The sequence below is a fragment of the Chrysemys picta genome, chromosome 1 (genome assembly GCF_011386835.1).
Source record: "Chrysemys picta bellii isolate R12L10 chromosome 1, ASM1138683v2, whole genome shotgun sequence".
Lineage (NCBI taxonomy): Eukaryota > Metazoa > Chordata > Testudines > Emydidae > Chrysemys > Chrysemys picta.
The window spans coordinates 171,224,447-171,296,535 of record NC_088791.1 but is presented as its reverse complement, the minus strand read 5'-3'; the positions used below and the strand labels follow the sequence as shown (position 1 = coordinate 171,296,535).

The 72,089-nt window shown below is 41.4% G+C and overlaps 2 protein-coding genes across 2 annotated transcripts; one reads left to right on the top strand and one right to left on the bottom strand.

Moving 5' to 3' along the window:
• The first annotated feature begins 17,502 nt into the window (after positions 1-17,502).
• Positions 17,503-38,475, top strand: CHMP2B (charged multivesicular body protein 2B). Its single transcript, XM_065575284.1, has 6 exons — positions 17,503-17,671; positions 23,587-23,678; positions 32,145-32,339; positions 34,747-34,849; positions 36,431-36,537; positions 36,701-38,475. Exons 1-6 carry the CDS (start codon positions 17,638-17,640, stop codon positions 36,812-36,814), a joined length of 645 nt encoding a protein of 214 aa, XP_065431356.1. The 5' UTR covers positions 17,503-17,637; the 3' UTR covers positions 36,815-38,475.
• Positions 37,617-61,940, bottom strand: POU1F1 (POU class 1 homeobox 1). The gene is made up of 7 exons (XM_005304967.5): positions 61,435-61,940; positions 56,928-57,077; positions 54,920-55,033; positions 53,494-53,739; positions 48,167-48,331; positions 45,446-45,506; positions 37,617-42,141 (listed from the first exon to the last, which is right to left on the bottom strand). The coding sequence occupies exons 1-7, from the start codon at positions 61,574-61,576 to the stop codon at positions 41,928-41,930; spliced, it is 1,092 nt and encodes a 363-aa protein (XP_005305024.1). The 5' UTR covers positions 61,577-61,940; the 3' UTR covers positions 37,617-41,927.
• Between the last annotated feature and the right edge of the window lie 10,149 nt (positions 61,941-72,089).

Genomic DNA, 72,089 nt, shown 5'->3' with positions numbered 1-72,089 from the left:
ATAAAAGACAAACAGGAACTTGCTCTGAAAAACATACAGTGCAAGTTCTTTCCCATGATTTCACTTCCATATCCACCTGGGTTGGGTGACTACTGCAAAACAGCCTTCACAAACATTCATTCCACTCACCTGGCCTCTTTAATCCCATTCATACATTAATATTTGTGCAAATGAGTTTTTCATCACACAAATGTTGGAGAATGAGCACTCTTCACACAAATACCCATATTCTCATGTGGCCAAGAGTATTCATATGCAAACAAATTTATTTGCCATTTATTGTTCTTCTGTTTAAAAAATTTCAGTCCTCCAATCAGGAAGCAAGAACAACATCACACAACGTAGGTGACCAGCCTCACATCATGCATCATGAATAGTCCAGGTGAATACTTCATGAAAAACTCAGAGGCTGCAATTCATAAACTTCTCATCAAATGATTATGAATAACAAATAGCTTAATGAAAATCAGTTTATTGGTGGGCAATTCATGAACAAAGAAGGGCTAAATTCTTTGGATAAATTATTCACAGTGAATGAGTCAAGCAGCTCTCTTTCCACAGTTCAATATAGTAATGGAAGCTATTTATAAGTGAGACAAAAACAGTACACTTGGCTGTGGCCTCTTGTTTCTGTACAAGAGAAAAATCAGAGAATCATCTTGGTTTTTTATCCCCCTCATCACAGCATTTCATGAACATTAGTGACAAATATCACCACAAGAACCAGCTGTAATTGATACAGCTGTGAGAATGAATCTCAAACCCACCAGCAGTTTCAAAATTTAGCTAACATTGCAAATTACACTTGCACTGATTAAGCTATTAATATCAAGAAACCTATTGTGTTAAATGGTCTAAGTCAGCAGAAATATGAATGAAACCCTTAGTTTCAGAAATCTAACATCGTCATGCAAAATATGCAGCTATATGGGGCAGTTACTGCCAGCTAACCAATAGTAACTCCCAGGTAGTTGTCTGATCAAAACTTTGCCCTGCCCTACAGGGAAGCATACTGTAGAGAGCTGCTGCTTCCTAGTTCTACTCCCAGCTATGCTTCCTGTAATTAGAAGTGAGTGAATTTTTTTGGCTGAATAGTTCAAGTCGACCAAAATTATTCACACATTTGCCAAAAAATTTCTGTCAAAAAAATTGGGAGGGGGGTGGCGCTACAGTCGCAAGTGGACTCTGGTACCACTCACAAAACCAGAGGAGGGGGTGGAGCCCCCCTTAGGCCCTAAAGCTAGAGCACTCACCTGGGATAACCCAGGTTTAAGTCCTCACTCTGCCTGATGAGAGCAGTGGCTTGGCCTTGGGTTTCTCACACTGTAGGTGAGTGCCATAATCATTTGGGCATTCTGGGGTAAGGCTCTCTCATTCTCTCCTGTTAAAGCTGTTCCACTTCATATAAATTAAATATTCACTAGAGCAGGGACTGGAACCCAGCTGTCCCACCAACCACAAGGCTATAGAGTCATCTTCACTCTCTCTCTGGCCCAATGTAGCTGATATGCTGTTTTCCCTCCTCTTTGCATGTTTAGATCCCAAACTACTACAACCTGTAGAACTCTTTGCCAGAGGACATTGTGAAGGCCAGGACTATAACAGGGTTCAAAAAAGAACTAGATAAATTCATGGAGGATAAGTCCATCAATGGCTGTTAGTCGGGATGGTGTCCCTAGCCTCTGTTTGCCAGAAGCTGGGAATGAGCGCCAGGGAATGGATCACTTGATGATTCCCTGTTCCGTTCATTCCCCCTGGGGCAGTTAAAAATATATGGAGATATACCTATCTCATAGAACTGGAAGGGACTCTGAAAGGTCATTGAGTCCAGCCCCCTGCCTTCACTAGCAGGACCAAGTATTGATTTTGCCCCAGATCCCTAAGTGGCCGCCTCAAGGGCTGAACTCACAACCCTGAGCTTAGCAGGCCAATGCTCAAACCACTGAGCTATCCTGCCCCCCTGGGCATTAGCCACTGTTGGAAGACAGGATACTGGGCTAGATGGACCTTTGGTCTGACCCAGTATGGCCGTTCTTATGTTCTTAATTGGCTACACTCCACACTACATTGCAGAAGGTAGATGTGGCCTCCTCTGTCTTCTATATCAGAGGCCCTGAATCAGCAGAGTAGCTAAGCACATGACTGTCTTTAAGCATATAAGTATTCCTATCGAAGGTAATGAGACAAGGCATGTGCTTAAGCACCTTGCTGAAATGGAACCCCAAAACTGGTTTCACTTCATGCTAATCCTCAATAATGTATTAGTATGGCCATAGTTCACAGCTCCACTACTTGAGTTCTTTGACAGAATTAACAGCCCCATATGAATCAAGGACAAAATTGGCATGTCTGCATAAGCAAAAAAACTGTGAAAGGTAAAATCACACCAGTGACTTGATCCAAGCTAAAAATAAAGAGAAGCCATTGTTATAATCTATGTAGGATCAAACTTGATGAAGAATCAAGGGTATTGATCTGATAGTCCAAAGACTGGAATTCATTTAAGTCCAAATCCTGAGCCCAAAAAACGGGACCAGGCACTGGGCAGATTCACACGTAAAGAATGAAAAGACAAGGAATCTTCTGCTGAAATAGCCCTTATATGCTCCCCCTCTACACCTTGCAGGTACAAATATACTAGAGCAGGGGCACAATCTCTTTAGATTATTTGCATAGTGTCATATATATATATATATACATATACAGTAACTGTGTATGGGCAAGACTAGGTTGGGGGGAAGCTAAATAGTCTTGAACCAATCCACAGTCTCTGAATCAGCAGTGTTCAGCTTGAGAAAACCTCCAGGGAGTCCAACACAAAATTAACATAGGTTTCTTGAAAGCAAATGATATTGACATTGTGTCAGGAGGAAGTGTTTTCAAGAACAGAATGCTCTGCAGCTGATGGGCCCTCAAAATTCAACTATAGCACCTGGAGGGCAGGGCCAAGATTATAGTTTGCCTTTATCTAGATGCATAGTAACTGAGATCTAACTGGTTGTAGCTTTACTTACCCTTGAAGGGTAATCACAGGGTACATGACGAGAACACAGCTGAATTGTACCCCATAGTGTAAAATGTACCACTCAGTGCCATGTACTATTCTTATTTTGTGCATGCATCTCCTATACTACAGACAGTGAGAGTTCAGCTACAGATTAAGGGCATTGTATTATTAAATATCTTAATCATCCAAAATACTGTGGTCCATATTATCCCCTGTTGCTGTAGAGGAATTCCATATGCACACCCATATGTCTGCATAGGCAGCTACACCAAAGAGGAGGTTCACTCCGAGGGAACACAGGAAGTGGTACTGACATCTTCCCTCTGAGCGCCATTAGAAGAAAACAACTTTAAATCAAGCTTGGCTTTACAGAAGCTGTGCCAGCAGAGGCTGCCCAAGAGAGGTGCTGAGTCAGGGCATCTCTCAGCTGGCATGGCAGCTTGAAGATAGTCCCTTTAGCTGCCCAGCCCCCAAAGTAGATGTGGCTGGCTCAATATACAGACCCACCAGCAGAGCTGTGGTTGCCATGCTTGTGTTGCTGTGCTCTGCTTCTGGCAGACTTCCGACAGCCACTGGACCAAAGCATGGGTTCCTGTAGCACAAATAAATCCAATTTTCTGCAGTCAATTAAAATATTTAAATTATTTTTCTTGAGGTGCAATATAATGAAGGATCAGGCACACTGGACTTAGTGTGCACTAGAGAACATACTTTGAATATATTTGTATTTATCTAGTCTTCATTGTTGATATTTCCTTTGAAATTCTTAATGTTTCTATTTCATTAATAGAAAAATATGGGGAACCTGTTCACCATAACATCTAGCCCCACAAGTGCTAACAAAGGACAGGGCAGACCAGCAGCCTATTATTGCAGTGGTACTCAGTTCAAATACTATTAAGGTTGCTAGGGTTGCCAGGCCTCCAGTTTTCAGAGGGGTAGCCGTGTTAGTCTGAATCTGTAAAAAGCAACAGAGGGTCCTGTGGCACCTTTAAGACTAACAGAAGTATTGGGAGCATAAGCTTTCGTGGGTAAGAACCTCACTTCTTCAGATGCAAGGGTGGACATCAGTGGGATTCACTTGCATCTGAAGAAGTGAGGTTCTTACCCATGAAAGCTTATGCTCCCAATACTTCTGTTAGTCTTAAAGGTGCCACAGGACCCTCTGTTGCAGTTTTCGACTGGAACACCTGGTCGAAAAGGGAACATGGTGGCAGCGGCATGTCCCCCCTCTGGCTGCTAGGCATAGGGGGAGCCAGAGGGCTCCGCGTGCTTACCCCATCCCAAGCGCCAATTGGCTGGGCCAATGGGAGCTGTGGGGACGGCGCCTGCAGACGGGGCAGCGCGCAGAGCCGCCTGGCCTCGCCTCCGCATAGGAGCCATAGAGGGGACATGCTGCTGCTTCCAGGAGCTGCCTGAGGTAAGCGCTGCCTGGAGCCTGCACCCCTGACCCCCTCCCGCATCCCCACCCCCTGCCCCAGCCCTGATACCCTCCTGCCCTCCGAACCCCTCGGTCCCAGCCCGGAGCACCCTCCTACACCCCAAACTCCTCATCCCCAGCCCCACCCCAGAGCCGGACCCTCAGCTAGAGCTCTTACCCACCCTGCACCTCAACCCTCCGCCCCAGCCCCGATCCTCCTCCCACCCTCCGAACCCCTCATTTCTGGCCCCACCCCAGAACCTGCACCCCCATCCCAGAGCCAGTATCCCCTCACACAGCAACCAACCCCTGCCTCAGCCCGGAGCCTCCTCCAAACCCCTCGGCTCCACCTCCCCAGCCCAGAGCCCCCTCCTGCACCCCAACCCACTGCCTCAGCCTGGAGCCTCCTCCCACACCCTGAACTCCTCATTTCTGGACCCACCCCTCACCCTCACCCTCTCCTATCACCCCAACCCCCAGAGCCAGACTGGTGAAAAAGAGCAAGTGAGTGACGGTGGGGAGAGTGAGCAACAGAGGGATTGGGGATGGAGTTGGCAGGAGTGGGGCCTCAGAGAAGGGGTGGAGCCTCAGAGGAAGGGGCAGGGCAAGGGTGTTCGGTTTTGTGCAAGTAGAAACTTAGCAACCCTAGTTGCATTTTTAGTGACATGTCTATTGAATTTTATGTATCATCATATAACAATGTGACATCTTTAAAAAAAAGTCTCGTTAAAAAAGGATTGACCATTTAAAAGTCCAAGTTAAAGAAGAGTCCTGCATGTGAGAGTTCTGAACTGGATAAAAGAAACTAAAATAGTCCTAGGTGTACCATTTAAATGTCTCCATTGAAATTTTCAAAGTGAACTAGAGGGTTTACCCCCAAAACTCCAATTGAAATTAATAGGAGTTAAGTGGTTAAATCTGCTTATTGGCTTTGTAACGCTCAGCTCTCATTTTTATGTGGCTGAACTGTTCTTTTTTTGAGCATGACATCTGTATTTTACATATGAAATGTTTCTGATAGAAATACAGTGCAGACAACGTGAAACAGTTAAGAAGGAAATAGATAGCGAGCTGCAACTATGCACATTCAGAAGTAATTTGCAATAAATCTAGTGCCTTATTAAGCAGTAAAGATAGTGTTGATCCATGTTCATTTTTTTCAATACTGGTTTAAAACAAAGAACAAAGGGAACATGGATTAAAATAAAACCAAAGTAGCTTAAACATTTCTTGTAGTGTTAGTGCTGAAAATAATAAAACAGGCACATGGGTCTACTACGGTGCACTGTTGCAAAGCATAAAGAACAGAATCAGCAGTAAGCCGCTTGATGCTGCCCTCATGGACACCAGGTGATAAAAAAGGAATAAGCCATTTTTATAATACTTTAGGGCCCAATCCAGTATAAAATATATTGCGTTTTCTGGCTGTGCATATTGTGAGAGCTGATTTTTAGTGATTTCTGTGGCTTTATGTGCACTTCTGCAGTACAAAAAGCTGAACATATTTTTTGTTGGATTAGACCATTAGGTAGCTACTTTTACTCTCAGAGGGTAGTAAAACTGACAAGTATACAGATTACTTGGGAAATCATTAATCATTAAGACAAAGACCAAGTTAAAAAAACTGTTTTAACTTTTCCAAAATCAAGAAACAAAGCTCTTAAAAATCTTACTGTTGTAAGGTCCATATACCAGCTTCAACCAAACTATATCTGAGTGGGTATCAGAATTTTCAGATTAAAATACAAATTGGGTAGGCAAAATTAACGAATTACTCTGTTTGTGTGTGTGTTTAAAATACAGTTATATAAGAATTCCATTTCAATTTAATATGAATGAATGTCCATGGTTATCAGTAAAAAAAAATAGATTTTTAAATTAGTAGTATCATAATAGCAACAGTGTTGTCTGTGTGTTTGTTTAAGAAGAATGGGTTTTGTAAGTTTTGACTAATTCAGGTAAAAAGAATTAAATACTAATAAAATTATTTTTACCTAAACTAATCAAAACTTACAAAACCCACTCCCCTATCAAATAATCATACAAACAAAAAACGACAGTGGCTATGACAATACTAATAAAATATAACAGTGTATTAATTATTCCCCCTTCAGCTTTCTGTAGGGGTTCCACGGCACTCTTGATCCTCTTCTCTTCTCCCTCTATGATTTTGTCTCTGAGTAATCTCATTCACAAGCATTCACGAACTCATTCAGCTACCTTCTCCATGTTGGAGCCTCACAAGTCTACCTTTCTTCTCCTTTTGCCCAAATAAAAATCTTGTTCTGTCTCTCAGATATCTTCTTGTGCGTGTTAAACTATCAGCTTAAATTTAACATGGCCAAAACAGAATTTGTAATCCTTCCCCCCAATTCCTCCCTACTCCCTCCTTTCTCACTCACTGTAGACACCACCACCTTCCTCCCTGTCACTCAGGCCTGTAAACTAGCTGTCATTTTTGACTAAGACCTCTCTCTTGAGCCACACATCCAGGCTGTGTCTAAATCTTACCAATTCTTTCTGTGTAACATCTCTAGACAGTTGCTTTTCCTCTCTATCTACACTGCTAAACGTCCCATCCAGGCTGTCATCATATCACATCCAAATTATTCCCACTGGCTTTCCAAAATCTCTTCTTGGTCCTATCCATTCAGCATTTTGCTGCAAAGATCATTTTCCTAGCTCATTACCTTGACCATATCACCTCTCTCTTTGCAACACTCCACTGGCTCTCCTTTCTCTACAGCATCAAATATAAGCTACTTGACTCTACCTTAACAGCCCTTCATGGCCTAGCCCCACTCTATCTCTCTCATTTACTCTCAGGATATTGACTCCCACCACCAATCAGCCAATGATGCCAGCCTCCACCACCCACTGGTAGAGAAAAGCACTTTTGTGGTTTCTCCCATGCCATCCTTCATGCTTGGGAGGAGCTCCCCATATACATCCACAAAACTACATTTTCCTCCTTCAAATCTCTTCTTAAAACTCTTCTGTGCTGTGTTTTGCCTACAAAACATTTGACTATAGTTAGGCAGCAAGTGTGCTGAGACTACTTCCTACCACTGCCAATATATTATCATTGTTTCCTTGTACTCTGCTGTCTATTATCCACCTATTGTCTCCTGTGATATACTTAGATAGCAAGCTCTTTGAGGGTATGGAGTATCTTTTTGTTCTGTTTGTACAGTGCCTAGCCCAATGGGGTCCTGGTCCATAAATGGGGCTTCTAGGTACTACCACAACACAAAGAAATATTAACAATAAAATAAATAAATAATAGTATGTTTAACTGTGAATTTCTTGGTTTTGTAATGCTTCATCTAGGGATAATTACAACATCATTATACTGTATTTTACTCAAAACAACTGATATGTGCTCTTATCTGCAACTCTATGTTAATATAGTTATTATGCGACAAAGCTTTGTCCCTACTCTCCCCCAGCAGCTTGAAATGTACGGTCCTTCCCCTGAATTTATATGCTGGGGGAACAAGATGTCCATGATTTTCATCTTCTCTGAGCTCCATCCAGCAGGAAAACCAGGGCAAGACACGATTGCTCAGAAGTGGCTAATCTTGATAGATCCTGCTTTGCTTCTTTATCGGGTTCTGCAGTGTTCTACAACCCTTGCCCACTGTCTGGCTATGCCACTCCCGCGTACATCCAGACTGATCAACATTGTCAAATTAATTTTGGGAGGTTTGTGGTGGAATGGGGCACATGACACTAACCTCCCTTATGCATCTCTGCTGGATGTCCACAGCAACCATGGTCCTGACCGGGAGCAGCCACTTTGAAGCCTATCAACATCCCCCTCACTCACCCAGCCGCAGCAGAGCAGGAGAGAGACAGACCGAATGGCCAGTGCACAGGCACATCTGGTGCTAGGGGCAGGACTAGCTGCATGGGCCAGGTGTGTGTGCCAACAAATTCAACAAACAGGGCACATAGCACATCCACTTCTCCATCCCAGACAAAGAATAGACACCAAAGAAAGAGATTGGAGTGGCTGGGGCAGAGCAGGAGAGGAAGCATTGCTATGGTGGGAGATAACATTATTAAATCAGGAGTCCGGAGTTTTTGCTTGTAAATGGGAGTCTCCCTGACATACCAGGAGAACTGGTCAGTCTCTTGAAACTCTCCATTAGTCCCGTCCCTCACATGCTGGTGTATGATGTCACATGCTGAGAGGTGGGCCCTTGGAATACTTGCATGTGTTAGAACCACTGTGTTGGATCACACTGAAATCCCATGGAGGGAACATCTGTTAGAAGCAGTGGGCATGTGCTCCCATTGTGGGCAGGATCATTGGTGCTCAGCCTAAGCATCACAGAGGAGAAACCTGAAGGCTGGTGGTGGGAGCTGCAGCCATACCTCACAGTGATTCTAACTCAGGTTTGCTCTTACTCCCCTCCTTCTCTGTGTCCTGTGCTTGCACCCCCACCAGAGCCCAGGCCCCAGAGAGCTTATTTCCCATTTGTTGGGCTATACCAGGTGGGGTCTCACAGGTGCAGGGGAGGGGGACGGTCCCTGGCTCTGGCACTTCCAGTGGCCCTTCTCTGAAAGGTAGTAGAACCTATAGAGAGGAATATAACTAGGGTGACCAGATGTCCCAATTTTATAGGGACAGTCCTGATATTCAGGGCTTTGTCTTATATAGGCCCCTATTACCCCCCACCCCTCAGTCCCTATTTTTCACATTTGCTATCTGGTCACCCTAAATATAACAAGAGCCTGGTCTGTCCTGGACCCTGGGATGGCCCTTTCTCGCCTGTGGTGATGAAAGGACCAGGGTCGGAAACTTAGGAAAAGGATTCATGTTCCAGTCACACACATCTCTCACTTTCTCCCCACCATTCAGGCTCCACCAAAGTCAGTGCACCCAAAGTCCTGGGTCCTCTTTCCTATTTCCACCCCTTGCTCCAGGAAGGGCAGCTGTAGGCGTGATCAATTAACCTCCCCACAGGATTGGAGGAGCTCAGGGTCAATGCAGACATCCTATTTCACCCCTTCCCCTTAATATAGCTTTTGTCTAGGAATACACACACACTATACATAGGTTTGGAAGGATAAGATTTTTATCGGTAAATGTCAGCAAACGTCGATTTCACTGTATGCACACAAACTGACAAAAAATATTTCCATCAAAAATAATTGAAATTTACAGATAGGCAAAGTAAGAAAAATGCTGCTTGATAACTTAGATTTTGGTTTAAGAATATTTGTTTGTATATTTTGACATATGATGGTGACAATTTGTGTTTTAACAGTTACAAAGCTTTAACTTTTTGAATCTCAATATCTATTACCATTAAATAATTATTGTCTGACCCCCCGTAATTTCCCACAACTGAAAATGTAAAGAAAAAAATGCTGAAAAATAAACAATATTATCCATCAAAATTATAAAAAAATAAAAATTCAATTCTGCCAAGCCTAACTATATATTCAATATAAATTGAACACACACACACACACAGAGTATAAACAATACGAATTATATGAAAAAAGATGTTTTCTTTTGGACTGTGAAGTTTGAGGTTGAAAGCAGATTATTTGCAAGCTATTTACAGAGGCAATATTCAATCAAAACAACTACCATCAACTATAAAATACAGCATCGGCTATCTACCAGGGGTAATAACTCTTGCATAATATTGCTGGGAATTCCTTCAATGCCCAAACCATTTTTAGTTTGCAAGGCTGCTTAATTTGTTTGACATGGTTGGGAAGAATCTGCTGCTGAACCAAAAATATGTAGTTTTACCCCCCATTATCTCTGCACATAAAGAGTCGTGGAGCTTCAGGCTAGAATTAACACAAGATAGGCTATTATGATTGTAAGAGCATTTAGCAGCAGTCCCTGTTGACTTTGCAGTTTGTAATAATAAATATCCCGCTCTCTTTTTTTAAACTCGATGCCTTAAGGAGTTCTTGAAGCTTGTGATAAAATACTAACAGCATTCGCCTATTTAGGTGATACCCTTGATTTCCATTTCTCCTTAGGCAAAGTCATTTAAAGACATAGTGTTTGCAAGTAAATGCCTTTAAAAATATAACTCTTGATTTTATAAATGTCCTACAGAAATATGATTTCCTACTGTACCTGGTTGCTGAAGCTAAACTAAATCTCCTTGTTCAGAACAATGGAGTGCTTTAAAAAGGATTTTTCTTCTTTTTACTCTTTTAGAATGGAAGAAACTTGTAAGCAAATTGAAGGTTACAGAAAGTGCACTTTACAACCTGAGAATTTCTCTTATTAATATTAAAAGAGAAAAGTATTAAATTGAACTACTACACATTGGACTGGGCAGTTAAACTGTTTATAAAGTACTGCACTGTGCACATACCATAAACAATGAGAAAATATTATTTTTTCACTAAGGAAAGCTGTTGGCAGACTTTTGAAACCAAGGTCCCATTCCTGCAGACTTATACACATGAGTAACTCTATGCAATTGAGTAGTCCAATGAGTTCATCAGAACTACTCACATGCATAAAGATTTGCAGAAGTGAGGCCCAAATGAACAGGTGAGTCACACATTAAAAAGACTAGAGATCACAGATTGTTGTTCATAGACCACATTAACTGAAATACCTGTATTAAACCATCAAGGTATTTTTCATATTTGTCTTAAAGACCACTTTTTTACTCATTCGGAAGCTTTTCAAGTGAATTTAGTGGATCGCACACCAGTTTCTAGTGGACACATGTCCACATTAAAGAAAACACCATCACAACTGGCTGCGTATAAAGAGAAGACTTCAGTCTCCACAGATGTCAAATCAGTAACTATCACAAGTATTGCATTCACTGAAAACAATTTAAAAAAAATAAATATGCTTTTTTACCCAATTTCCCTCCCCCCTCCCCTCCATTCTGCACATCTTGCTTTGTTATTATAAGGCTGCTAATGAATGCTGGACTCATGTCAGTGATTCCTTTTTAGAAAGAAAAAAAGGAGCAATTAAGCATTTATCACAAATACCTACAGTATGCGCGCACACACATATTATAAATTCTATTGACTTGCTAATAGATATCAATAAAACAATCAAAATTCTAACTCAACAACCTTACCGTGTCTCTTTAAATTACTAAAACAATCATTTAAAATGTTATTTTTCAGATAAACCAAAATTAGTTTGAAATTCTATGTAATTTCCAAATAGATGAACTCCAGATTATTTGGCCCAAATCCCATCTCATACTGGTTTAAGATTGCTGTGACACCAGTGGGAGAAAAGAATCAGGTCCTTTGATCCTAAGTATTTATATTTACAATTGAAGTTTACTTTTTAAGAATGGTTTAATATCTGAGTATTTGGTGACTAACGTTTGACTAAATATTTTATTTCTTTGGCAGCTTTCAGTTCTTATGAGCTTTCACCAGTTCTTAGATACTGTACATTTCTTTTCTGGGAAGCTGTCCAATCTGTAAAATGAGAAGGTGATGAACTGCTCACAACACTATTTGACTTCTTAGGAGACAGATGGGAGCCACTTTACTTAATTTAAGCAAAGTAGGGGAAGCTTTGAAACAATACCAAGCAAGCAGTAAATATTATGTTAGTGACAAGACTTTGGTATTTTTCTGTTAAATAAATTCAGTAATCTATCTTTTAGGTGAAGTCTCCTAGCAGTTCCTTCTTTCAAATGTAAATGTTAAATTAATTAGTATTAAATTAATTAAATAAAGCTATTAGATGTTGTATCCAAGTGCTGTTCTACAGGATCTGAGCCTGCAAATGACATCAGGGGCTTCTTTTGGGGCCCCATTCCACCAAGGTCACGGGGAACAGGCACTGAATTTGAATGAAGTTAATAAGGATTGCATTTACATTGCAAGGGCAAGAGAAACTTCAGAACTCCGGCAGTTGGTGACCTCAGTATCACTTATCTGTGATGTCTCCACATGGCATTTCTTGTCTCCTTTATACCCCTTTCCCCTCCATCATCTCCCCTTCACTCCTTTTATCTCTCTTTTTCTGCCTTGTTAACACTCTCTTCCCATCCTCCCTAATTTCTCATCCTTTTCTCCCTCTCACAAATCTTCAACTCTCCCTGAGCCTCCCCTGATTTCTCTTCCGACGTTGTGCTGACCCCACTGTCTTCATCCTCGCACTCAAGCATATCTACATTCTCCTCCACAACTCCTTCCAATCCCCCAAACTTTAGCCCCTCTAAATTTATTCCCATCTCCTCCCTACTCTGGAACACCCACTCCATCTTAAAGTAAATAAATAAATTAAACCGTGGTTAAACCTCATCCAGACATTCACCTGGGCCCCAGTTCAGCAAAGCACCTAAGCATGTGCTTAACTTTTTAGCACATGCCTAAGTACATTATTGAGGAAAAGCACTTAAAAATAAGCACATACTTAAGTGCTTTGCTGAACTGGGGCCTGACCACATACCACTGTAACCCTCTGTCTCCCTTTCCTTTCTCTCTCCCCCTCCCATTCTGCCACTGTTTGTTATCACCAGTTATGGAGCCCTAACTAGCATTAGACCATGTTCTGGCAAACATGCAAGTGCTTAACTGTATCACCACTTACAGTTAGATTACTCATGGTAGCAAATTAAGCACGTACATAAGTATTTGCAGGCTCAGTGACTCGGGTTGTAAGCTATTCGGGACAGGGATCACGTCTTTATATTTCTTCACTTGACTCTTCAGGCACTGTATAAATAATACATAATAATACATTTATTTCACTCTCTAATCTTTTCTTTCATTCAGCCTCCCCTGATTTTCTATTTGCTCACCTCTTTCTCTATCTCTTCCTTCTCTAGTTTTCTTATGTATGTGGGCAAGAAGCTTAAAAGAGCCAGCGCAAAACCTATAGTATGAACAGAAAAAAACCTTGTGTTTGCCCCATGGTAACCCATGTGGTCTCCCCTCTTCAGTCTGCCTCAGCTCGTTAGCTAAGGTTCACATCTCTCAGCTCAGTCTAACAATACATATAGGGCTTCATCACTACAAGGGACTCAGCACTCAGCCTTGATCCATCCTTGAGCACATACTTAGCTACACACATGTGAGTCGTTTTACTGAAATCAATAGGAGTATTCATGTGTTTAAAGTTAAGCATGAGTTTCAATGCTTGGGTGGACTGGGGCAAAGTACTCAGCACTTGGCAGAATAAAATCCTTTTAAGGTACCAGTCACTGTGATATGTAGATGCCTCTCTGGGAGGTACAGCTGGCTCAATGGCCAGCAAAATCTCTGCCCTTCATAGCCACCACCCTCTTTTTATAATAGGCTGATTCACAAGTGTTCAGTCTCAATTTGGCATGTGGACATTGCATCATCTTCCCAAACTCGTTTGTTTGACTCATTTTTACGTTGCACCCAACAAATAAGGTTAATAAACAATCTCTGCTTTCTCTTTTACTGAAACTCAGATATAGAGCCATCAGGTGGGTTATTGCTCTCTGAGTGACTTTAAAGGTGACCTTCAATGGGCAAGGAGAGGGTGAAAGTATCCTTTTTTGTCTTTATGATTTATAAAGAAATCTTTAGTGTTTTGGGTTTGGGTTTTTTCCCCTCTTCCTGCTTTTTTTACATTACAAATTCAGATCTTGTTTATGGTATAACAAGAAAATAAAAGGTGAGCTACTGAGTACGGAAGTACATTTTAGTCAGATGGTTTAAAACTCTAGTTTTTATTAACAACAATTTAACTCAAATACCTCACAAAGATGGGAGAAATGTTCTCTTTGTGTGAGAGTCAACACAATTACACCTTCATGTGACGGCTGAGAAAGTTTATGATCCAGTTCTGGGGTCTTCAAATAAGTCCTCCAGCATGGATACAACATGCCTAAAGAAAAAAAAAACACAAAAAACAAGAATTTAGCATATAACTGTGTGCACAGAAGGAGCTCTCTTACTATAAAGCACTGAATAAGCAGTTACCCCTTAATGTTAACCACATACTTAACTGCTTTGTTGAACTGGTGCCTAGATTTACAAAATGGAGCTGTTGTTTTAAACCCATTATTTGTATTCCTTATATCTAGATTCCATATGTGTGAACAAAGCATGTGACAACATACTACCACTTAGCCTTGTGGCATGAATAAGTCAGTAGTTATCCATAGGTACTTTAAACATTGCAGCCACCTCAAGAATCCTAAAGCCTCTTTCTTCACCTTAGCACAGCAGGACAATAGGTTTATTGTGCCAAAGAAATATAGTTTGCCTGCTTTTTTCCTTAAGCTAATTTGTTTAGTTTAAAAATACCCAGTGATAAAGATACACAGCTGCAAAGAACCCAACTGTGTAGACAGATGAATGTCAATAGAAAAAAAGGAGAGAAAGTGGCTAGCTGGCTGTTGATGTATTGGAGAAATTTTAACACTGAATCCAAACAGGAAATGTGGATTTGAATGCAAGTTATGAGCCCCCCTAATCCTTGAGTGTTCAAAACCTAGGTATTGGTTTTACTCGTTATAGTGATGTGAAAATTGAAATCAAATTTTGTTTTTTCTTTCAGGCCCAATATACTGATTAGTTATTTTTGTTGTCTCTCATAACCAGCATGCAAATACTGATAAACACTTAATGAAAAACTCCTGTATCTCTGCTTCCACTCTAAGTATTGGAAGGATATTAGCAGGGGTTGAGCAAGAAATTTGAAATGTGGACGTACACTGGATGATCCATTTTACCCCTCTCATAGTGTATCCCTAATTTTCCAAGGAGGTTATGACATTACACATGATCGAAACCCTAGCCTGTTAAAGATACCTTGTAGTGTATTAATAAAAGGCCATGTGAAGAACAATGAAAACTTGTCAGTTGTAATAAAAAAAATTATTTCCAGGAAATTAAACATATTTCATAAAGTAAATAGCATGTCTGCCTTCATCCATGTGCATTGTTAGGATGTGATTAAAATGTGAAGTTGCAATAGAAAAATTATTTCCATGCAAGGTTATACAGGTCTGGTTGATTATGCTATTAGAAACAGAAAATTAGAAAATGAATTATAAATCTCTTTCAGCGCAAGTTTGGATCTAGTGATGGAATTCACTGCTGTATTATGATAATATGTTTCCTGTTTAGAAGCCTATGAAGAAACCACTATTTAAAAAAAAAAATGAGGAATGAAGGAATGCTATTATTCAGATCAGTAGCTTAGCAGCTTATACAGTAGCTCCAAGATCTTTTACTTTTATGTTGCATATTGAGATGCTTGTCCATGATGGACACTAATCCTACATCATGAACTAGATTATTAAGCATTATGGATCTGAATTGATACTGAAAAACAAGAAAATTGTTACTAAGTACTCTATACTTATTTATTTTATATCTTGCAATATGTATTGTCCTCAAATAGGAGTTCATCTCAGAAAATTAGTAAATATCTTAAGTATAGCAATGTCTGGGATCAAGGTAACTTAAAATTACCTTATGTTTGTAAAGATTTCACAGACTTTTAAGTTTGTTTCTTCCATTTATTTAATATTCATATGATGTTACATCTTATTACCTGAGAGTATGATCTGTATGCCAATATTGTAGGTAAGGATTTTATAAATCGTACACATGAAAGCTTTATACATGACACTATCTCAAATTTGCAACTCCCTTTTGAATTGTACTAAACCCATTGAAAAGGTATACAGACAGAAATCTATAACATGTAAAATGTGAAAATCCACGAAGTACAATATTTGTGTTTTCATTATACAAATAGGTCCCAGGAGCTGACCCTTGACAAGTATGACAACCAGGACCATTTCTGATATATATATAAAATGATGCATAGAGTGAAACGATGGAATGTGTTAAAAGAAAATGTAACTCTAAGGTTTAAATCAAGATGTCGATAAGAAGTGTGATGGTGCCTCAACACTTCATTTTGCAGCACTATGTCATTACAGTCGAGAAGCACTCTCCCCTTTATACTACTGTGAGAGATTTAGACATGGGACCTTTTCCCCAGCCCTGAAATGATGTAGGGACTCATGAAGGCCCAGAAAGCTGTTTTTGTGGGTCACGGGATGACTCTATCCAAAAGTTGAGATGTTAAAAAATATAGGGATGGGTGGCAACCCTGTGTTAAGGTGAGAGTAGTAGTGCTTGATAATTTTAGTGATGGTTCTAAAATTACTCGGGGGGCAAGTCCCAGCTTCTTCAATCCTCCCTTTACTGCACCAGAGTGCTCCAGCTGCTTCACCCACCTTTTGCCAGTGGGGCTCCTACATCTTCCATCTTCCTAATTAACAAAGTAAATCAGATTGCTGCCCTCCCAGGCATAAGTGTCAGCCACCAAGGGGTTTCTACATGACAGTCCACCCAACCCCCCACACTTGTGACTGAAATAGTTGCACCTCCTTAGCCTCCCTTGATATAGAGGCCATCCTCTGGTTACAGACCCAGCTCTAATGTCTGAGTACAAGAGACACACCTCCCTTGTTTGCGCAGGGGACCAGTGTTACAGGAATGGCAGGCTGCATTTTTCTCTTGGGTCTGGCTGACCAGACAGAACCTGTTTTGTGTCACTGACTCCTCCTGCGCCCTTGTGCCCATCCTGCCAGGCGCTAGTGCACCCTTCTCCCTAACATTTACATTGTGCTGCTCATCACCAGGGGCTGATCAGCTGGGATCAGTGCTTCACCCCCTCTAGTGACTCCAGCAGCACCTGTCCTTTCCCAATATGCCCGGCTGCTGTTTTGCCCCCTATAACTCTCTGCTCTGCCCCAGCGTGTTTGCAGGTTCTCCTGTTGGCAAGAAGCTTTATCAGCACCAAAGTGTGTGTGTGTGGGGGGGGGGGGGGTAATAAACCATGGGAGGAGGCCTGGGGGGGGTAATTTGGGGGAGGGCAGGCGGGAAAAGGAATTAGGAAGGAGATGAGGGGGGCAGAAGGGGGGCAGGACAATGGGGGAAGGAAAGGGAGCTGGGGCGGGGGAATGAGGACGCGGGAGCTGCGGGGGGCGATCGGGACCAGCAGCGGGAGACGGGCGCTGGGCGCGCAGAGGAACCGGCGGCTGCTGCGGGGGCTCAGGGGCCGCTCCCCCGCCCGGCCTGGAGGCGGAGCCGGGCCCGGGGGGCGGGTCTCTGCGTCGGGGCCGCGCCCGCCTCCCGGCGGTCACCGGAGAAGCAGGAAGGACTCGCGGAGCCGGGTGCGGCGGGGGGCTCCGAGTCCGGCTCTCGCTGCCCGCGGCCTCCGCTTGCCGCCGCCGCCATGGCCTCGCTCTTCAAGAAGAAGACGGTGGATGGTGAGCGGGGGGTGTCCCCTCTCCCTCCGGGTCAGGGGCCTTGTTCCCGCGGGCCGCTTCCAGCGGAGCCTCCCTCCCTCCGCCCGCGGGCCCCTCCGCGTGTCTGTTCCGCGGGGGCTCGGTTTGGGGGGGCCCTGAGCGCGCCGCCCCCCGCTACACACACACACACACACCCCGGCCGGCGGGCTGGGGCTGCCCCGGGCCGGGCTCACACGGATTCGGTTCCGGGTGTGTGTCTGAGCAGAACGGGGCCGGGCCGTGAGATCAGAAAATAAGGGAAAGGGAGGTGCAACTAGAGTGACTCGTCTATAACCGTGTGTGTGAGAGGGAGACACACGTACCCTCCCCACGTACTGGGAGCGTCAGGGACAGCTGATAAGTCAGTTACTCGAGGAAGGAAGTCTGTAATAAAAGTGGAACTTTTTTTGCTCACTACAGCTTGGGGAATATGTTTGCACGGTCTCTAAGAACATGGGGTGACTCTTAAGGGTGGTGCCTCGAGATAATACAGTTAGGTCGAACCTAAAGAGAACCGGGGGCGGTAGAGGTTGGTTGCTTGGTTTGTTGTCTTTGTTTTTGGGACCAAATATATATATTAGCTGTTCGAAGTGATACAAAAATATCTCTAACTTAAACAATCAGGAGAGCCATGGAAACAAGTTGCTCTGTTCTCTGAGAACACTTTTCTGTTTGTTTGGTGACGAGAAGAGCAGATAAACATTGCTACAGATTCAAAGAAACTGGTGCCTAGCTGTGAGCTCTTGGTGTTCTGTAGTTATCAAATCACGGTTTACTATCTGTTGTTTGTATAGATAGATTTAAAGTGTTAATCTTGCTATTTCGGGGAATAAGTTTTACCGACAAAGTAGTAAATCCAATGCAGAAATAAGAACGTCCTTTTAAATACATTACAAAAGGGCAGCTTAATTCCCCTCATAAGAACATTTTCTTGCATCATCATACATTCTCCAGTAGGCAGGTGGGCTTAATTTAAGGAGAGTTGCTTGTCAGTTATCAGCAAAAGTTTTGAAACTGATTATGCAATACATTCACCTAGCAAACCATGCGGAGTCTCACTCTAAAACGGGTCACAAAAGGTGATGCTTTGTGTATCAGCCAGTTGTATTTCATCAAGCAATGATTAGTATTTGCCATTTCTTCTCTGGAAGAGATTTTGGGCACACAGCAGGGAGGAGTGCAGAAGTGAGTTTTGCCATCTTTTTGTTTGCTTTGATCATGAGGGCCAGTTCAGTCCCTGAGGGCCAGTTGCCAGCCTAGGGTTTCAGGAATGGAAAGTGCCTCAAACATGTCTCTGGAATGCACCATACATTGGGCATGAAGGTGATATAAGCAGGTGATATAGAGCTGTCCCTTTATGCTACCTGGTGATCTCTATATGCAAGGATGGGGGAGTTTCCGCTTTTCATCCCTTTTGTGCTTCTGGAGCTGGGCCAAGGATCTCACCCTTTGTTTTATTCCTCTGTGACAGTTTGCTGTTACAAGCTCTCATTTTCTATTGGATTCTTCTTCATTTGCAGAAACAAATGAAAGTGCCTCTAGTTACTGTTAATGCTAGTTACTATCGGTTGTCTATTGCTCTAGTTCTTTTAAAGTAGCTGAGAATCTCCTGTGGCAGAAGAAATATAAAGAAAATGAATCTGCTGACTTTTTCCCTGGCTTCTAACTTGTTTAAAATGCTAGTGCCTTTATTATATTTGGGTTCAGTTTCTACTCTGCAAGTTTTCTAACAAAAGGGAATATTGCCTGTAGAGTAAATCTGTCCAGGCTAATCTCATACATAAATATATTTGCATTACTATTTCTTCTCAGTGTTCTTAAACTCAACTATATATAGCATAGTTAAATTTTAAATCTCTTCACCTCCCTCCCTCCTCCCTTTGGCAAAGTCCTCTTTTTAAAGTCTTTTTGACAGAGCTCATGCTTGATGCTTTTCTCTGGAATTGCTTCCGTTGTTTCTCTGCTGGACCAAAATACATTGTTTTTATTGGTCAGTCTTTATTTTACTATATTGGCTGTCTATTCAATGTCCATTGAAAAGTGTTTCTTGAAAATGTTACTTGTGGGGTCTTGGGAGCAGTAACATGACTAAAATGGCCCCTTTCACTATCACGTTTCTTTTCAGATAATTACTGCTTAGGCTTAAAACAATTCTCGAGCAGGAGTTTTTTGTGCAGTGTGTGTTCCTCTTAAGATTCCATTAAAATATTTTGTTGGAGCCTATTACTGCTGAAATAATTTCAGACTTAGATGGCTTGTAGTGTCTTTGCACATCTGGGAAGGAAGAATCTGAATTGCTATTCTTCTTTTTCCAGAAAGATTGATGTATGCTTTAAAATGAAGACTATGGCTGCAGTTTCTGCTTATTGTTCATGTTTTAGTCATCTGACAGTAATTGAGCCTGTCTAGATTGCATTTGACTTGTTACCCAAGTAAATGAGGAAAATAGCAGCATACTGAGACAAGTGTTAGTGTGCTTTTGTGGAATACAAAACCATGATGTAGACTTAATTATAGGAACATTATTTCCTGTTCAGACTGTTTTAAACATATTTTTTAAATAGATGGAGGTCGCCCTGTCTTTGCAATATAAACCTGAAAAGGGTTCCTGATTTCTCATCACAGCACAACTTTCAGTAACTTATTCATCTTTCTTTTTATGTTTGTTTGAGTATGAAACAACAAATTCTATCTTCTTTATTATGGGGTTAAATCAGATGAAAAGTCATGTAAAGGGGCATCATTTCTGAATCTGTTTTCAAATCCAAACTTGTTTACATGTCTTACAGTGCAAAAATCAGATAAGCATATAAATGTAATTCTTATAAAAATAGACTAGAAGAAGCCTTCTAACTGCACCAAAAATCAACTGCTATTGGTAATTACATCATTCTAGTAATACACTATAGTAGGTTAGGTATGCAAATTCAACTCTTGTGAATCTTGGTTCATATTCAAGCACTTTTTTTCTCTGTTAGGAAACCTAATAGCATTAAACTCCAGTACTTGCTGACTTTTTTACTCTTTAGAATTCTGCAAAATTAGAGCAATATGGGAGGCTGCTTTGAGTATGCAGCCTATACCCTGGAGAGCTATTTGCCCCTCCAACAGCAGAAAGGGAGTTCTGCTTTAGGAATAAATCCCTCTGTACATTTTAATATTCACTCTAAGGCCTACGCAACCTAATAAATGAAGACAAATCTTTAATGGAAGCTGAAATGACTGGTTCTATATCATAAATTGAAATTTGCTTTTAATATATACACTTTATCAAGTAAATTCCATAAGGCTTCTATATAAACAATAGAATGAAGAAACTGTTCTCTTGCACCTACTGAAAGCAATTTGCACTATCCTGTCAGGAAGATAGTTAAGGTACTGTCTCTGCCCTCAGATGTCATTTTCTGTTCTTTGCAGGGGCAGTATACAAATGTCATCAATAGAGCATTGTTCATGTTCGTTTCATAAATGTCTTATATTAAGTGTGATGTTTTGTTGTTATGCTGACCTTCGATTTCTGTATGCACATGCTAAAATTTCATGATCTGGGCTTAGGGAGCTTGTACTGTATATGACGATAAAGTAATTCTATGACAATCACATTTTGATAATCTGTTGGCAAATGGAATCATAGGACCCACTCCACTCATTGTGGAGTGCCTGCAACACCTTACAGGATTGGGCTTTTAATGATGAGTGGGGAAGATAGACAAATAGCATATTTAAGTCAAACTTCGAATGTGTAAAAATAGGATTTTGTTTTGTTGTGTGTGGTGCACCTATACCCCAATATAACATGAATTGGGATATAACACAGTAAAGCTGCGCTCCGGGGGCGGGGCTGCGCACTACGGCGGATCAAAGCAAGTTCGATATAACATGGTTTCACCTATAATGCGGTAAGATTTTTTTGGCTTCTGAGGACAGCGTTATATCGGGAAAGTGCTCAGGTACTGTGGTGAGAGGATGGTATAAAGATCTATATAGCTATTCAATACTACATTGGCATACCCTATTGTTGATTAGGGGTAAAACATTCTAGTTTTTGTGGTGGTTGATGTGACAAAAGGGGCTTTTGTGGATGGATGTTAGTTTCTGATATTCCAAGGACATTGTTGACAGAGTATTGGAAAAGTAGTTTGTGTAGTTCAGTGCTAAATTTCTATACTTGCAGATATGAGGAGCGTTTACTAAATTTAACCTTTATCCCAAATTTCCTTATTTTTGTTTGTTAAAAAGTAACTCTATGATTGTAAAGATTCTTAAATTACTGATATGTACTCAAAATCAACTTCAATTTAAAGGCCGTCTAGTTTAACTACATTAAGAAAAAAAAATCCTGACAAGGCAAGGGAAAGGAGCACTTCTCCATTTTCCCTTTGTGTTACATTTAGATATGCAGAAGGGGGTCTTAGGTGAAGCCCTAATGCTGAGTGCCTGTTGAGTCAGTTGACCAGGTCCTAGAAGGACTGTATGTCTCCCAAGTGTAAGTGTTATGGTAATCAGAGAAACCCTAAGAGGTGCCTAGTGGGCTTTCTCAAACCTCAACCCCCAAGGGTGCCAAAGTTGCAGACACACTCACCTGTTAAATTCCTTTAAACTTTACAATATAAACCTGAAAAGGGAAAATTTAGCATTAAAGCGACTGCCTTGACAGTTCTGGAAATTGAATTCCTTTCTCCTCAAAACAGATACAGAATGCGTATCTGTGCACTCCACCACTGTACATCAATCTTCCTATGCCCAGATCCCCTCCTAAGGGGTGAGACTAGTAGGAGGTAATTCAGTGACCAGTCATTCCCAGTCCATCCCCAGCTTCTCTAAGGCTGCTTAACAAAGGTGTGGATAGACGTATCCAGAACTAGGTTCTGAATTGTGAGACCACTAACTTTTCCCATAATGGATCAATGAACAGCTGGGAGCAAAGCTATATTTTTGGGCGTGCTCTTAAACATTGTTCCTTTCCTGGCTGTCCTAATGGCTGGGGAAAATTTTAGCTAAATTTTAAGTTAACCTTTGGTAAAGGATGTGCCTACCACTTAAAGTACTGCTATATATTTGTTTTGGTTGGATTACTACCTTATAGAATTGCACCTCTCAAAGAGGGTGTCAGGAATGGATAAAAGACTTGACCAGTTTTCAGCCAATTCTGTGTCACATCTCTTGTGGCTTATCTTTCACTTGAATAAGTGCAGCTATGTTGCATATGGGGAAGGGCAGGATTTTGGGGTGGTCTCTATGCACCTCAGTGAGGAAGGAGGTAAGCAGAGCCAGTGGATTCACATCTATGGAAGCTGCCTTCATTTCTCCCTGCTCTATAGAGAAGGTGCAACAGGAACCAATACTATTGCTCTGTTGAAGCAGCTCCATGGTTATTCGGGGGGAGGGAGGATTCCTTCCCCCAACCCTATCATCCCAGACCTCATGGACCTCTCCACTGAATAGTTTGGCTACAGCGGCTAAGATAAGGAGGACTTGGCTCACATGGCTGTGAAATAGGAGTTACAGAGATGTGCTTTTCTGCATGGGGAAATTGTTCTTGACACTTCCTGCATGATTAAAAGAGACATGTTTATGGAATATAGGAGTCTATTGTGCCAAATGCTTCTTTCAGTTACACTGGTACAAACTCCATTGAAGCCACTTAGGTTTCACTGGTATAAAAGGAGAACTTGGCCTATAGTGTTGAAATTTAAGATAGTATTTCAGACATGTAAATTTATATTCTAACATCATTGCAGTAGGAGGAGCATGCTTTACTCTTATGATAAAAATCAAATTAATGAAGGGAACTGTTCTATCATCCAATAAATTGCAGATTTTCATTACATGTTTCAATACTGTTAAGCACTGGGTCTGAAGAATTATTTTACCAACTATAAATATTTCCTTTCCAGATGTAATAAAGGAACAGAATCGAGAGTTAAGAGGTACACAGAGGACTATAACCAGAGATCGAGCAGCCTTGGAGAGACAGGAAAAACAGCTGGTAAGTAGAACAGAGAATATTAATTTACCTTTTAAAACACACAAGTGTTTGTTTGAAATTTAAATAAATGGCAAGAGAATGTCTCATACCTAAATGACAGTCTTCAAAGTCTTTCTGACTTTCCCCACTATCTACATTAGTTAGTTTTTAGTGTTTCACCATTATACTTTAGGAGAAAGTTTTTGATTTCAAAAGGGCTAACTTTAAAAAATTAAGGAAATTAATTAGGGAAGTGGATTGGACTGAAGAACTTGTGGATCTAAAGGTGGAGGAGGCCTGGAATTACTTCAAGTCAAAGTTGCAGAAACTATCAGAAGCCTGCATCCCAAGAAAGGGGGAAAAATTCATAGGTAGGAGTTGTAGAACAAGCTGGATGAGCAAGCACCTCAGAGAGGTGATTAAGAAAAAGCAGAAAGCCTACAAGGAGTAGAAGATGGGAGGGATCAGCAAGGAAAACTACCTTATTGAGGTCAGAAAATGTAGGGATAAAGTGAGAAAGGCCAAAAGCCATGTAGAGTTGGACCTTGCAAAGGGAATTAAAACCAATAGTAAAAGGTTCTATAGCTATATAAATAAGAAGAAAACAAAGACAGAAGAAGTGTGACTGCTAAACACTGAGGATGGAGTGGAGGTTAAGGATAATCTAGGCATGGCCCAATATCTAAACAAATACTTTGCCACAGTCTTTAATGAGGAGCTTAGGGATAATGGCAGGATGACAAATAGGAATGAGGATATGGAGGTAGATATTACCACATCTGAGGTAGAAGCCAAACTCTAACAGCTTAATGGGACTAAATCGGGGGCCCAGATAATCTTCATCCAAGAATATTAAAGGAACTGGCACATGAAATTACAAGCCCATTAGCAAGAATTTTTAATGAATCTGTAAACTCAAGGGTTGTACCGTATGACTGGAGAATTGCTAACGTAGTTCCTATTTTTAAGAAAGAGGGGAAAAAAGTGATCCGGGTAACTACAGGCCTGTTAGTTTGACATCTGTAGTATGCAAGGTCTTGGAAAAAATTTTGAAGGACAAAGTCGCTAAGGACAGAGATCAGTGGTAATTGGGACAAAGTACAACATGGTTTTACAAAAGGTAGATCGTGCCAACTCAACCTGATCTTCTTTGAGAAGATAACAGATTTTTTAGACAAAGGAAACGCAGTGGATCTAATTTACCTCTATTTCAGTGAGGCATTTTATATGGTTCCACATGGGGAATTATTAGTTAAATTGGAAAAGATGGGGATCAATATGAAAATTAAAAGGTGAATAAGGAACTGGTTAAAGGGAGACTACAATGGGTCATACTGAAAGGTGAACTGTCAAGCTGGAGGGAGGTTATTAGTGGAGTTCCTCAGGGATCGGTTTTGGGACCAATCTTATTTAATCTTTTTATTATGAACCTTGGTACAAAAAGTGGGAGTGTGATAACACAAAGCTGGGAGGTATTGCCAATACAGAGAAGGACCGGGATATCATACAGGAAGATCTGGATGACCTTGTAAACTGGAGTAATAGTAATAGGATGAAATTTAATAGTGAAAAGTGCAAGGTCACGCATTTGGGGATTAATAAGATTTTTTTGTTATAAGCTGGGGACTCATCAGTTGGAAGTAACAGAGGAGGAGAAGGACCTTGGAGTACTGGTTGATCACAGGATGACAATGAGCCACCAATGTGATATGGCTGTGAAAAAAGCTAATGCTGTCTTGGGATGCAAGGCGAGGTCTCACCAGTGCCTTGTATAACGGTACTAAAACCTCCTTATCTCTACTGGAAATACTTCATCTGGAATACTGTGTGTAGTTCTGGTCTCCCATGTTTAAGAAAGATTAATTCAAACTGGAACAGGTACAGAGAAGGGCTATTAGGATGATCCAAGTGTAGCGAAGTGAAGACTCACTGGTGTGGAACCAGTGGACAACCTCCTGTTGGTCATCTTGGGAATTAGCTCTTTCCAGTCTTCGGAGCACCCTCTGCCAGCAGGTGTCTCGCCTGCCTCAAGCCCTGTGTCCCTCCTGGATCCCTGTGCCCTTTTCCTCAGGGTTCTACCCCAGCAATACCTCCACACTCTGGGTCTCCCCTTCCAGGGGAACCCCCAACCCTCTACACCCACCTTGCCTCAGTGGCTACTGCCAGTCATCATCTAGCTCCCCGCTCACTGGGGCAGACTGCAGTCTGTAATGGCCACTCATCGTTGGCAAGGGACTAGGACCGGCTGCCTCTGCCTATTCCCAGGCTGCACCTCTGTAGCCCCAGTACCTTCCTTAGGCCTGCAGCCTGGGGCGTTGCCAGGTTGGAGCTCCCCAGCTCCTTTGCTCTATTTCCCAGCACTGCTCCAGTTCAGGTACCTTCCTCTCAGGCAGCTAGTCCTTCTCCCTCCAGGACTGGAGAGAGACTCCTCCAGCTCCTAGCCCCCAGCCCTCTTATCATGTCCAGCTTGGCCCTGATTGAGCTGGCCACAGCTGTGCCTGCTTTCCCAATCAGTCTAGCTTGCCTGCTTTTAACCCCTGTTCTCCAGGAGTGGGGCAATTGCCCCACTACACCAAGGAATGGAAAACCTGCCTTATGAAAGGAGACTCAAAGAGCTCGGCTTGTTTAGCTTAACCAAAAGAAGGCTATGGGGAGATGTGATTGCGCTCTATAAATATATCAGAGGGATAAATACTAGGGAGGGAGAGGAATTATTTAAGCTCAGTACCAATGTGGACACAAGAACAAATGGATATCAACTGGCCATCAGGAAGTTTAGACTTGAAATTAGACAAAGGTTTCTAACCATCAGAGGAGTGAAGTTCTGGAACAGCCTTCCAAGGGGAGCAGGGGGGGGGGAAAGACATATCTGGCTTCAAGACTAAGCTTGATAAGTTTATGGAGGGGATGGTATGATGGGATAGCCTAATTTTGGCAATTAATAGATCTTTGGCTATTAGCGGTAAATATGCCCAATGGCCTGTGATGAGATGTTAGATGGCGTGGGATCTGAGTTACTACAGAGAATTCTTTCCTGGGTGTCTGGCTGGTGAGTCTTGCCCACATGCTCAGGGTTTAGCTGATCGCCATATTTGGGGTCGGGAAGAAATTTTCCTCCAAGGCACATTGGCAGAGGCCCTGGGGGTTTTTCGCCTTCCTCTGCAGCGTGGGGCACGGGTCACTTACTGGAGGATTCTCTGCACCTTGAAGTCTTTAAACCATGATTTGAGGACTTCAATAGCTTAGACATAGGTTAGGGGTTTATTACAGGAGTGGGTGGGTGCAGGAGGTCAGACTAGACGATCATAATGGTCCTTTCTGACCTTAAAGTCTAAGGCCTTGTCTACACTGCCACATTACAGCGCTGTAACTTTCTTGCTCAGGGGTGTGAAAAAACACACCCCTGAGCGCTGCAAGTTTCAATGCTGTAAAGTGGCAGTGCAGACAATGCACTCGCGCTGGGAGCCCAGCCCTGGTAACTACTCCCTTCGTGGGGGTGGTCTCCCAGCGCTGGTGCCACGGCTACACAGCCAAGTTTAAAGCACTGCTGAGGCAGCGCTTTACTGTTGCTAGTGAAGACATACCCTTAGTCTTCCTGACTCCCTAATAAATGCAGAGTCAGAAGCTGTGCTGTTTTTCAATATATAACCTGATTCTTTTTTGTCCAGTAGTGTTGGTAAATTTGGGCCAATGTTTCATAACCTGTTTTAAAATATTAAAACATCAATTGCCCTATGGATGAATTTGTCTTGCAGAGTTCTTTGGCAGCAAGTGAATATACTGTTGACTCAGTAGCCCAGTATTAGTGCTTTGCATTACAATGTGAGTTGTTGGGAATTCATCCCAGACATAACTCTTCCATTATAGATAGTGAGGGCCGTGGGCTTTGGAGGCAATGCTCTCCGTTCTTAGGTTAGAAAGCAGTCAGAAGCATGACTATAAGTCATTGAAGCTCATTTAAATGAACATCAGTGGTGAGGGTTTGAGAGGGAATATTAGGGCTTATCTTCAGTAGGACATTTCATCATCCCAAAACACAACATAACTTAACAACAACTGTAAACGAAGACAAGTCTAACATTGTCACCTGGATGTAGTTATTCCTATGGTCTTCGTAGAATTTCCCTACAACCAGCTGACTTTATTAAACATAACTTCGATAACTCACTCCTTGAACGCTTGATTGTGAGAACATGTCCTTTAGTTTTATGTCCCCTCATACCTATACTGGTGGAGATGTATGTCAAATTACATCCCTTGATAGATGACACACAAACTGTGTGGAAAAACTCAGTAACAGTCCACTCCCTGGTTTAGTGGTTTATAAGACATTGCCTCATATGGTGGCAGGTCTTGTGAATATCAGTTTGGTCATGAGAAAAATCAGAGCGCCTCAAAGATGACTATTCTTGGAAATTTTATCCTTTGCTAGGGATTTAAGATATGTCTGATAGATTGTGTAGGTGGTTAAGCTACCGGTATTTCTTTTAGTGCCTTGATTTCCGTAAAGAAATTCACCTTGAAGCTTTGAATGCACTTGTGTCAGTAACTTGCTCCAGAAATATATTATTGGGTATTTTTTTTCTCTTGTGAAGGAAGAGGTGAAGAGAACAAGTCATTGAAAGACTCAATCTTCTATTGTTACCCTTGCTGCTCAGACTCTAAGGAATCTGAATTTTCAAAGCCTGGTACGCTTGTCATTTGAAAAGCGCAGGAAATTGTCAATGAATCAGAACATTGTCCTGTAACAATGGTCTTTTGCTGCTACTTAAAAAGAGAGGCAAAGCAAATATTTTTTTTTAAAGTAGATGTTGCTCTGTGATAGCATTGTTACAATTATTTACTATTTTTATATTTATGTCTTTACTTGGACAATGTGGACAGTTTTGATGTCTGATCAGTATTGTATCCTGCTTACTATAATGTTGACTTGCTGAATTTTGAGTAGTAGTAACATGTGATTGGCTGTAATCAACTGGCTTAAAATTTCTTCATAAATACAAGAACTGTGGATTAATCTTTTACTTTCAGAATTAGTGTTAATTATGAATACATCAGCCATATAGCAACTTGATTCCCTGGCACAGATTCAATTTATAATTAATAGTTTAGTAATACTTGGCATTTACAGTATATAATGTTTCATCTTGAAAGTGTGCTTTTCATTCCGTAATGAGATATATGGACTACAAGAACTACTGTATTTAACTGGGAAAACTAGCGCTTCCTAACATTTGCTATTATCACATTTGGAAATCTGTGTCCAAAATATGCATTCCCATGTCACTCTTATCTTAAACACCTAATATTGGTGTTGTATTTCAAAAGCATGATAGTTTCAGACACATTTTAAGCACCCTGTAAAGTGCCCTCATCTCTTATATATTGGCTACAAAAACAGGATTACTATTCCATTTCATGCCCACAATACTTTTCTATTGATCTCATGTATGTCACTTGCACGCCTGTATTTTTTCTGATAAAATTGCATCTCTTACCAAATGTCTCATGAAATTTGGTTTTGTCAAAAGAAAAAAAAATTGATGTGTGTGTATGAAGTAATTTCTGCCAACCTGATGTACCAGTCTCAAAATATTATCTTCCTACAATATTCAGTATTTATAGTTATTTTACACATGAGGTATCTCCTGTGGTTGCAAGATGTTGTCTCTACCCTAGTGGTAAAACCAAAGCAATTAGTCAGTTAACATTTGCTTTTGGAGCATCTCCAGCAGCCTTGTATCTCTCTTGCTGTTGGTTCCTCAGTGTCTATATGCTGTAGTCTGGTGGCCACTATTTACTATCACAGAGCAATTGGCTATGTTTCATAGCAGACTCCTAGACATCTGTTGCATTCAGGGGAGAGTAAAGCACCTCTCTTTTTCTGGCAGGTGCTTTCCCACCAACAGCTGTCGTGCTGTTATTGCACATAGTTTTACTTATTGCTTATTCCCCGAGAAAAGGTTGTGTCACAATTGTGACACATGAATTGTATATGTTCAGTCAGTAACATTATGGCAAATTAGAGATGAGCCCTATTTTTTTCTCTTCAATAAAATGCTTGGTATGAGAATTTTATATAGTGCTCAAATTGATCATCATGTTCTGTGAAGAGCTGTTAAGTCAGGGGTGCAAAACTTTCCTTGCCTCCATTAGATTAATTAGTCTTGTATTCCCTCCCCATATTGGTTATTGAGCTATCTGGGCATAGGCTTTGCCTAGACTAGGATTTAGGGTGTGATGTTAGTTTGTGGCACTGTAGACAAGGCACACTGCATTTATTATGTGCTAAGAGGATTGAGTTAAATCCTGAGGGGTGGGGGAAAGCTTGGACTTCAACTGTTTCACAGGTTACTTCATGTAATCTGCCTTCCAAGAAAATAAAACTCCATAATCTTTAAGGAGAGGTGCTAAAGGGTAATGTTTTTCTGGGACCTACAACCTGTCCAAGTATGCTCTGTTGCTTATGTGGCCACTAGGTTGCAGCAGGTGAATGCAAGAGGAGGGTCTAAGGGTATGTCTACACTGAAATTAAACACGTGCAGCTGACCTGTGTCAGCTGGCTCAGGCTCAGAATACAGGGCTGTTTGATTGCGGTGTAGATGTTGGGGCTCAGGCTGGAGCCTGGGCTCTGGGATCCTCGCCCCTTGAAGGGTCCCAGAGCTCTGGCTCCAGCCTGAACATCTACGGTAACTCCTCACTGAATGTTGTAGTTATGTTCCTGAAAAATGCAACTTTAAGTGAAGCGATGTTAAACTAATCCAATTCCCCATAAGAATGAATGTAAATGGGGGGGTTAGGTTCCAGGGAATTTTTTTTTTTTGCCTTACAGTACAGTACTATAGTTGGGAGGTGCCCCCGCCTTACCCCACACAGGCACAGCCCACTGGCACTGGAGACAATGAGGCAGGCAAGGAGGCTGAAGGTGCTGTAGGCTAGGAGAAGCACATTGCGCAGCAGCAGTGGCAGCTTCCCCTACTCTGCAAGCACCAGGGGCGAGGGGCTCAACCCTCGGCCCACCCACCCCACTGCTTTCCCCAAGCCTCCACCCTTAACCCGCCTCTTCTCCCCCTTCCTCCCCCTTTACGCCACATGCCGTATCCTTGCTCCTCCTGCCTGTGGCAATCAGCTGGCTTGTGGCATTCAGGAGGCGGGGGAGGGAGGGGAACATAGGTGCTGACTCCATGGGTGCTCTGGGGCTGGAGCACCCACGGAAAAAAATCGGTGGGTGCTCAGCATCCACCAGCAGCTCCCCACCCCACCCCCACTCCAGCTTACCTCCTCCGTGAGTGTGCTGCCGCGTGCTGCTTCTCCCCCTCCCTCCCACTGCTTGCACCGCGAAACAGCTGATTTGCAGGGCAGGGCGGGAGGAGGGGGGAATGCGGTGCGCTGGGGGAAGAGGCGGGGCCGGGGTGGGGATTTGGGGAAGGGAGGGGGTGGGGATTTGGGGAAGGGACCTCGGGGGGGCGGAGGGAGTGGGCACCCACCAGCGCCAGAGAAAGTTGGCACCTATGGAGGGGAAGCCTGCGCACTGAGTCCTCGCTCCTCCCCCCCTCCCTCCTGAACGTCGCAAGCCAGCTGATTGCTGTGAGGAGGGGGAAGACGCTGATCCGTGGGGTCCGCCGGTGGGCAGAAGGCACTGGGGGGGGGGGGGCTGCCAGCAGTTCACAAAGCGCTATAACATCGTTTGGCTGCCTGAAGCATTGCACAACTTTAAATGGAGCATGTTCTGTAATGGAGCAGGGATGGAAGATTGAAACAACGTTAAGCGAGAGGACATTAAGTGGGGAGTTACTGTACAATGCAGTTAAACAGCTCCATAGTCCAAGTCAGCTAACATGGGCCAGCCTCATGTGTTTAGATGCAGTGGAGGCATACCTTTAGACTCTCCCACTCCTAGCATCCCAGAGCCCAGGCTCCAGCCCAAGCCTGCAGTTCTACACAACAATGAAACAGCACCACAACCTGAGCTCTGTGAGCCCAAGTTGGCTTCATGGGCTAGCCGTGGGTTCCTCTTTGCTGTGTAGTTATACCCTAAAAGACTAAGGAGGAGATGAGTTGGCAGTAGCACTGGTCACGGTTAGTTCTTAACATCTATATTTATCAGCCTGTAAACTAAAGGATCTCTCATAAAAGTACACTTTAGCTCTCTGTATATGACACCATGTCAGAATGCACAAGTAATGTCTACCTCTATGTAAAAAATGGTATGTCAGAGAAGTGCACATTCCCACAGTATAACATGAGTTATTCTTTTAGTGATAACTACTGTCCTCTATTAACTTTTTTTCTTACTATAGACTTCTGCTAGAAAGGGAAATATTCTTGCATCATTTGTCAATTCCTTCATTCTCAAAGAAGAGGTTTGTGAACGTGTGGTTAATTTATCCAGTCTAGCATTTATTAAAAAGTGTTTAGTTGTATAACTTTACAGAATTCTTGTTCACTTAATGTGAATCTAAAAACTACTTTCCTTTCTAAAAATAGGAACTGGAAATAAAGAAAATGGCAAAGACTGGTAACAAAGAAGCCTGCAAGGTTCTAGCAAAACAGCTGGTGCAACTGCGAAAACAGAAAACTCGAACCTATGCTGTTAGTTCAAAAGTCACCTCCATGTCAACTCAAACAAAAGTGATGAATTCCCAGATGAAGATGGCAGGAGCTATGTCAACCACAGCAAAAGTGAGCAGTTAAATGTAATTCATGTTCATGGACAGTTTCATACTGAAACTCAAATACAATAGGTAGCTTTCAAAAGTAAAAATTAGCTGGAGATAAATGTATTATGTAATACTACATTTAGCAGTGAGATGTTTACAGGGCAAATATTAATTCTTGTTTTGAAAAACACTAAATTAGCCATTCATATCTTGCTGGTCAATATCTGCTATTTAAACTAGAAGGCTCTCACACAGTTGACTTATATCCTCTTTGTCATAGCCCAGAAAGCTGTTCAGTGTTAGTTTTGTCTGGGTAATAATTAAAATGGATCCAGTAAGTCTTGATACAGACGGTAATTACAGTCGACTAACAAACAAATAGCTTTTCATTATGCAGTGTCTTGCCTATAAATTTTGTCTGTCATGTAACTGCTTCTAGTGGATAAAGCCAAAGTAGGGTAGACTGATTCTAGAAATCAAGGCAGTATGTCACCCAGCTTTATGACTTGTGTGAAAATGAGGCATTACTTTCTGGCTGACACTTCTAAATGGCTTAGTGATCTAGAATTCTCCTTCATCTTCACCCTCTGCACACCAAGGAAATTGTGTTAAATTGTTTTGCTTCTTGTCTCATAAAACTAATGCACTGTAATTTGATTTGATGCAGGAAGTAGCTGCTAGGAAGACTTTGCTCTTAAAGGGCCACTATGAACAATGTTCTTTTATAAAAAATAGTTTAAAAAAAACAACAGTTCAACCATCTAAAGCTGTGGCTGTGCAGTAGGCCTTTTTTCCTCCAAGAGATGGTACAGCTGACTCCTTGATCAAGTTAAACAAGACAGTTTATGCTAGCATGCACCTTCTTTCTCTCCTGTGCCCTCCTTGCCCATCATTCATACTACAGCTTCACATATGTGAGGAAGTTAATCTTGCTTTTTAGAACTATCACATCTCTCTCTAGCTGAGTGTTGTTCTCTCTGGGCTGTTATCCTTGGAATGTTTTGGATTAAACTTCTTAAAGCAAACAGTGGTATAATCACAGTGGTGGAACAGAATCAGTAGAAATGTCAATAAATACAGATCTTAACAGATTTGAAAAAAAAAATGAAGCAGGTTCGTCAGTGGGCTATGAAACATGACGGGTATTGAAGGAGAATTAACCATTAGGTGGCCAAAATAACTTAACTGTTTTTCAGTTAATGCAGTAAAAAATACAGAACTAAAAACACTGACTTAATTTTGGAGCCATAGTGTTCTCTAATCCATACCAAGATCTACAGGCATACAACATTCCATTAAAATCGTATGCAACTGACTATCTAGCTGCCTTAACAAATGAGATGAGTAAGCAATTTCCAATATCTTGTCCATAAATTTATCTGTAAATAGGACACTGGATTTTACTGTCTATAAAACTAAAGCACACCCTTCTCCAATTGGAGAATATTTTCCCCTTAGAAAAAATGTATTTATATCCACTGACAACCCTTGAATTGGAAAAAAAGAACAAAAAGCTTTGTTTTCTCAAGTTAAACAAAATTAGAAATGAAGGCAGACACATTTCCCTTAAAGATTTCAGTTTTAAGTTTCTAATATATCACTGATATCAATTATTAATGTATCCTTTTAAACTAGTTTTCCATCTGTTCCTAAAGTGTATGTAGCACTTCCTACGAAGAGGCTACTTCCTTTATTCTTTGCACATACAGGATATCACAATTTAGTGTTTGACATGGAAGCTGCTTTGTGGTGACAAAATACCATAGCTTTATATTAATGAATCAAAAAGGAAGTAGTATTGGATGAATGTGTTTTTTACACACCTGTGGTAATCAGTGCCATGGAATTTCATAAAATATTATGTTGTGTAAGGTTTAGTAGTGTGTGGCAGAGGTTTTCTAAGCGATACCAAGTGTTCAACCTGTACTATTAACTTTTGAACACCCTGGCATTTGCCATTAGGAGAAACTTCATACTTGCTACTACATTATCCTATATGGAGAAACATCATAATGATTTCATGCCCTCTTCCTAGTGGTGGTTGATGAGTGTTCTTAACTTGCTTTAAACGTTATTGCCATTTCCATCTGTCTGATAACAATTAGTTGCCTAATTATGGAACTTTACTCCTCCTCCCCTATGCTCGTCCTGCAAGCCAGAAAAGTGATCTTAAATTAAGAAAAAAGTCTAGCTTGTTGTTTATACTGCACTAGTCAGAGTAGTAGATTTTATTAATTACTAGACAAGGGACCAATTGATGATTCCATATGCACCCAAAGCTCCCACTAAAGTGGGAGTCTAGATGTGCAAAGCATGCAGAACCTGGCCCCAAGTTTGTTAGACTAGAAATCACTTAACTTTGCCTAGCATAGTCTGTGTACTGCACAAATTTGTGCAATTTTATGATTAATATTCTCTAATATTGTTAGACAATGCAATCTGTTAACAAGAAGATGGACCCTCAAAAGACATTACAAACTATGCAGAATTTCCAGAAGGAAAACATGAAGATGGAAATGACTGAGGAAATGAGTAAGTTATGCGTTCTAGTAAATAATTTCAGCAAGCATTGACACTATCAGACAACTAAACCGGATAGGCACACCTTAATCACACTTCTGCGTATTACTAACAACACATGAGATTACTATCAGTAAGCGATGATTGATTAAAGGGAAAAATATTTCACTTTCTGCATGGTTACTTTGGGTATTTGACAGTACTGTGTGTATAGTTGTATGAAAGACCTGTAAAAATGAGAACAGAAAAATTGAAAGAGGCACTGAGAGAGAGAGAGTTGTAGAACAATTGTAATACCAATGCTACTACTACTTGAATTGACTAAACCGAGGGAATATCCTTTTAACCTAACAATTAGAAATTCAGATCCTGGGGAATAACTAGAGATGGCGTACTGTTTTTCATGGATAGTAGAAACTTCACGTCAGCAAGTGCCATGGGGAGTTTCTGCTCTTGTGCAAGGAAAGAGAAGCAATAGCACAAGCTCTTCTGCTTTTTGAGAAGGGACAAAAGACTAGAGTGCAACAGTAATATGTAGTTAACAAATATATTTGCTCTTGTTTACAAAGATGATGTACTGGACATGAGAATTCTAGAAATGAAGAAGAATTTAGTGTTGGCATACAGCTAAGCAACTCCGCCATCTAGTCTGGAGTTATGACTGATCTTTAGGATTAAATTTTAAAGTTTTGGGCTTGCCCTGTAGATGTTTGTGTGTACCCTGATCTGTAAGTGAGAATAGTTGAAGGCCTCTCACTTGTAGCAGTCAGGGTTATGTAGAACTTGTAAAGTGTTTTGGGTGGAAGGGCAGGAGTCCTTAGAACTATCCTTCCAGCAACTGACTTCTACATATAAAATGATAATGGACAAAATAGTGGTACAAAGCAGTCAAGCACAGCCTGGAACCCCATCCGCCCACTGACACTGGGTACGAGGAGCCACCCTTTTCTCTGTATTACCACAATGGCTTATTAACTTGTTTGTAATTGTAAGTGTTAGTGATGCCACACTGGTCTTGCTACTGGCTACTGTTAACACAGAATTCTTCTCATCCTAAAATCTGCCACTGCTTTGCCTCTGCTGGGGGAAATGTGCAGAATTTTAAAAATTATACTATGGTGCGAGGCATCGATGCACCAACCCCTTAGTTGGATTTCTGCAATTTTGGGGAGCGGGGAGAGAAACGAGGTCTTTCAGGGGGATGTGGAGGTTTTTTTTAATTGGTTTGCTTTTTAAATCTAACAAAATTTTGAAACTAAATCCTTTCTGAAAAATAGTGAAATCAAACCTCTGTGTAAAGTGCTGGCACATTAACGCCTATTGCAATTGTTAGCACTACTTCAGGGGCAAGATTTTAAAGTGCAGAGGTAGGCAGAGCACTCCTGGGTTGCCAGCATGTGGTGCTAGATGATGCAGTGCTGTTCTGCAAATGCACACAGTGTACATTCCTTTCTCTTGCCGTCTCACTTAGTGATACTACTGCTGCATGCTAGGATTGTAGAAGAACAGTGGTTTTTAGTTATTCTCCCACTTATTCTGTGAACACTAATCTTTCTGTACTAATGCAGCTCTGGTTTTTATTTTCCTTCCTAGTTAATGATACCTTGGATGATATCTTTGAGGGCTCTGATGAAGAAGAAGAAAGCCAGGATATCGTGAACCAAGTGCTTGATGAAATTGGAATTGAAATCTCAGGAAAGGTATGGAGAAATGTTCTTTAGGGTAGGGTCAAACACCTTCCTTTATTTTTATTTTTTTAAATATGTCATCCTAACAGCTTTCATTTTGTAGTTCTGTGCTAAAGTCAAATTGTCACAGTGCGTATTGTTTTTACTAAGTGAAGTTTGTGTTTCTCTTTAATAGATGGCCAAAGCACCATCTGCTGCCAGAGGCTTACCATCTGCATCAGCATCAAAAACTACCACCATTTCAGATGAAGAGATTGAACGGCAGCTCAAAGCTTTGGGAGTAGATTAGCCTGACGACAATATACAGCCTGCCTTCTAACAATTACTCAACTACAGACAGATGTAAAATGTGCACATTTTCAATACAACTAATGTACTTTGGTTTAAAAGGAGAACTGAAGGCTTCAGAAATAAGCTGATTCACACCAAAAAAGGCTTATTTCTTACCAGAGAACCATTATCAGTGGCACTGAATTCCTAAAATTGTTTGAAAAACTGCTTTATCAGATGACATGAATAGATAACTTGCATGTGGGATTCTTTTGAACACCAGATTGAGATCTAGGGTAAAGGGTACATCCATTTACACCAGGTCTGAATTTGGGTTGTGTTGCATTCAAGATTTATCCCCACAACTTAGTTGCTTGAGCAGCACTGGCTTTTTTTTTAATTTACAAAATGTCGGCTGGCAAGCAGACTTGGAAAAATAACAATTATAATACAAGATTTTCATCTGTTTAGCTTTTTTGAAATTGTCATCTTATGATGACATTTATTTCTCTGGATAATATTTGGAGTGTTTATAAAATCACTACACGTGGAAAGTTCTTAGAATATTTTATGATCTTGTCTTTACAATTGCTTTCAGTTTGAAAAGGGATAACCTTTTTCTTTTGGTGAGAGAGAACCTTGACACTAGTAAGTGTAGGCAATTATAGCTTTGTTTTTCCGGTGTCTTTAGTAAAATTGAGTTGATTCATTCTTAGATAATTGTACTACTTACTGAAGGGTATGGGTGCAATCCAGCTCTTATTGACTTCAGTGGAAGAGGCTTGAACTAAATATTTTTAGTGAATATTTTGCATGAAAGGCACTGAATAAACTGTACTGTAACATAGCTAACTTCAACAGAATTGTTGTGCCTTTGTGTATATAAAACCTTGCTTATACCCTCCTGATTTTTCAAAATTGTATTAATCGTTAAAGAGTGAAGTAACTACTGTTAAGGCAGTTATTGCCAGGTACAAAATATTCTGAAAAGTCCTATCTACACTTGATAGCAGTCCATGCTGAAGGTCATATATAAAGTACTTCAGCACTTGGAAAAGGAATCTTGCCTGAAATCTGTGTATATATTTTACAGTACTTATCCCCTAATAAGAACTGTTTAAAGATACAGTAGTGTTTACAAAGGTACATGTTGGCAGGTGAAATCTAAATCTTATCAGAATGACTTGGCTGTCTTATGCCTATGATTACTCCTTTTAGGTTAAAAAAAATGCTGGGTATTACATTGTACAATAGAAGGTATGGTTAGACAAGTGATTTGGATTACAGTATAATAGGAACAGGCTCAGATTCTAAGGTTTTCCAGTCTCTGATCTGTATCATCATCAGGCCCATAGAATAGCAGTGGCTTTAAGGGGAAGCCATTTAATTAGAGTGCTTAGTCTCTAAGTGGGGAAGCAAGTCCTGAGTGGGATTGCTATTGTCACATCTGCCAACGCAGGATTGAGCAGGGAAATAAGTTATAATCATCAGTTTGTGAGCCCAGGTCTAGGTTTTGGTGTAGAAATACAGAATGCTGTTTTCACTAGAATACATGGGGCCAAACCATGCATTTGGAATGTGCAAGTGTACATAATACACACATACACTCCTGACACTTGGGGTGAATTTTCTTTTACAATTTATTTTGTAAAAATCTAATAAAAGCTTTTATTCCCACAATGGCTGTCCTGATGGTGGGGTCTTGCATGTAAGTTATCTAATAATGGACTTCATAATCTTTTGTGACGTTATCACTTAGTAGAGATATTAGTTGTGAATTCCATCAGTGGTTATTTTTTTTTTTTTTAATTTGATTGTTACTATTGCTGGTGGGGGTGGGGAGGCTTCTGCACACACTGAACCTTAGCACTAGCTTGTTGGGCTTAGGTTGACCACATGTCCTGGTTTTGGGGACTTTCTTCTATAGGCGCCTATAACCCCTCCACCCCCTGTCCCGTTTGTTCACAGTTGCTATCTGGTCACCCTAGTTGGGCTAAAAAAAAAAGTAGCTGAAAACTGCTGACCCTACTCTAGTCACCTTCCCCCTCCCACAACCCAACCCTGCCCAATTTATTTTTGCTGCAATCAGAGCAGAGGTTATGGCTGTAAGTATTAGAAACTGTGCACTTAAATACAATGGAAACAGCAGTGAAAATGGTCATTTGGCAAAGCAAAAACCAGTATTTCTTGCTTTGGGCTTGATATTGCTATGTGCCCCATATTTCATCAACCATTTGTCTACAATGCTTCTTCACTGTTTAAAACCATCTCTCAAATTGTTTAATTCAAAGCTCAGTTGCTTTTATCATTAGTCAAAGTGGGTGAGGTAATATCTTGTATTGGTAGTGGCACCCTATTACAGCTTACTGGAGAACTTCTGTCCCACCACAAAGTTTAATATAAACTGTTAAAAGGCATCACCTTAGCCTTACAAAGGGAAATATTAGGAGCCAAGAATACGTATGACCTGTAAGGGCGGGAGGGAAGGGTAAGATACAGCCTGCATAAGTCAAATGCATATGGCTACCTTAAGACTGCAGCTGCTTGTCCCCCAGGTTTAAAGGATCAGGTATCAGAAGAGCATTCTCAGAAGGATGCCTGGAAGAGGGTGAAACCAGACGAGTGATCAGTAGCTTCTAGAGATAGGGTTGAACTCCCCACCTTCCTGAGGGTCAGGGATCTAGGTATAGGACATCTTAAGGCTGTCAATCTGGTGGTCTGAAGTGTGCCCTATTGTGCTAATGTTTCTGTAACCCAGATGTTTTCGGACAAGCTGCTTGCTGTAGTTAACCGTTCACTATTCCGTTATGTGAAAATGGCACAGTGCCTGGTTTCATTTGTTTTGCCATGCTTTTGAAAGTGTCCTTTACCCATAATCACTCTTGGAGGACAAGAGCATCGGGGTAATGACTGCTGATGCATTTACTGTAGCATGCAAAAAAGATTAGCTGCTCCACTCTGTTGCCACCTAAAGTAAAATCAAAATACTATCACAACCAAACAAATGTGGACAGTTACATTTGGTATTACAAGTTATTTGAACAATGCTTTATTTTTGGCAAAGAGTAGGGTTACAGTTTTTCATAACCCTTTTTAAACAGGCAAATAATTTAGAAAATAAATAAAATCTAAAACTATACCATATTGCAAGTTTGACTACATATGCATAATACACCACAAGAAACTTCAAACAAAGAAACAAAAAGTAACCAAGGAATAAAATTACAAATCATCACCTTCATCTCGCTACTCTTTCCAATGGTTTTTTTTTTTTTTTTTTCTTACAAAGTGCAGTTCTGTCCTGTGGTTGGTGGTGAAGGCTGAGGCTTAATCCCAGAAAGTGCACTCTTGCTTTGTAAAGTAGTGACTGATCTGTGTTTGTGTTGTGATAGTCTGGGGGTTAGAATAGTTCAAATCCTGTATAAAACATGCATTAGCAAGGGGGAGAGGGATATTCCCCCTCCCTTAGTTTTAATTTAGAATTCTCTCCTAGGGAGAAAAATAAAAGCAATAATGCAGTTCATTCATAACTATATATTTTCTTAATACAGGAGACTATATTCCTTAGTTTAACATGCCTAGGGCCCCTTCTTGGCTGTGCTTATGTATTATTTAAAGCACACCAACATAGATATGTTCTACGTGATATACACTCACCTTAGTGACCTCAAATATTATAATCTCTTTCTGGATCTATTATCTAGTCATTTTCTAAATCACCATCACGCCTGCTTCATAAAAAATTTGTTTTGTATTTACCATTACCACTAATGTGCATTTCTGTAATTTTAGTCCTGGGAAAAAGCTTGAAATATGTACACATTAATTAGTATCACTGTAACAAATAATGGGAGCAATGTTGCTGCAATGATCACGGGACTACCTGTCCCTTGAGTGCTGAAGTCACATTATTCCAACTCCCCTCAGTCCCTGGCTTCCTGGGGGGTGGAGCTATGAAATCATTTTGTCAGCTCTGCAGGACAGGAGAAGAGAGGACTAGAAATAATGATTTCTGCCTGTTCTTTTCTAAACCTCATTCTCCCCAGGGGAAAATGAGGTTATACTTGTTTTGATTTAACTAGGTTTAAAGCATTTAGAAAGTCAGCAAGACTTTCTGTAGCCTTTGGCAATCAGTGTAAAGGAAATGCCATTTCTGCTCAGCACCTGTCTAAATGGATTGGCTGTGTATTGAGAAATGTTACGCATTAGCGAAGGTGTCAGTACCTCAAGGGTCTTAAAGCTCATTCTACCAGGGCTAAGGCAGCAGCCAAAATGCCTCTGTAATGTTTCCATCCTAGAAATCTGCCAAGTTGCTACCTGGAGTCCTGGCCTCCCAATTACATAGCAGTTCTCTTTTGACCAAGCAGCTACATTCGATGCTCCCTTTGGGAGGGCAGTTCTGCAGTCCTTGCTTAATAGAACTCAATACAACCCCATGAGGGTGGGCTACCAGCTAGACTCCACAAGAGGGAAGATGTAGAGGCCTCTTTAAAGAAGAAAGGCTGTTTGCCAGTAAGCAGTTTTTTAAGACGGGCACCTGTCTCAATTACCTGGTCACTTTCCACAGAGTTCAATGATGCTGAAGTTTAGCAGGAGGACCAGCCACTGATCACGCAGCCTCCTCCCTCAGCTCTAAATGTTTGGTGCCGGGAAGGGGCATTTCGGTGATCCCAACAGTTGTTGCTTTTCTAGAAGGTTTGTGAAGCTCATTGCTGTTTGGGGAGTGAGGGGCACATCACACAAGTGTGCATGTGCAGTCAACATTTTCACACACTACAGTACCAGTAAGTAACTTCTTTGTAATTAACACAAAGGATTTCATTCCAGATCTTTTGGACAAAATTCACATTAACTAGTGAGCGTATTGTACTTATGGTGCAATTTGTAACACATTAATCAATTAATGCAGATTGAATAGTTGACAGCTAAGCAACCGTCTCCCCTGCACAAATACATATAGTAACAATGTTTCCAATCTTTTACATTAAGATAAAGCCCACTGAAGATATTACAGTTAAAATTGACTAACTTGTAAAGGAAACAAGTGTTTCTGTTCAGACTGACAAAATACTTAAAAAAAAAAAAAAAAAAATCCTAAAGGCCCAGAAATCTTCAACTATGCACAGGAAACTTTACCGGCACTCGTGATGCTCCTTCATAATGGAACTAAAGGTGTTCTGGTGTAAACTTGTCTTCACTCTCTTTTCCCTTTGTCTTCGGTTGCAAAACCAAACTCTCACAACTTCCTTCTCAAGGTTAAGCCCCTCAGCCATCCTCATAATCTCTTGAGAAGAAGGCTTACTTTGTTCCCCAAAGTTTCTCTCTAGAGCTTCTTTAGCAGCAATGCTGGAAGAAGGGATAAATAAAAATGCCCCTTTTATTGACTTTGGACATACTCAGGTCATGGCTGCTATTTTAGACTAAGTTGCAATGATATGAACATTAAAAATATTGCACTAAAAAAGGCAAGAAACTGCTCTGCTCTCCCTCTCAGTAAAAACCTGAGTTTAAAGGGCATTATGGTTCCATGCTGCCATGGGCTGCAAAAATCTGATAGTATCTTTACCTTCAATCCACACTGAAAATAATGACTTTATTATTTGGGGGTAACTCATTAACTGTAGTTCATGCAAGTTATACAGCACATGGCAGGCAACCTATCCCAAGAATCATCACACTCTCCCCAAAAGTCAGTTTTAGCTTACTATTTGCATTGCAGTAGAACCCAAAGGAGCTGGTATAGACAGCATACAAGTTAAGTGCTATTTTCCTCCCATATTCAGACAGCGGGGCTAAATATAGGTGAAATCTGGCTTTTTGGTGCTGTTTATTGTCCCAAAAGAATAAGTGCCTTGAAACGTGCTTGTAAAGAAGCAGTTAGGATGAAAAGTTTGATCTTGTCACACCTGGTTTTAGCATTAGCTGTAGTTTTTTTTTGTCCACAAGAGGTCACTGTACACTTTAGTCTAGATACGGAGCGTGTTTATTTCTGTTAGGGTCAAGACACTTCAGCAGAAATTCTAGTACTGGTGAATAACTTTGCATGTAACATTAGAGTCCCCTTAGTGTAATTTCATTAGTAATGCATTTTCTTTTTTATGTTGGGCTATTGATGCTAGCTAGCTGAAAATAAAATATCATTTCCCATATCCATATTATGGATAGTTTGATCAGGTCATACAAAGCTCCTGCACTGGAGTAGGCTAACTCACTTACTGTTTTTCATCTCCAGCTTCTATTTTATCCTCAAGAAACCTACCTAACAATTCTCCCTATCTTCAATGAGAGTGAAGTGCAGATAAGGTAGTGTACTCTCTTCCAGCTCATTCTTAAAGAGGGTCCCAAACTGGGTCCCCATGCTCCCCAAGGGATCAGTGAAGATTTTCTTACTGTGTCCACAGAGTGCCCCTTGCACAGTGTGTATACAAAACTGATCATTTATAGTGTGTAAGGAACCACTTAGTTGTAGTGGCTTGCAAATCAAAGGTGTTTCATGGATGCCAGCATAGCACTGATGCATCAGGAGTGTGATAGCTGAGCAGCAGCATGCCATGTAGAATTGGAGCTGTGAAGAGGTGTCTCATATTGGGACTATGACCTCTTCAGTAATTAGAAAAAGGGTCTTTGACTCTAAACACCACGGATCTCTGAAGAGTATTCCAGATGGCCACTCTCCCCCTAACATAGAAATCTAGAGTCACGCTGGTTTTAACAAAATTTTTTGCAAAGCTCTTTGCAATGACACTGGGATTGTATACATGCTAGTACAGGCATTGGGACAGATCTGTGCACTGGAGCCATTCCTGGGTGGTACCCAGGTCATCATAGTTTGGAACAACCTAGCAGAGAGGTTTCATCATATTTAGCTAATAATTGGATCAAAATACATAATTTTATTGATGTATCATTACCCCTCTGATTTTGCTTATTTATGTATGTAAATACTTTTGTTAATGAGCTATATTAACAACAAGAGGGCCCGTGCCTGCTCTGCTTCCACAGACAGAGGGGGCTGAACTCCATAGATGTGGGCCACCAAAGGTGCAAAAACAGAGAAAGCCAGCTCCAAGGGACATCGTCCCCACATTCTACCCTAAACCACACGCCTAATACAGGGAACACACGCTACACCCTCGACGTCCGCCTAGCACTTGCCTTTTATCTGCACCGCACTTGTGCCTTCTGCGCTTCGTCCTGCCTCTTCCTCACCATTGCAGCATGCTGCTGGGGCCGCACCCTCTCTTCACAACGCCTCTCCCCCTGGATCTCCCTCTGTATTATGGACTGCTACGCTCTCTCTCACGTCCTCTCCCCCCCACACACACACACACCTCCCATCAGGGGTCATAGCCTACTCCATGCGTGCTTAAACCGTCACGGCAGTCTTATAAGGATGTTCCATGGCAGGACATTTGTTGGGAGGCCACTTGGTCCTCTGTCCACACTTTTACTGCCCACTATGCCCTCGTCCCTGCTGCAGTGGTGGATGCGGCAGTTGATCGAGCTGTCCTTCAGCCTGTAACTTCTGGTGAGCCCTCACGCCCACCTCTGCAATGAGTACTGCTCACTACTCTCCCACATTTGGAATCCACATACAGACCATCACTCGAAGAAAAGGTTATTTACTGTAACTGGAGGTTCTTTAAGATATGTGGTCCCCATTTGGATTCCAATATCCGCCCTCCGCTCCAGGCTCCGTTGCTTACTGGAGCAGCGTCAATCCTCACAGCCCCGTTAAAGCCTCAGATACGCCACACAGTTGATGCACAATGCATGTGCGGGTCAACGGACACAATTATGAACAGTTCTGGCGCACCGCGTGCATGCGCACCCACATTTGGAATCCAGATAGAGACCACACATCTCAAAGAATCTCCAGTTACAGTAAATAACCTCTTCTGCCAACAGGAGCTCTAGTCAAATCCCATTCACAGTCTCTCAGCACAAGAAGCCCTGGAATGCGCTTCAAAACTCTATGACAAACACCTGTTGGAATATGACATACAGTCTAAACACATTTTCAGTGATTAGTGTATATAGAAATTCTATAATGTATTATTTCAGTATTATGTTAATGCAAATTTATCATGTGTATGTACAAAATTCCTTGTTGAATTCTGTGGACATGTTATTTAATGACATTTTTGGTGCCTTTTGAATGCTTAAATTGCGGCATCTAGTGACTTTTCAGGGTTTCTCTGACAACTTCCTGCTATGTGAAGTAATAGCAGAAGTAGTGCAATTGCTCCTGTATCATCAAACCTCCCACAAAGGAAGTTCAGAGGCTGTATAAGGAGCCAGTGAGGTACAGAAGCTTATTACTGAGTTGGACATCTAAAGGATGGGATTACCAAGGGTCATAAGTGGGTATGTTTTTTACAAACAAAAAGTGTGTGTGTGGGTTTGGGAGGGGGTTGAAAAAAATTAAAAGGCTGAAGGTTTTGGTGCAGCTCTTTAGTTGCTTGATAAATAGTATGAAATTTTTGGGAAAATTTTCACACAAAATTTGTCCCCGTTTTTCAAATTTTGATTATTTTTTCAACCAGCTCTAGATAGGGCTTCTAGATTTCAAACCTAATAAGGATCTGAAAAAAAAAAAGAAAAAAAAAAAAGGACTTCCAATACATAATTTTCTGAAGTATTGTATTACCTTATGGTGGTTCTGCGCTTTCTTTTCCGCTCATTCACGCCAACTTTTTCATTGTATAAAGCTATATTAAAAAAGGGGGAGTTACCTTCCATACAAGATTAAAACAAGTACAATAATTTCTAGAAACCATTGTTACCAGTCATGTTTTAATACCAGGAACGCATGCCAGATATTGTTGCTGAATGGTCTGCTTTAAAACATTTCTCTGTGGGACATCTGGTGGCTGAATGTTGTAATTGCACTCTTCAGCACTATTCACAACATAAACCCTTACTTACTCCTGAAGGAACCTATCTATGCTGGTTCAAAGCAGATTCATTTTTTTGAGTGTGTCAGAATCAGTCTGTACATAAAAATATTTCCTGTCCAACCTCAGGTAATGTTTCCCAGGGCTGAATCTTGTTGCAAACTCATAGGCCTGGTGCCAGTGGGTTTAATGGTCATAGTAGGAAATGTTGATGTAATTTGTTCCAAGAGATGCAGTTCATTTTCAAAATGCACTGGAGAAACACCAAGTCTGTTGGCCTGGATATTCACACACAGGGCAAAAGAATTTGTACCCATTATGAACATGGCTCATGAATGCAGGCTGAGCTCACACAAGGGCTGATTTTGGGTGCATCTGAGATTGCATCATTGGCTTCCTCAACCATGGGATGCTGTTCCGGGAAGGAGGATTGCTAGGAAGAGATGGGGTCCACCTGACCAAGGAGGGCCAGAGTATCTTCGCGTACTGATTCACCAACCTAGTGAGGGCTTTATACTAGATTCAAAGAGGCAGTTGACAAATGCCCACAGTTAAACAGAAAAGAGCTAGATGTTGTGCAGGACATGGAAAATTACAATAGGGTCACAGGAGCAAGAAGAGGGAAATTAGTGGGGGAATCTGCTCAACATATTAGATGCCTATACACAAATGGAAGGAGTATGGGGAATAAACAGGAAAAACTGAAAGTTAGTACATAAGCTAAATGATGACAATTGGTATCACAGAGATTGGTGGGCTAAATCTCAGGACTGGAATATTAGTTATAGAGGGGCATAGCGTGTTCAGGAAGGAGAGTCAGTGAAAAAGGAGGTGGTATTGCATTGCACATCAAGAACATATACCCATTTATCTGAGGTTCAGAAGTAGATAAGAGGCAGACCATTTGAAAGTCTCTGGGAAAGATAAAAGGGGAATAAAATAAGGGTGACATGATGATATGGAATCTACTATTGACCATCAAATTGAGAAGAGGAGGTGGAGGATGCTTTTCTAGAACAAACAACAACAGGCAAAAGGGGCAGCTGCCCCGGGGCCCGGCAATTTAAAAGGGCCTGGGGCTTCTGGTGATGGCGGACGTCGCTGCTACCGCAGCAGCAACCGGAGCCCCAGGCCCTTTAAATTGCCACCAGAGCCCCAGGCGGCACAGGCCGGGCAGCGCTGGCTGGGGGAGGCTGACCCCCCATCCCCGCCCCTTCCACCCGAGGTCCCGCCCCATCATTTGTGGTTTGGAGGAGGAAAAAGCAGGCAGGAGTTCACCGAACAGATAAAAATGTAGGGGTTAAATAGCAATGGTAAAAATTACTATAACAATGGAAGTATCTTCTTACTTACACATCATTTCTCTTTTCTTAATGATCAGTAAAGTCATTTTGATAGTGATAGAACATACAAAATCTGATTTAATCCAATCTAGTGTGTTCTAGGTCCTCTGTCAGTGGCACTCCAGAACATACTGCATGTCTTAGGAGAAGCTTTGATTGTGAGATTAGAAAGGATCAGCCATCTTGGGGCCCAGATGAGAAATTCTGTCCAAGCTGAGTTGGATCCTCAAGAGGAAGGAGTCAGCTCTGCTGAATATGAAAGAGTCACCTGCCCACCTGGGTTGGTCATTAGGGGAATCTTACAGTGGAGAGAGGCTTTGGATCTGGAGGTGATTTCTTCTAACCCCCAGCATACCCGCTGCTGACGTGCAGAACCTCCGCTACAGGATTAAGGCCCAGGACCACACTCTGCCGGAGACTCTCCTCATCCTGAGCCAGTTACGTGCTGGGCAGGTCTTCCGATGTAATTTACAACAGCGAACCTATTCTAAATCATGTCCTAAACCACGCCTCTGCCACAGAATCCCAGCGGCTCATCCAGCAGCTGGGGTTTTGCAGGGCATAGGGAAGGGGATCCTTCAATGGCAAAGAGCAGATGTCAAGATGCCCATGATAGCCCCCACCCTACTACTGTTATTGGGGGCTTGGTGTTGGCTAGTCACATTCCTTTTCCCATTGCCACATCCCTTACAACTGTAGTAGGGAGCAACATCAGCGCTCTGCCATTGGAAGATTTCCTTATACCAGTGATTCTTCCACAGCCAGCTATGCTGTCTTTTGGACTAGAATTCAATGGTAGTGCATCAAAAAACAGCTGCCCTGAACCTCAAGATCTGGGTTAGTTTGCATGAATAGGCTTGAGGGAAATGAGCGACATATAAGAGAGTCACATCTCCCTAATTTGTGCCAGCCACACTTTTTTGACGGGTTTGCTTCCCTCTACGCACGACACAGGCATCAGTCCTACTGAATTTAATGCATGTACTGATCCTACAATATTTATATTTAACTTCCCCACCTGAATAAACAAAAAGCTAGACCAGTGGAAGTTATACCCTACTAGCCATCTTATACATTAAAGTGCTTCTTATAGGGGTAAGACTAAATTCTAGGGGTATTATAAATATCTACCTCCTATTTGTTCTGCTTCTTCCAGCCACTTGGATAATATCAATTTCAGTTTGCAGGCATTCTTGAAGCTTAGCTGCAAATTTTCAAATCGGCAAATAGTTGTTTGACTGAACTCAGAGCCATGCACAGCTGCCAGGGCTTCTCCAACGTTTGTTTGTGTATAGCCTGTCAAAAAGCAATAAAGAGAAAAAAAATTGAGTAACCTAACCTGGTTTATTTACATTAAGACACATTCTGCCTTGGTCACAGCCCCCAAAACACACTTTTTGGCAAGATGCCTTAAGCATTTTCTTTGGCTGTTTTTGATCTGACATCAGTCTAACTCTGCTGTAACTCTCTTGACTTCAGTGGAGTTCACAAGCGTAAACAGATGAGCTGAGCATCCGTCCCCGTGTCTATCATGAGACATATGCAATTTGACCAGTATGATAATACAGGCAGGAAGCAACAGCAAATGATCATGCAGTAATTCTGCACACAGAATTACAAGTTTATTTTAATGTTAGGGGTCTGATTTAAACCCAGAAAAAAAGAACAATTCAGAGTTAAGACTTACAAATCTAAGAATATACCCTGATTTTTACTCACACCATTGTAACTTCTGTGACTGCTGCTTCTCACAGTAATCATTATTGTCCTGTTAAATCACGTTTACCCTCAGTTTGTTGTGTCCACCTGGTGATTCTCCTCATATACTTGGATTGTAAGCTCTATGGGGGAGGCTCTGTCTTTTCATTATGTATCTGTACAGTGCCTAGGACAATGGGGCCCTGATCCATGAGCAGAGGCTCTAGGCACTACCATTATGCAAAGAAGAATGTAAACAACAAAATAAAGCACAATTTCCAATCCCATTTCCTGGGTTGGTCCTTTCTCTCACAGGCCTGGGCCACACCTCAAAAATTCGATCGACCCAGCTATGTTGCTCAGGGCTTGAGAAAAATATCATTCAGTGAGCACCGTAGTTAGGTTGGCCTAATCCCCACTGTAGACACAGCTAAGTCTTCTTCTACCTCCTCCCCATAACGGGCATAATCCTCAAGGTGCTGAGTGTCTTCCCCTCCTATTGACATTAGAAGGTAGTGAGGGTGCAAAGTACCTCACAGTATCAAACCCTCTGTCTGTATTAACATTAACATTTTGCCCTAGCAGGGCACTGTCCACTTCAATTTAGGCTGTTGGTACATCCCATTTTTATTAATGGCACTAAGACCAATCCTGCAGTCTCTATTCAGTCACATCTGTTTAAGTCAATGGAGTTTTGAGTGTTCAGGAATTCAGGATCATGCCACTGTAAATAATTACTACTGAAGAACTCTTGGGCTTAGGTCAGTGGTTCTCAGACTTTTGTACTGGTGACCCCTTTCACATAGCAAGCCTCTGAGTGTGACCCCCCCCTTATAAATTAAAAACACTTAATACACCTCTACCTCGATACAACGTTGTCCTTGGGAGCCAAAAAAAATCTTACCGCGTTATAGGTGAAACCGCGTTATATCGAACTTGCTTTGATCCACCGGAGTATGCAGCCCCCTCCTCCCCCCTGAGCACTGCTTTACCGCGTTATGTCTGAATTCGTGTTATATCGGGTCGTGTTATATCAGGGTAGAGGTGTATATTTAACACCATTATAAATGCTAGAGGCAAAGTGGGGTTTGGGGTGGAGGCTGACAGCTCCCGACCCCCCATGTAAGAACCTCATGACCCCCTGAGGGGTCCCGACTCCCAGTTTGAGAACCCCTGGTATAAGTAATCTTGCCCTTTCTATGACTGACAGTTAAATAGTCATGATATACAGCAAAACAGCACAGGTCATAAACATTGTTTCAGACAGCATATCCTTGCTCTAGCCCTCATTTCTGTACTGTAAATGGATGGCAATATCCCTGTAGCTGTAGAGATAATACAGATGACTGTTACAGCCATATAAATTACATGTTTTTATAGAGCTGTGTTTTACAGTGGAGTTGTGTCATATTCTGTAATGATACGCTCTATTGTTATAGGAGATAATGTAAAAATGACAACTCTTAATTCACAAAGTGAATTTAGTACCCATGAGGGCTGGATTTGCAGTGTTTGACACACACAACATCGTTTTTTTTCAGTGCAGCACAGACAGGACCAAGCTTCCTCACTCTCCCCCACCAGTGTGCTTCCATCTTGTCTTGGAGGGAAATCTATAGGGGTGATCGGGATAATCCAGCACCAGTGCCCATTTAATCTTTGTATGGTACCGAGGCTGCCAGTGAGTGTGATGTGGACATCTATCCACCAGAAACCAAGGAGAGATCATCCACACATTTCACATCATCCCCAAGTAGTTCTCAGATGGTAACAAACTGGTCACCACGATACTCAGCAGTGGTTAAAATAAATCTAAAACTGGAGGGGGGTGTCCTCAGTTTTGGTTGTTGTATGTTGTACATTGAGATCATTTAGTGAAATGAAATTGCGTCATCATGTGTGATGGGACATGGCCCGGGGACAAGGGAATACATGAATCTGATAGAAGTCCAGGTTCCCAAAGAGCAAAACAGAAGTGTATGTATGTGTGAGAGATAGGGCATGGGGCTGTCCCACCATCGCCCCCCCACACACAAACACCACACACTATGCAGTTCCAGGTAGAGAGAAGGAACTGGTAGGGCCACTCTGTGCCCCCAGGGTTCCAGCTAAGGAAGGGGAAGCAGCTGGCAGGCCAGCCTGTATTTCCCAGAAGAGGCAGGAGAGTTTGAAGCAGGAGGCTCCCTCCCTTTCCTTCTCTGCCTTCCAAAGGACGGGAGGGAACTAGCCAGGGATCAGGTGTGAAGAATCAGGCAGATGCTGATGGGGTCTCTCAGACTGAACAATTATTCTCCTCCTGTCAAGTGCTGGGGATACTCCACTTACTGACAAAAGGGCTTGGAGAAAGCCACCATCTCCTCCCAGACTCTGAATTCAGATTTTTCTGCTTGAAACATGATCATTTCAACAGCCAGCAAAGAGGCAGGAGAAGGGTAACCTCAGTTCCCCCAAGAAGTAGGGGTCTCTCCCTCAAAATAGGGTGACCAGGTGTCTGGTTTTCGAGTGGAACACCTGGTCGAAACAGGACTCTGGCGGCTCCAGTCAGCACTGCCGACCGGACTGTAAAAAGTTAGGTCGGTGATGCTACGGAGCTAAGGCAGGCTAATCCCTACCTGTTCTGGCTCTGCGCTGTGCCCTGGAAGCTGCCAGCAGGTCCAGCTTCTAGGCGGAGGGGCCACAGGGCTCTGCGCTCTGCTCCCACGCCGAGCACTGGCTCTGCACTCCCATTGGCCGGGAACTGTGGCCAATGGGAGCTGCGGGGGCAGTGCCTGCAGGCAAGAGCAGTGCGCAGAGCCAGCTGGCGTGCCTCTGCCTAAGAGCTGGACCTGCTGGCTGTTTCTGGGGCATGCAAAGCATGGAGTCAGGACAGGCAGGAAGTCTGTCTTAGCCCCCCCGCTGCACCCGATTAAGCACGTGCCCCAACACTGAGCCCCAGCCTCCTCCCCCATCCCTGAGCCCCCCAAACCTGGACCCCCCTCCTGCACCCCAACCCCCAACCCAGAGACCCCTCCCACACCCTGAACCCCTCTGCCCCACCCCTCATCCTGGAGCCCCTTCCTGCACCCCAACCTCCTGCCCCAGCCCGGAGCATCCTTCCATACCCCGAACCCCTCATTTCTGGCACTACCCTGGAGGCCACACCCCCAGTTAGAGCCCTTACTCCCTCCCGCACCCCAACCCCCTGCCCTAGCCCAGTGAAAGTGAGTGAGGGTGGGGGAGAGCAAGCCACTGAGGGAGGGGGAATGTATAAGCAGGGGCATGGCCTCGGGGAAGGGGTCGGGCTCAGGTGTTCGGTTTTGTGCGATAAGAAATTTGGCAACCCTAGTTTTCAGCTGTGTTCTCCCAGGCTTTTTCCAAGACCTTATCTACACACAGTTACACTGATTTAACTAAGGCCTGTGTACACACAAAATTTGTACTGATTTCACTAAATCTGTTTAGAAATTCTTGTAGTTAAGGCTATATCTATGCTACAGAGACTATGCTGACATAGCACCGTATTGTAGATGCACTGTACACTAGAACGAGGTTTTCTGCCAATGTAGTAACACCTTCCCAAACAAAGTTAGTTATGCTGCCAGAAACCCTCTTTCATAAGCACAGCTGTATCTACACTAGGGGGTTTGTTGGCACACTACATTGCTCAAGGGTGTGGTTTTTTTCACATCCCTAACTAAGGTAGCTCTGCCAATATAGGTTTTAAGTGTAGCCAAGCCCTAATCACTGCAACTCCCTTCAATTAAGAATGAAGTATCAATTTTGTTTATCAGCATGGAATTGATTTCAGCTATATTAATATAAGCCGAGTTTAAATCCACTTCAGAGTGTCCACACAGGGGTTTTGCCCCAGTTTAAATACATCTGTTTTAAAACCAATTTGAGTTAAACCAGTGCAACTGCGTGTGTAAACAAGTCTTTACTTTAATTCCTGCATACTGGTGAGGGGGGTAACCCTAATATGTATCAATTGGATATTTAAAGGAAAAAACTTGGGGTACAATTTTAAAGGAAGGGTTGAAGACTAGAGCTGGATGGAAATTTTCCATCTAAAATGAAAATGGCTTTTTGACTAAATGGAAATTTATTGCTACAACAGCTGCTTTCTTTTTTAAAAAATGGGTTTTATATAAAAAAATGTATTTTTTACTATTTTGAGCAACCAAAAACTTGGTGAAAATGAATAAAATTTCACTTTCATCAATTTTTCAAAGGATAAAAATCATTTCCTGTTATACTCCATTGAAATCACTTTAAAATGTGTCATTTTGTATCTAAATCATACCTTAAATCGGCCTTACAACTTATACAACGGCCTTGGTGAATAATTTTTGACAGGCAAAGTATCCTTAGGTTTTTCACTATCACAGTAACAAGTAGCTTTTGTATCCGGTTTAGCAAATTTCCATGACAATCCTGAAAGGCTGAATTAAATGCAACTTTACAGTATGATTTGTGTAATTGATCACACTTTCCCCTAGAATACAGCTAGTCCAGGTAACAATAATTTGCTCTCAGAGGCAGACAGAAGTAGTAGATACAGCAGAAAGTTTTAAAATCACTTACTATTATTGCAAAAAGTTGCAAAAAGCTTGAGGTAATTAATTCTAAACAAGTCTTCTAGGTATGGAGAAAGCTTGGTAAATGTGAGGCAGGTTTTAAATAATAAAGCATATCAAGTGGACTAGAATATAAAAGATACAGAAATAATTGAGCTTTCATTTGGATTTTCAGGCTATAGTTGGCTGGTAGAAAGCACATACCTAGCTTAATTCTCCTCAGTTTGAACTCATTGGCAAACTTTTCCAGTTCCCTGATTTCAGGGGAATCCATGTCTATTGGCTCTTCAACAGACTTGGTTTTTCTGCGGAATTCCTGCTTGAAGTCAGTGGCTGCGGGATCATCTCCAAGGATAGACTGGTGCATGGGAGTGAAGCCATGCCCCAGAGCACAGGAACTGGCACTCAGCGCATGTTCAGGGAATTTATAAAGGCAAGGGGTCAGGCCACCTGCATGAAGCCAAAAAACACAATTTGATATAATCATTCTCCAGCATTGCATAATAAACCTTTGTGCCAACTACCAACTGTTAAGCTTTGTAATATTACATACTATAGAGAGGAAGGACTATCCAGTGGTTAGGGTATCAGCCTGACACGGAGGGAGCAGGACTCAATTCCCTGAACTGTTACGCTTTGCCTCAGTTCCTTATCTGTGAAATGTGAATAATAGTACTATGTGCTATGAAGTGTTCAAATACTATGAGAATGAGGGCCATATAAGTACCTTAGATAGGGACAGGTACTCAACCGGTCTAAATAGCATTGCTTTCCTTGAAGTAAATGGACCTATGTCAGTTTACACCAGCAGAGGATCTGGCCCATAGTCTTTGTTAGCTTTCTGGTACCAACAATACTACTTTATAAACTACATGTGAGATGCAGGTTCAGTACTATATGCAACCAATTTCAATGGGAAATTTCCTTGAGTAAAGAGTACAGGATGAAGCCCAATGAGTGATAAGATCATCACATTATAATTTTAGATATGAAAGTAATTGCACAAGGATGAACTACTTTATGCTAAATTTTATTCACTGCTGGACTACACAGCGCCATTTAATCAAGATCAGGTGCCCTTTGTGCTGGGCACTGAACAAACAGAGAGACTCCCTGACCCGAACAGACAATATTTGATATCTTCCACTGTTGCTTGCATTGGTGTTGTAGTGGTGTCGGTCCCAGAATTTTAGAGAGACAACATAGGTGAGGTAACATCTTTTATTAACAACAAAAGTGGGTCCGATAAAAGATATCACCCACCTTGTCTCTCTGAAGTGACAAGGCAGACAAAGCATGGGAGAAAAGAAAAATTCTTACCCCCATTTTAGAGCTGGGGAATCTAGAGAGTAATTGACTTGCCCAGTCATGCAGTCTGTAGCCTAGTCTGGAAGTGAACCCTCATCTCCAGCCCAGCATCTAAACCACAAGACCATCCTTCCTTTCTCTTCCTTCTCTTTTGTTCTTCTTGTCTTGTTTACTGCCTAGATTACATCCTCCAGAGAGTTGGGAATACAATGGAGGTTCTAACCCTAGTGATATATTAAGTCACATGCAGTATGACTGTGAAAGGGAGGAGGGAGTTGTTAAATGTCTGAAGGGAAAAAGACTAAACAAGAGAAGGACTTGCCTTGCAGAGTGCTGACTCCATTCACCACATTGGGATGGGGCATGCTGCAGGTCTGTAAAATGCGACTCTGGGAGAGACTTGCTGATAACATCTCTGGGGTTGCAGGCTTGATGCCTAAAAGGAAGTGGAAAAAAGGAGACTGCAGCAACATGGAATTCTTTTGGCGTAGAAATAGGTTGATATTTCTGAATGAAAACCCTCCTCATCTAATGATTCTTCTTCGGTGGACTTCCCATAGAGATCTGAGCAAGAATTTCTGTACCAGAGACACAAGAAGAGACAGAGAAGCAGGAGCATTTGGCCATGTGAAGAAAGAAAGAGTCTTACTTGCTGTCCCAGAAAAGTCTACATGAGGAAACATTCACCTATGCTGATTTATTTTTACATTTTCCGTCCTTCTCAATTGAAATAAAATGCTGTGTTTGATTTTGGATTAGTTTTGAGCCATAGTTATTTCCTGGCAAATCTCTTCCCCTGGCATCATTACATTATTTTGCTGGTTGATACTTGACTTGAACACCTTTATATTGAACAATTTCTCTTCTCTCTTCAGTGTGGTCTCTAGAGAACTGCACTGGGTGCTAAAACATCTTTACAAGTTACATCATAAACTCTATTGATCCTCTGTGTGAAAACAATTCATATTGCTGCATGAGATTTGGAAAAGCATAAATTGAATTAAGTGATTTCTCTTTGGCCTTCACACACATTTCCTTTCACTCTGAAGGACTGACATTCCTACATGTCAGCTACTGTATCTCTGTGAAAAGAAACCACTCCTGATGTGTTTACTCTGGTTGAAAGCAAGTTGTTAATACTCAACATAAGTACCTATTTCAAAGCTTGCCAGCCTGTTATTAATCATAAAACCTGCAGCAGTCTCTGCAAGACTAATGCTTCTTATACCTACTAAACCATGTCAGGCACCGGACATTTCCCTTGATGTTTCATAACAAGGTATAGTGGTGTCACACATACAGTAACCCCACTATCACATAACAATGTGATTTTAATTGAGAGTATAAGGGACAATCCTGATCACCCAGAGCTATCAGATGTTAAGGTGTGACCTTACCCTCTTTGTTTTGTATCACTAAAGACTGGGAGGGAAGAACAACACGGGGGTAGGGAGAATCCAGAAAATGCCATTTTCATTTTTTCTTCCCTACCTGCTTCAAGTCAGCTTAGAATCATAGAATATCAGGGTTGAAAGGGACCTCATGAGGTCATTTGGTCCAACCCGCGGCTCAAAGCAGGACCAATCCCCAGACAGATTTTTGCCCCAGATCCTTAAGTGGCCCCCTCAATGATGGAACTCACAACCCTGGGTTTAGCAGGCCAATGCTCAAACCATTGTATTCGAAGAAAGGAGTGGGGACTCTGGATTGAGAAATAGAATGTTCACAAGCCAAAATCTGAGTCACAGTTAACTGAATGTTTGATATCTTGTCACACAAGTTTTATGAGTACCAAAAATGGCACTACATTTATTTTTGTTTCTTTGATTGATCTCACCCTGGGTGGATGATTCTGAAGCAGCTCCATCCTGTGCTGAATTTATCTCACTGAATTCGATAAAAATTCCATAATCAGTCATAATTTTTATTATTTGTACTGCATAGGGCCCTGAGGCCCCAACTGAGATTGGGGCCCCAATGCACTGGGCACTGTACACACATACAGTAATGGCAGAAGACAGATTGGAGGCTCTTTGGGGCAGGAACTAAGTGCACAAGACAGACAATGGGTGAGAGAAAGGAAGCATTATCCCAGTGTCACAGACAGGGAAGTGAGGCAGAGAAAGTAAGTGATTTGCTCAGGATCCCCAGATAGAGGCTGTGAGAAAGCATGAAACTGAACCCAGTTCTCTGGAGTCCCAGTCCAGTGCCTTAACCATACGGCCATCCTTCCTCTCATTAACCTCCATTTCCTCAGCCCCTCTGAAGGAAAATTCCCTCAAACAATCATGCCAATAACTAACCTGTTAGAATGAATGAATATCTCTTACCTGCCATCACCCCATAGGTAGACTGTTGGTTTCCATAATGACAGGAAGGGACAGAATAATGAAGACCTGTAGACGCGTTTCCCAAAGTCGCCATGGAGAAGTGCACGTAGGAACATTTAGGAGTATGGACCAAAGACAAAACAGACGGGACTGGTAAGAAAATGTATGAGGATTCAAGATACATCCTTTCAGTCCAGAGGCAGAGAATATCTTTGTACTTTGTTTTTGTCTGCATGCTAACCATTCTACACTGCTTTTTAACTCTCAAGGTAATTCTGTAGGGAACAGCCTACAGTAGGTGCTCATGCCTCAGCAGAAAACAGGCTAGCTCACTTTTAGCCAAGAGCAATGATTTATCTTGCCAGGTCTTAATTTATTATCTCAAATGTAATAATTTAGGCATCCTGACAAGATGTCCTCTTTACATGTGTATGGAGATCAGGCCCCCAATATTGTTCCATCTATTTTTACTTTAATCTTTTCTAAGTTCTTGAAAAGCCCATCAGCCCCTAAATTGCAAACCCTAAAAGAAGCATATATAACCAAGAGGACAATTTTCTAGGTAGGCTAAACCCTACATTTGCGCATGCAGTGATTTGGGACACTCACCTGAAGACACCTTAAAAGGGCCTGATTTTTAGAAGTGCTGAGCACTCACCCTCTGACAACCAGGGCCCTTTAAGGTGTCTCTAGATGGACATTCAAAAGTACAGATATGCAAAACTTTGAAAATTTAGGTCTAACTCAACATTTTGCAATAGCAGCAGCAATAGTGCCACAAGCATTTTGTCTAAATGGTTTGCACAGGAGTCTGGCAGGCAGCAGGATGGCTGGCAGAAGTTTGAAGAAGAGAACAAGGAAATAGCTTCCATTGTTTGCTTGGCTACACTATTATGTATCAGGCATCTCAGGAAATCAGGTAAGGGTTTAAGCAGCAGCATGACCCTCACTAATAAAATTATTGGCCATGTAGGGCAGCATTTCATGCTGACAAAATATTCTGTAAAGTTTTCTGTATCCCCAAATGTTGGGCTATTGCTGGTCAATTCTGTGAATAAAAATATTAATAATTTTGGCTGGCTCTAATGAAGAGATTTAAGGTTCAGATCTCTGCTCCGTAATCTCTCGTGTCAGCATTCCAAAAATCTATCATGCATTTCTGCATGCATGCAAGCAAAACAGGATGTCTGGTTTTTGAAGTTGTTGTATACTAAAGATACGTGGAGATGTGCTAAATCACACAGAATGAGAATATATGGTCTCCTTCTAAGGCTGATACATGAAAGAAGTTTATGAGACTGTTGTTGCTTCCAAATAATGGATTTAGCCCTCTCCCTCAAACAATAGAGAGACCATGCTTTTGACCTTTTCAGAAATTCACCTGGCTTCCAAATGGCCCCAGCAACACTGAATCCTACATCAGGGCTCGTTCAGGAACTTATGACAATTCAAACTGGGTAACCCTAACTGTAATTTCAATGTTAGTTAGTGGGATGGCAATTCAGTGGGCTGAGTTAATTGAGTTTGTGGTATTTGTTCATGTCTTTTTGGACGTGTGTCCACATCACAGAAAACCTAGTCACAAATCAGCTCCTGTGTTGGCAGCCGCAACAGAGAAATCAAGGAAAGGTTACCAGATGTTCCGATTTTATAGGGACAGTCCCGATTTTTGGGTCTTTTTCTTACATAGGCTCCTATTACTCCCCACCCCCATCCCAATTTTCAACACTTGCTGTCTGGTCACCCTAACTGCATGACTTGGTTACTATTCATGGCTAATCCTTCTACATCAAAGCTGAAGCATGTTGCTAGAACAGTCTGGAGAAATTTGCATTGCTTTCATCCTTGCTCTGGGACTAAAAGGAAAAATAGATACAAACAAGTGGATATTTTTAAAGTACTGGATTGTATATGAATTGTCTCTAAGACTACAGAACTATGTTGGTTTCTTTGATTCTTCTGAATTGTATAAATGCACAAAAGGATTTCTGCAGTATAGCAAAAATGCTAACAATGATCTATGAAATTTTAATAGTTTACAACATTGTTATTATCATAGTCATCAAAGTTCAGATATTTAGAACTACACTAATATAGTTTCCATACATGTTTTGCACTAGTATAACAATGTTAGCTGAGGGAGGAGGCGGCGTGATTTTTACCACCAATGTAGTTATACCAGTACAGCGGCTATTGTTGACACAGTTATACTGGTATAAGGGGACCTTAGATAAGTATTGCTTATTCTTCTTTCCATATGGGAATAAACTATACTGGTAAAGCACATTCATACCAGCAAAACTGCATCCACACTAGGGACTACTATACTGCTTTAACTACACCAGTATAGATAAAGCTGTACAACTTTTGTGCTTAGACAAAGTCTTAAAGACTTATTTTGAATTACTTGTTTACTGTTGAATTTTGCCAATCTGCAGTTTGCTAATCCACACATCCCATGATTTTCAGACATAAAAGACTGACATTTCCAACTTCCTGGCAATATTTTAATAGCAGATGCTGGAGTGAAGTCTTACATTGCTAAGATATTTTTTAAAATAAAATCTATTCCAGAACATATCTTTAATAATATATATAGCATACAGATAACATATACTTGTCTAAAGTTTATGATGCTTTTGCGTGTGTGTGTTCACTTACGTGCCGATTAGCAAAATTAATTCATATGCAACGGAGCTACAAGGCCCATACGCATGGTGAGGGATTTTGTCATTTTAAAAAAATAATTATATAATGATTCAGTGTAAAAAGCCTTATACATTTCTTTTTTGCACAAGTTCTTTACACGGACTCACCATAGCACTATGTATTACAGTTCTTGCCATCTGTATTGAAAACTTAGAACCTTTCCCCTAATACTAATAAATGTTCTCTCTATTATTGGTTTCTTTGTTCTATGCAGTGTTGTAGCTGTGTTAGGTCCAGGATATTAGAGAGAGACCAGGTGGGTGAGGTAATATCTTTTATTGGACAAATTTGTGTAGGTGAAAGAGACAAGCTTTCAAATTATAAAGAGTTCTATTTCATTTCCCCCTTTCCAGGACCTGAAGAGTTCTGTGTAGCTCAAAAACTTGTCTCTTTCACCAAAAGAAGTTGGTCCACTAAAAGAGATTTCCTCACCCACTTTGTCTTTCTTTGTTCTAGGATTGTATACTGGCATTCTTGCTATGGGTAATAATACAATAAAATAGAATGTGATTCTGCATTTCTTATTAGGCAAAATTTCCATTTACTTCAGTGGGATTTGTGCTTTAGGAAGGACTGCAGACTTGGGTCTATGATTATTAAACACTAAAGCATAGACTTAGTAAAAGGATGCGGTGATATTTTCAGCCAATTCTTTACTTTGGAGCATGTCGGAAAAGAAACAATTCAGAAAATGCTACCATAAAATTGATATAGAAATTTGTCCTCTTTTCTCTAATTTAAGTGTTCTATGTTTTTCTAACAAGCACTATGAAACATTTTGAGCCCGCTATTTAATATGCAATCATGTTGTCATCAATACTCTCAATTTTCTGTGGAGTGTGCTGTACTTAGGTGGTTCATTTTTCTTCCAATTGAAAGATGTTACTTCCAGTATGCTTAACAGGAGATCATCGTTTTATTGAAGACATCAAGTAAAATTCTCCCCTCCATGGAACCCAATTTGAGTCATTGAGTTAGCTGAGATTAATATTCAAGTTCTCTCTATTTCTGAACTTTTATTTTCATTCATTCGAAAGAACAGAAATGCCGAGATAAAACTCCAGTTCTGTACATTTTCAGGTAGCAAGCACATTTTCTGTCTCTTAGGAAACATTTGATTTTTATTCAGTTTTAACATATAGTTGAAGTTAATCATACTAAAATTCCTAGTCAGATAAATGTACCAACTTCCAAAACACAGAAGGATGGGTCCGATGCACTTAAATAACTTGGCGCTTTTGAAAATCTCACCCAAATCCTAGTGTCTTTATTCAGTATTTATTATATTTATTAAAATGTTAACTTTCCCATTAATGGGTATTTTTCCCAGCTAATGCCATCAGCATCTGCCTCATTTTAAGTATATCACCCATTTGAAATCATACATTTAGATATTTATAAACTGCAGTTTCATAGGCAAAATATAATTTGGTTTATTTCAGGAGACGTTTGTCACTGAAGACTATTTTGCATTACAAAAGTTTGATAGTATTTGTAGCCAATACATCACTGTGCTGGTAAAATACCTCAACCTAATCCTATAACAAATTTAGAGATAGCTACAAACTTGGCTAAAATGCAAACATTTTAGTCACACTAGATGTATTCATTTTTACATAGCCTTGTGAAAACTTTCCTGCTTGAAGGTAGTCCCTAGTCACTACAGAGCTGATACGAAATAGCTGTTCCTGTGTTTACCTATCTCTATGTTAAGTTTGGCAACATTTACAGAAAGAGGGTAAAGCATTTAAAAAGAAAGTTAGTTAACAAGAGTGTAATTGTTCTAGTAAAAAAGTACCTGTAGATACGACATTGGTAGCATGGTTGGAGACGGGCAAGCATTCTGCAGCGCTATGATGCATTATCAGAGGCAGAGCGGGAGAAGAGTCAGAATTCAAGGGGACGAAGGTGTCGGCTGAAGTAAATGCTTGGCAACTCATTCCCACAAAAGGAGAAAAGACAAAGAAACACCTTCCCCTATTTTCTAACAAAATATATCCTTATTGATTAACAGCAGTCAAACTCTATTCCAGTTCTCCTAACTTGCATATATACATAAACAAGGGCTCCAGAGCACAGGGAGGTCGTGTGCAGGTATTTATACCACTAGGAAATCCCTTTATCCATGTTAATGTTCTTTCCCCAGCAGTATTGCTATATCAGCCTACAGCCTCCTTCCTTCCCACCCAAACATAATAGATGCCCAATTAATGGGGGGAGAAGAGGGAAACCAGAGACGCAATTTGACAGATACTTTAAATCAGGCCTTTTGTGAAAGGACAATAATCAGGGGGGAAAAAGGTGTCTCCAAAGTTTGTAGAGGTGAGGCAGGTACAGTTAATACTGAATAGCTTTCCATAGCTAACACCTGCTTCAAAAATCTCACTCGGGAATTGTTTTGATGGCTACTTGGCAGAGAAATCAAATGAAAGTTTATGAAAGAATGTATAGAGAAATTAATCTAAATTAATCGAATGCCAAGAATTTGCACAAATGTCAGCTGACTCGTCATATTTGCCTAAATCAGTGCTATACACCATAGAATGAATATCTAGCAAAGAGGCTCTGAACTTGGCATAAGTAAGCATAAACTGCTAAATGTTTATCTAAGCTAATTTATGTCTGCTCTTGAAAAACTGTGTACACAATATTTTAAGATTCTGAAAGAAAACAACAAATACTAGAAATTTAAGCATTCATACATTTATTATTATTGTTATTATTTATTTGTTCTATCATAGCGGCTATAAGCTGTAGTCAAGGACCTGGACCCCATTGCGCTAGGCTTTGTACAAACACAGAACAAAAAGATGACCCTTGCCCCAACGATCGCCTTTGCAATCTAAGTGTTTCGTTAGCATGAAATTGCAATGGCCACATTACTCAGGAGTAGTAAATCCCCCAGGGAGTTCGGCAGATCATCCCAGAAAAAGTGTGGGGAAAATCCTTATATCATACCACTCAATCCTATATTCTGTAAATACCACATTTTTATTGAAGACACACTGAAATCAATGCAACTATGCAGAGTGCCCTAATCCAATAGTACAGGGCTCAGAGATACATCAAAATGTCTTTAAAAAAATCACTTAGATTTCTGGCATCTTAAAATGCCATGTCTTTAAAGACTGTTCCCTTAAGCTCCTCTAGGGCTAGAATAAGCAAGCGTTGTGTCCCACTGGGAAGCTGTGTCCCTCTGTATTTCTGAAGAGGTGATATCTAACTCTGACTTTAGGAAGTTTTTACTTTTTTAAAACACATGGATAATCTTTGTTTGCTACACTTAAAAAAATTAGATATGTGTGGGTCAGATCTCTCATATTGTTTTTATATGTGTTATGTCAATTTGCCAGGATATATTTGTTAGATTAATATTAAGCCAAATAGCCAATCTGTTGAACTCTTGATATCACCCCTGAAAGTGCCTCTTTCAGCGGTGTAGCTGTAGTGATGCCATTAAGAATTAGAGTATGTACCAATTCAGAGGAAGGCCAAAATCCCCCAAGTCCTCCAAACAATTTTACGTCTGGAGGTATCCATAGTTCACATTTTCTCATAAGTCTGTCTTTAGTACTTAGGCATTTCAAAAGAATTATAGCATAAAGGATGATTGCTAATGGGATTCAGCTAAGGTACAGAGCCATGCCCATAACTTCCTAAGTATAAATCTAAGCTTAAGCATTGCAGTAAATATTAAAATTTTAAGGACAAGTGTTGCAATATTGCAGGAAACATTTAAATTTAATGTATTGCCATCTAAGTTTATTCATTCTGGACTTGTTCCAACTTACAATTAGTCAGTGGAAAATCACCCATTGACTGACAAGTGATGGATCAGAATGTATGCGTTTTATTTAACTGCTTTTTTAAAAAAGCAATTTCCATGATTCACACAGACACTGGATCAGAGCATGGTATGGTAGGAAGCTGAGACAGAGGATAATTTACATCCCGCGGGCATGGCCTTAATGCTTAAAGTGGTGTTAACTGCATCAGGGGGCATCTGTCATATGAAAAGTAGTTTTGACCGACTTTTCACTGCTCAGCAGTGGATGTGTAATATCCTGGCTCATTAAAACTGTTACCATCAGAGTTAATGAGGCTCTAAACCAATGTATTGAATAATGGAGAATTTATAAAATATTCTTTGATTTTGTAATCATCTAGCCGCAATTCTGGTGCTTCTGTTCTCACTGACAAGCATTCATTTCAATATTTTATTCACTAAGCAGAAATTCACTCCATGAACAGAAAAGCCTGAATGTTTGGGCTCCATAGAGATGGACTGCAAAGAGATGGGGGAGGTGAAATCCACTTCTCCTGACCCAAGTCTTCAATAGCTGTGACTCTAGCAGATGGGCTGGAACAGCAGCCACAACCCCTCTATGCCAGTGGCCCTTCATCTGGCCCATAGAATCATAGATATATAGGACTGGAAGGGACGTCAACTGGTCATTTAGTCCAGTCCCCTGCACTGAGGCAGGACTAAGTATTATCTAGACCATCCGTGACAGATGTTTGTCTAACTTGGTCTTAAAAACCTCCAATGGCAGAGATTCCACAACCTCCCTAGGTAATTTGTTCCAGTGCTTAACTATCCTTACAGTTAGGATGTTTTTCCTAATGTCTAACCTGCAATTTAAGACCATTACTTCTAGTCTTGTCTTAGGGGATAAGAAGAACAATGTATCACCCTCCTATTTATAACCACATACTTGAAGACTATTATCATGCGTGTGTCCCCCTACTCTTTTCTTCTCCAGACTAAACAAACCCAGTGCTTTCAATCTTTCCTCATAGGACATGTTTTCTCGATCTTTAATCATTTTTGTTGCTCTCCTCTGGACTTTCTTCAATTTGTCCACATCTTTCTCGAAGTGTAGTGCTCAGAACTGGACTCCCGTTGAGGTCTTTTCAGTCTTGAGTTACTTCTCATGTCTTGCTTACAACACTCCTGCTACTACTTCTGAGAATGATGTTCACTTTTTTTGCAACAATATTACATTGTTGACTCATATTTTGTTTGTGAGCCACTAGAACCCCCAGATCCTTTTCTTTAGTACCCCTTCCTAGGCAATCATTTCCTATTTTGTATTTGTGCTACTGATTATTCCTTCTTAAGTGTAGTATTTTGCATTTCTTCTTATTAAATTTCATCCTGTTTATTTCAGGCCATTTCTTCAATTCATCAAGATCATTTTGAATGTAATCCTTCAAAGTGCTTGCAATCTCTCCCACCTTGGTATCGTCCACAAACTTGATAAGTATACTCTCTATGCCATTATCCAAATCATTTATGAAGATAGTGAATTCAACCAGACCCAGGACAGATACCTACAGGACTCCACTAGATATACCATTTCAGTTAAATTAAGAATCACTGATAACTACACTCTCAGTAGGGTTTTCCAATCAATTGTGCGCCCACCTTATAGTAGGTTCATCTAGGCTACATTTCCCTAGTTTCCTTATGAGAGGGTCATGTGAGACAATATCAAAAGCCTTACTAAAGTCGAAATATATCACATCTACTGTTTTTCCCCTACTGCAAGACTGGTTAATCTGTCAAAGGAGAATACTAGATTGGTCTGATATGATTTGCTCTTGACAAATCCACACTGACTGTTACTTAATCACCTTACAACAGGGGTCTGCAATGTTTGGCACGCGGCTCACCAGGGTAAGCACCCTGGCGGGCCGAGGCAGTTTTATTTACCTGCTGAGGCGGGAGGTTCGGCCGATCGTGGCCCCCACTGGCTGCGGTTCGCCATCCCGGGTCAATGGGGGCGGCGAGAAGCCACGGCCAGCACATCGCTCGCCCGCCCGCACCGCTTCCCGCCGCCCCCATTGGCCCGGGACGGCAAACCGCGGCCAGTAGGGGCCGCGATCGGCCGTACCTGCTGCGTCAGTAGGTAAATAAAACTGGCTCGGCCCGCCAGGGTGCTTACCCTGGCGAGCTGTGTGCCAAACATTGCCGACCCTTGCCTTACAATCTTCTAAGTGTTTACAAACTGATTCTTTGATTATTTGTTTCATTATCTTTCCAGATATTGAAGTTAAGATGACTGGTTTGTAATTCCCTGAGTTAGTCGTATAGTACCTATCTATAAAAAGGGGAATATTTGTCTTTTTCTAATCATTTGGGAACTCTCCTGTCCTCCACAAGTTCTCAAAGATCATTGCTAATGGCTCAGAGATCGCTTCAGCCAATTCCTTAAATATTCTAGAATTAATTTAATCAAGGCCTGCTGACTTGAAGACATTTAACTTGTCTAAGTAATTCTTAACTTGTTTTTTCCATATTTTACCCTCAAATCCTACCCCATTTACACTAATGTTCACTATGTTAGTTGTCCAATTACTGCTATTTTTTTTTTTGGTGAAAACTGAAACAAAAAAAGGCATTTAATAGTTCAGCCATTGCTGTGTTTTCTGTTATTGTCTTTCCCTCCTCATTGAGTAATGGGCCTACTCTGTCCTTGGTCTTCCTCTTGCTTCTAATGTATTTGTAAAATGTTTTATTGTTACCATTTATGTCCGGAACTAGTTTAATCTCATTTTGTCCCTTAGCTGTCTAATTTTGTCCCTACATGCTTGTGTTTTTGAGTTTCAGGTCATTGAAGATCTCCTACTTTAGCCAGAGTGGTCTGTTGCCATACTTCCTATCTTTCTTATGCATTAGCAATGTTTGCTCTTGTGCCGCAATAATGTCTCTTTAAAAAACTGCCAACTCTCCTGAATTCTTTTTTCTCTTAGATTTGCTTCCCATGGGATCTTACCTAACAAGTCTCTGAGTTTGCTAAAGTCTGCTGTCTTGAACCCCATTGTCTTTATTCTGCTGTTTACCCTTCTACTATTCCTTAGAATCATGAACTATCATTTCATGATCACTTTCACCCAAGCTGGTTTCCACCTTCAAATCCTCAACCAGTTCCTCCCTGTCTGTCAGAATCAAATTTAGAACAGTGTCTCCCCTTAGTCATTTCCTCTACCTTTTCTAACAAACACTTGTGTCCAATGCATTCCAAGAACGTGTTGGATAATCTGTGCCCTGTTGTATTATTTTCATAGCAGATGTGGGTAGTTGTAGCTCCCCATTACCACTAAGGCTGGTGCTTTGGATAATTTTGTTAGTTTTTTAAAAAACAAAACAAGCAAACAAACAGAACTCATCCACCTATTCTTCCTGGTTAAAATGTCTATCATAGACCCGTAACATGATATCTTTGTTTTTTATCCAGCCCACAAAGAGACTTACTCTACCAGCCCTTCATAGATGTCCAGGCCTGTGAAGTACAGACCGTGCACATGCATCTCTATGTGGCTACTCAGCCAGCCAACCCCAAGCAGAACCCTTACGCAGGGCTTAGTGCTTCTTAAGTGGAGGGCCTTGTTCTGGCTCTCTGTACCATAAGTGAATTTCATTCTTATAGGTCTTATTTTCAGAGCTGCTAAGCTGCTACAAATGCAACTTATGTCAGTGGGAGCTGCAAGTATTCAGCACTACTGAAAAATCAAGCATGGTAGCTGTACCGTGAAGGAATAACATTAAATAGGTCATCATAATTACTCAAGACTGATGATCTTGGTAGAACTGAACATTACTAACACCAGATGCTATACATATGCTGTTTCTACACTCTACTCTACAGTTGTAGTCTACACTCTACTCTACAGTAGTTGTAGTTGTAGTGTAGTCTCCACTCTACAGTTGCGCAATACTACTTTGGGACAATTTCTGCTATTTATTAATAGCTGCAGAAAATGTAACTCTACTAACTCAGGGCATGTCTACACTTACCTCCGGAGTGATTGATCCAGTGGGGGTCAATTTATCGCCTCTAGTGAAGACGCGATAAATCGACCGCCGAGCGGTCTCCCATCAACTCTGGTACTCCACCAGGGTGAGAGGTGCAGGTGGAGGCAACGGGGGAGTGGCAGCAGTCGACTTACCGCAGTGAAGACACCGTGGTAAGTAGCTCTAAGTACGTCGACTTCCGCTATGCTATTGTAGCCCCCCTCCCCAGTGTAGACAAGGTGTCAGTGAGTTACACTAGGGACATAATTGGCTTATGCATTTAATTCCACTCTTTGAAAACCTGTGCAGATCTTACCTTGTTAAACAATAATTCCATTTGTTTCCTCCAACCTCTTCAAAGTTATTAATATTTGTATTTGTAATATACTCCATGTAGGAGAAGAGAAAGTAACAGCACTAATACAGGACTGTGATTTCATTTCACAAGAGGTAGAAGTGGTGAAAAACCTTTGCAAGAGGTAGTTCTCAGAGAAATACAGATTAACTTGAATATGTTTTAAAAGAGTGTTTGTGGCAGGAATAATATCTGCAGATGATAATTTAGAACAGGGGTCGGCAACGTTCGGCACGCAGCTCACCAGGGTAAGCACCCTAGGGGGCCGGGCCAGTTTATTTACCTGCTGACGCGGCAGGTTCGGCCTATTGTGGCTCCCACTCGCCACGGTTCGCCGTCCTGGGCCAACGGGGGCAGCGAGAAGTGGCGCGGGCGAGGGATGTGCTGGCCGCGGCTTCCTGCCGCCCCCATTGGCCCGGGACGGCGAACCGCGGCCAGTGGGAGCCGCGATCGGCCAAACCTGCCGCGTCAGCAGGTAAATAAACTGGCCCGGCCCGCTAGGGTGCTTACCCTGGTGAGCTGCATGCCAAACGTTGCCGACCCCTGATTTAGAATAATATACCCTATCTTAAATCAATACATCTTGGAGGAGAATACAAACAAGATGATCTAAAATTATGCTTCCATATCCGCATATAGATAAGTGGCCTGACGGTCAAAACTTCTGAGCAACCAGCAGATCCAATTTACTTCAATGGGACTGCTGAATGCCTGGCAAACTTGAAAATCAGGCCACTTATCTGGGTGCATTAACATGGAGTTAGGGCTTAACTTTAGGTCCTTTTTTTTTTCTGAATGTTCTGAACATTATGAGTCAAATCCTGAAAAGTGCTAAGAGCCTCCTGAATTGTATTAAGTGTCCTAGACTCACAGACTTTAAGACCAGAAAGTACCAGCATGATCATCTAGTCTGACCTCCTGCATATTGCAGGCACCAGAACCTCATCCAACCTCTCCTGTAATAGGTCCATAACCACTGGTTAAGTTACTGAAGTCCTCAAATCATGATTTAAAGAATTCAAATGATAGAGAATCCACCATTTACTATTGTTCACATCAGCAAGTGACCTGGGTCTCACGCTTCAGAGAAAGGCAAAAAACCCCAAAATAAAACAGGGTCTTTGACTGGGGGAAAATTCCTTTCTGACCCCCAAATATGGTGATCAGTTAGATCCTGAGCATGTGGGCGACACCCACCAGCCAGACACCTGGGAAGGAATTCTCCATAGTAACCAGAGCTCTCCTCAGCCATTAGAGATATTTGCTATTAGCAGTCTCAGATGGGCCATATGCCATTGTAGGCAATCTCATCATATCATCCCCTTTCAGTCTTGAAACAAGTTAGGGTTTTTTTTACCCCCACTGCTCCCCTTGCAAGGCTGTTCTAGAATTTCACTCCTCTGATGGTTAGAAACCTTCATCTGATTTCAAGCCTAAACTTATTGATGGCCAGTTTATACCTCTTTGTCCTTGCGCCAGCACTGACTCTTAACGGAAATAACTCCTCTCCCTCGGGTTCATCCCTCTGATGTATTTATAGAGAGAATCATATCTCCCCTCATCAAAAAGCTCTTTATAACTCAATTGAAATCACTGAGATACACAATTCTATTTACAGTATATTAACGAAACCATGAGATCCATAATATCGTCACTATAAGTAAACAGCAGCGTCTTTTTAGTATATTATACTTATGCATGGGATAAGAGTACACTTCTTACTAGGTGTGTGACATACAGATTAACTCCCTGTCAGTATATACCATAGATGGTCACAGCTACTGTAGCACACACAAATGAAGAGGAGAAAGGGATTAAGAGATTTTAAAGGAAGACACTTTCCCATGGACCAACACAATGTGGTTTGCCTTTTAAAACATATAGGAGGCTTATTAGGTCTTGCTGCCAAAGTCTGGTTCACTGAGGTTTGAACAAAAACAAGCATAATTGCATTAAAGCTGACAATAGTCTTAAATCCAGATTCAAAAAAAGTAGGGCTACTTGAAAAAGGCTAAAGAGAAAATGTAAAATAATTTGTTTCCTTGAACCACCTGTCCTTGCACTAGATTATCTCTGCTGAAAAACAGCCACTGAATGTACACCACAGACACGATCTATCATCTGAACAGAAAACATGGTGTTCCCACGGTTCTCAAAGAACAACTTAGTGACAGGTATGGGGTGAGCAACTAGTTCCCCACACTAGTGCCTCTGAATTCTGAATGGTAAATATTATAAAATATGTTTGAGATGATAGGTAGGATTTTCAAAACAGCCTAAATGTCTGATTTGATTTATATAACATGTGCTTTTAAAGCACTAAGGTGCTTTTCAAAATTTCACCCATTCTCCTTAAAGCATAAACTGACATGCAGTGGTGTACCAGTCCCAAAAGGTATTTCAGGCCTAGCCAGTAGACCTATGCCTGGGATGAATTGTGCACACTATATCTAAAAATTATAATTAAATACTCTGCACCATTAAGGAGAATAAATAATAATTAGATGCTAGTGCTGAAGGGCAGATTTAAAAGTATTGATGGAATATGGTTCACTCACTTTAAGTTGATTCAGGGCCAAAGCTCCAGGCCTTAGACAGGCAAAATTCATTTGAAAATCAAGGACACTTTGCATAAGAAAGGACTGCAGGATCAACTTTTGGGAAATTAGGCCTTGTCTACACAGGAAAAGTTTTTGTTATATTTTTGTATAATCTAAGGTGTGAATGTAAACCAATATAGTGGTTAGGGTGACCAGGTGTCCAGTTTTCGACTGGAACACCTGGTCAGAAAGGGATCCTGGAGGCTGCGGTCAGCACTGCTGACTGGGCCGTTGATTGTCTGGTTGGCGGTGCCGTGCAGCAGGACCATAGCCAATGGGAGCTGTGGGGGTGGCGCCTGTGGACAGGGCAACATGCAGAGCCGCATGGCCGCCTGGCCATGCCTCAGTGTAGGAGCCGGAGGGGGGACATGCTGCTGCTTCCGGGAGCTGCTTGAGGTAAGCACCACTCAGAGCCTGAGCGCCCCACCCTCACCCCCACCCTCAGCTCCAATCCCCCTCATACCTTCTAAACCCCTCAATCCCAGCCCAGAGCACCCTCCTGCACCCCAAACTCCTCATCTCCAGCCCCACCCCAGAGCCCACATCCCCAGCCAGAGCCCTCAAATTGTTACTTATATCTAGTTACATTATCCTTCTGCACTGATGCTAACTGAACTGCAGAATACAAATGAAACTTGAAGCAGGAATTTGAGCTTGTATCTTTCACATCATAAGAGAGTGCCCAAACCACCAGGATATAGAGTCTCACTCTGGGCCAAAGGCTATTCAAATATTTTATGCAAAGTGCAACGGCTTCAACAGGCGAGACTGAGACAGCCCCACACCAGCATCTCTCATAGCCTACTGGCTAGGGCACTCTCCTGCAGTGGGGGAGACCCAGGCTCAGATCCCTTCTCTACATCAGGCAGATGGGGAATAGAACCTAGGTGTCCCATAACCCAGGGGATGTGCCCAAGTTGCTGGGTTAAAAGTAATAAGGAGGTCACAAACTCCGCTTTTGTGACTAGTACCTAAGTCCGGGGTGGGGGAGGGGAAATTGACCAGAACTGTTCGGGAAATTCATGTCGTATTTGTGAATCATTTCAGGTTGACCAAAACTAGACTTTTTAGGGAATAAACTATTTGTCTGAACAATATTGCCCAATTCTACATTTGACACTACACAAAGTTATGCATGTATGTGTGTCCAAAATCAAGAAAGGATCATGTGTGCAATATCATATCCTATCATCCTAAACATAATCAACGGACTTCAGGGTACTTATTTCTTCCTTCAAGATGGTTGTAAACTACATTCATGATCAATTATGCAACTGAATCACATTTTAGTACACCTGTCTGGATTTCAGAATGAACATTATTAGGGCTGTACATATCTCTAGCTGCATCTGCAACAAAAGGCAATGGACAAGGTCATCTCTGTAAAACAGCTACAGAATGAAACTCACAAAAGATCTGCACATTAGTTCAAATATAGTCTAACTTAACTACAGCATATGCTTAAAAAGAAAAATCAAAATAACTTTGTTTAGTGTCAAATGCTGTGAAATAGAAACACTTGACAAAATTCTTTTTCCTGAATAGATTCTTCACCAGAGAGTAGTCGAGAACTATACACTCAAATAGTAAGATGGTGGTTGTACAACATAATCGGAGATTAGGCTGTTTATAGGCCTAATTGAAACAATATGGAACACCTGGGAAAACACTGAAGTTTAAAAAGAGCCTTAAAATGGAAG

Excerpts from the sequence above, each read along its gene's own strand:
- CHMP2B (XM_065575284.1), top strand. The coding sequence starts at position 17,638 with ATGGCCTCGCTCTTCAAGAAGAAGACGGTGGATG. Across the intron at positions 17,672-23,586 it reads CAAGAAGAAGACGGTGGATG|ATGTAATAAAGGAACAGAAT; the intron begins GTGAGCGGGGGG and ends TTTCCTTTCCAG. Across the intron at positions 36,538-36,700 it reads GAATTGAAATCTCAGGAAAG|ATGGCCAAAGCACCATCTGC; the intron begins GTATGGAGAAAT and ends TCTCTTTAATAG.
- POU1F1 (XM_005304967.5), bottom strand. The coding sequence starts at position 61,576 with ATGAGTTGCCAAGCATTTACTTCAGCCGACACCTTCGTCCCCTTGAAT. Across the intron at positions 53,740-54,919 it reads TGGAGTCAGCACTCTGCAAG|GTGGCCTGACCCCTTGCCTT; the intron begins GCAAGTCCTTCT and ends GGCTTCATGCAG. Across the intron at positions 42,142-45,445 it reads AAGCGCAGAACCACCATAAG|CATTGCTGCTAAAGAAGCTC; the intron begins GTAATACAATAC and ends CCCTTCTTCCAG.